We start from the raw sequence: 72,089 nt of genomic DNA, 5'->3' as shown, positions 1-72,089 counted from the left end.
AGTAGGGGGTAGACATCCCTTCACGTTTAGTGTTGCGGCAGCAAACGAGAACAATGAATATCTCGATGAAATCATTGAACTTCAGCAAAGCCAACTTCAACGGCAACTCTTCAGAACAACAACACTGTCAACGTTTTGGTGTCCGGAAATCGTACCATAGACTCTTATTGTAAAAATCCCTGGATATACTCATATTGTTTGTAACAAGATATATATATTTTTTTTTTTAGAAGTCCTTATCGAGGATGGTGGACATAAAAACAAAGAAAATAAACAGACTCTATTGTGAAAACGAAATGAGAGTGGCACTTGCCAAGGTGAAGCCACACATTTCTGAACTTGTGTCTGAAAGGGAACAGCAAAAGACACATTAATTTGCAACTAATATTCAATGATGTAGTATTTTGGTGAAATTCATGTTTTGTTGGTCTTGTTCTTTGAAAATAGTGGTTCATTTTGTGCACTCATAAAATATATACCTATGTTCTCTTTGAAGAAGTCATATTTTATTTTTCACACCACGAAGGGGTTCGGTGAATGCACTGATGAAGCTTGAAGGGTCAGTACCTCCAATAAGGTTCAGAATCACTGATCTATATCCTTTTGAACCCATATATATCCTCCCTTGGAGCTTCCATCACATCCGTGTGCTTGAGTAGTTCATTATTTTGTTTTCCTATATGAAGATTTTGTTGTGCTTATAGTTGCCATCAAAAAAAGAATTGATCCGACAACGCATTTGATGAAATTATTTATAAATATATCTCTGACGATAGTACCTTGTCTGAAACATTCATGTGGTCTAATCTACTCTTGGTGACTTTATAGTTATATTTTTAGACAATGTAATATCTACAACATCATTCATACCATTGTTTTCCTTCCATGACACAAGACTTTTTGAATGCATGAAGTCATTTAGTGATGTGTTGTCTCTTCCGTAAATGTCAGATACATTCAAATCTTCCATGGCTATCACTTTCTCTTTCCCAGGAATTGCTCCTAACCTTTAATTACCGTGATAGTATTTATATGTTTCTTGAGAGAACATCCATTACAATAAGATAGAACTTTCTTATTATATCTTCTATTACCAAAATCTTCATATTTATACCTTGGTATGTAAATATTTATTTAGGGTATGTGTCTTTGGGGTTAAGATAGCTACTCCTCTAGCGAGGTATCCCTTGGTCGTTGTCTTCGCATCTGATTTGCATACTTGATAATTTATTGAGACCAATCATCATCTTTCTTCATTCGAGTATCGCATGAAAATACAATGTCTGGTAATTCCAAAACTTTCAAGTATTTAATTAAACTATATTTCTTCTTACAATCCGAGAAACTGTTGATGTTCATATGAATGATACGAAGTTTCTTCATGTTGTTATTTTTTTTTGTTTTTATGTGTTCGCTAAGTTACTTTAGCACCTTCTGTTTTTCTTTCAAATATTTTCCACAACTCTTCCCCATCCAGAATATCAACCTAACTTCGGAGTGACCTTCTTGTTTTCTTTATTTAAAAAAAACCCCTTAGTTTTGACTTCATTCTTTGTGAAGATATATCGTTATTATTCCTTTTAATCATTTTCATTATGTAGTTGATTTTTATGTAAAAGAAGAGGCCTTACGATGGATTTATTAAACTGAATGTGGAAACGAATCTGGTTTTATTTCTCCCGACTCGGAAGGTGTTTCAACGTAAAGGTTTGTTTCAGTATCATTTTCTTCTTGTGTCATTATCTGATTTGGTTATCTGATTTTGGATGTTGATGTTTCAATTTTCTCTTTAATTATCTTCCATAAACAGTAAATTCTACGAAAAGTCCAATAGTATCCTTTACATGGTTAGATAAAATAATTCCTCTAATTTCAGGGACCCTTATTTCGAAAGGTAAGGGCAAATTTTTGACTTTCATGCACTCTCTTGACTCGATCAGTGCTAAAAAAGTTTTTTCTAGTTTATCTATTATTATTGTTTGATTTTTGGAAGTATTTCACTTCGCAATATCCTTCTTACCGAAATAAATAGGAGTCTATATGGGAATCTAATAAATATGAAATCAAGGTTATCTGGGTTAAACTCTAGTACTTCTTGGGTTCATATAGTTGCCACATTTATAAAGACCATATCTATGGAAAACGACACTCTAAAAAATGCTTAAAACATAGGCAATAAAATAGAATCAATGTTTTCAACAATTAAAAAAAAATAAGCCCGAAATACTTGACAGAATCAAATATTGGATACAACGGTAGTACCAAGTATAACAGATATTATGAGATGTCTGACTTATAACGAAGAATGTGCCAAGAAATAGAATAAGACGGGCAATGATTGCGTAAATGTAAATGTAGGACATAGAAGATTGAAAATAGAGAAATGGGGAGTTGGTTTGGGTATAATAGATGTGATGCTTCATTGGAAAACTTCTTCTGTTCTCCTCGTAGAAGACAGCATTTCAGGTAAATTTTCTCAATAAAAAATCTGTAAGGAAAACTTCGTGTACACTAATAACTAAACGCCGTGGGAAAATTTATCCCCAGAAACGAAGATCAAGAAGGTATATTCGTGGATAATGGGAGCGAGTTGACCACTTCAAGGAAACACGATGGTCAAAATTCACTTATCTAAGGAGATACGAACTAATTGGCCCTTAATAATATAAGGTCAAAGCCATGGATGTGGTTATGAATGTTCCAAATCGTTCCATCCAAAGTAAATAGCGGTTTCAAGATCAAAATCCGGAAAAACTCCACATTTTACTGAGGACTGCAATGAAATAAAGAAAAATGAAAGAATATTTTGAAACAATATTGGATACTACACTCTAAACCAAACAAAGATACATACTAAATAAGGACTAGGTTTGAGTCTCTACTTCAGGCCAAAAATATTCCACCATGATTCTGCAGTAGTTGTAATATGATGTAGACATAAATTACTCCACGGCTTCTTGTCTGAAAGCCAAAATGTACATTTAAGGATTGCATCCACAGGAATTTTTGGTTTTTTCCCAAAACGAATAACACCTTTTTTAGAAAAGAAATCCTACTTTTTTGGCGGGGAGGTCATTTTTTTTCCATAGAAGTGATTTTTTTAAATTTCTCTATTCTGTGGACGTTTCTAAAGGGAGTAGCAAAGTGCCCTACAATAGTGTCAAAGAGGGCATCCCTGATACTTATATCTCAAGAAAAGTGGCCCAAGTTGGAATACAGGAATTCAACTTTAAGGATGTCCATTGCCGGAGCAAGGCTTAAGATTACACCACTTTTTGTTTTGTCAGTCTGCTGAGTTTATAACAATATATATTAATGTATGTGTATAACTGTTTATATCATTTTTTCAAACTAAACCACATTTTAATATGTGCTGCCGATTTGTCTTTTTTTTTCTTTACTACGTCTGATTAATTTATCAGAATATTGTTATCCTTCATAAGAAAATTATTTAGACTTGACGTTTAAGCAATGAAATTGATGTCTCTATTAAACCTTCTTTACTACTTAAAAAGTTAATTTCAAGAACGAAGAATCAACTTTTTGTTGAAAAAATTGATTCGTTTGATACGATACTATTTTTGGAGTTTTTTTTACTATTACTTACAAAACCAGAATCCAAGGATAGGAGAGGTAAATTTTTAAAGACTAAGACGGCTAACATAAAAAATTGAACCTGGATCACTTCGACAACTTATTAATATTTTAGCACATCTTTAAATGAGGTATTGTTCAAGACAAATATATGTCTGAGTATAAATTCTATCCAAAAAGTTTTCTTCCGTAATATCTACAAATTTAAAGTATGACAATCTTGGTTCCTTAAGACATAAACGAAATCTAGCTTATCTCGGTTAGACCTTCAACAGGTTTCATAATTGAAAATAAATAAATCAAAATTTTAGAAAGTCATTTTGAAATATTGAACGACCTTAATACTTTTAAATACTTTTTATTTCATTAGTAGATAAGTTATAAAACTTATTTATATTTTTGCTCTAGATTTTTATGCCAAAACTTGTTGAAAAATATAAATTAAATAAAAATAAAGTAATAAGTATTTATTTAATTTTTTTGAAAATTTGACAATACTTTTTAAGAAATTATCATGAATATTTTAATGAATACAATGATAATCCTATTGAAATTAATCTGCAAAATTGTAAACTGCTTATCCAATGTTGGACCTCTTTAACGATAAAAAATTAGAATTTTCGAGTGAAAATCGATTCATCCCTATCTTTTATTTCATCTCAATGGTTAACATTCTGAAATTAATTAATAATAAAGTAGGTTTTTCCGGCGTTGCCTGGGACATAAAGAAATTAAAATAAATTATAAACTATGAATTATGATTAATTATGAGTAGGATACTAAAATATAGGCATTATAAAGGCACTTTTCTTTCATGGCATGAGGAATTAGTTGATTATCATGGGTCATACGCCGAACTTGAAGTCTCTCAGCTGTTCCCCTGAGCATCAAGGTACCCTCCTAATATCCTAATATACATCATGAGATGTAGTCTGTGCAGGTCAAGTACTGGACCTCAAGGTTGTTTAAACTGGCCTCACCACCACATTTCTCAGTACCAAGAACCCCTTCCAATATGCTAGAATACACATTCGTTCAAGTGTTGTGGCATGTTGGTACCTGAGGCAGGTTAAATTCTTCTACCGCTGCTTCCCTGAGCATCAAAGAACCCTTATAATATCCAAAATACACTCCGATCCGCAGGTTGTACAGGTTAAATGCTAAAAAATGCTATTTTAAGGCCCCAAAAGATAAAAATAAATGTTGCCAAAATTGTTTCTGGGGCCATAAAAACCTAAATTAAAAATTTAAGGAAAATCCATCCATTGGTTCGGCCGTGATTGAAGGACATACACACACACAAGCATTCACATTTAATTAATAAACATATGAAAATAAATGAATCATTATTTTTTATTATTAAATTCCTAATTTATTTGAATCTATAAGAAAATAAAAATAAGATAATTTTATGAATTTATGAAAGGTCTCTCAACGCTTTTATAAGGAATTTAAAAAAGAAGACTTACTTATGTAGATGAAAGAAGATGGTTTGCCCTCAAAAGTGGGAATCCTCTAGAATATTGACCCTAAAAAATATTATAAAACTATAAATAAATATTACTTTCTAAAAATAAGCGTAATCATAACAAATATGTTAACAATTTATTAAAAAGATGATGAAAACATATGTTTTTAATCCTACGTTATTTTTTCGTAATAATTATTCAACCCAGAGATAGGAATACCCTCCTTGTAATATCTTGTGTGAATCATGTATTTGATCCACTTTCTACATAAATTCATAATATATCATTTATGTGCTTTTTTTATCCAAATTAATGGATGGTTCTTCATCGTTTTTGAGTTATTAACAAATTACAAGGATCATTATTAAAGTTTCAAAAGATGCTATTTATGCATTTATATTAATTATTTATTTATCGCCACGATGAATATGAAAAAGAGAGCTGTAAGAGAAGGAGGATATGTCTGATTCTGTCTAGAAAATGTTTTGGAGACTAATATTTTCGAAATGATCCTTTTTATATAGTATAATGTACATAAAATATATTGAGGCTTTTTAATTTCTCTGCAGAGAAAAAGAAATTAAAATTCCCCACAATAGCATATCCTTATGAAGATTATAAACCCTTCTTCATGATATTTATTTTTGAACACATTTCTACATGCTTTGTGTGACATTATAATAAACATACTTTAAAAGAAAATGAAAAAATAATCGTTGAGTTTCTTAAAAAGGATTCAACCGCAAGGATTATATGGAATATGTATTTACCACAAAGTTGGAGACGTAAATAAATACTTCTACCCGGTGCATGTAAAATAATAATAAAGTCTTCAGTTGGACATAGCACATTCCAATGAGTTCTACCAATGTCTGGAGTGGACCATGGGCCAATCACATAACCTTGTGTAGGGAAAAGTGAATTTTCTATTTTTTTTTAAATTGAAAGGCAGAACATAAATGACTTTGTACAACGTTAAAACCTTTTTGTTTCATCAGCATCAGAGAATATACGTAAAGTCACGGACTTTTATTAATATATCGTTCACAAAGACAACATTTTTGAACTGAAATAAACAATTGTTTTATTAAACAAACTTGCATAGAGGAAGTGTTTCAACCTGGAATTGCTACAAATATTATATATAACATTTTTTTATAAGTCAATTAAAAAAAAAATACCAAAACCAAAACTTTAATTGAACATTTTATCAATTAATTTAAGGAGTCATCTATTTGACAAAGTATGTATATGTAATATATATATTATATAACGTAAATATTTAATTAAGAAAGAGAGATAGGATCGAAAGGATGAATGATGATTATTTGATTAATAATATTAATATTATAGTAGACATTTTCATTTTTTCACTGAATATTATGAATTAATTTGCCTTATATAATAATAGAATGTTTATTATGTGTCTTTGAAGAGGTGATTCTAAGATATTCATTAGTACATGTACTTTTTTTTAATATTTTATTTTAAATTATGAAATCATAGTATTTGGTATATTTTTTGAATAAATGATGAGACAAAAATACATTTAAAAACTAATTAATAACACGGCAATTTTTTAATGTATATATGTATATGCCAGAAAATTTATGATTTTTTATAGGCGCAGCTTCGTTTTGCCTATGATTTTATATATAAAATTATTTTATTAAGTATTTTTACACAACCTATAATTTCAGAAAATTTTATTAAGTGTTTCTAAATGGGGTGTCGTATTTATATGTAAAATAATAGTAATCTAATACCCCTTTAACAAAATGATGGGGGATATCCTCTGACAAAAAATACTTTCAAGGATTCACTTCATAAAATGTAATTTTCTACTCAAACATTTCAATGATTATTACATAAAAATTAATAGTATATTAAAAAAAATTAGTAAAATAATAATTTTAGACCTAAGCTTTCTAGAAAATTCAGATTTAATTAGGTCAGCAAGATGAACAAGTATGAAAGCAGTACACTAGCACAGCTTAGTCTGAATGTGAAGAGTTAATTTTAATTTCTTTTTTTACATTTATCACAGATGGAATGTATTTTTTCCACTACACTACTAATTATGCTATTATTAGATAAAGAACAATTAATTAAAAATACTCAGTGATGAAATGAAAATGGCATGGACACAATACTGTCTCATATAATATTAATATTATTAATAAATTAATCACCATTCATCCCTTTGATTCTCTATTTATCTTTCTTTATTAATTTTGTATAAAAATATACGTTATATACATATATTATACATCCTTTCGCAAAAAGATGACTCCTAACTTTAATGGATAAAATTTTCAATCTAAACTTTATTTATGGTAATTGTTTTGTCATTTACTTGTAGAAAAATGTTAAAGGTAATATTTGTAGCAATTCCAAGTTGAAACACTTCCTCTATGCAATACTTCAGTTCAAGAATGTGGTCAACAAAAATTCATATTAGAAATGGCTTAGGCTATGAAATACACCCAAATCTGTCGTCATGTTAAAGTTCTTAGTTTGTCTAATTAGCATTTAATCATTGACAACACAACGTCAGATTTCAGCAAAGACTTAACTTATATGCTTGTGTCCTGTAATATCCCTTTTTTATTATTATTGTGGAATACAATTTTATAAGCTTTATACAGAAGTCCCTTCTTGAGATACTGTTACCCAATCATTGCAGGTAGAAAGTCGGATGGATTGTATTCTTTAAAATAAATGAAGAAATTAGTGGAAGGGATATTTTTTTGACAAAGGACGAGACTTTGGATTCTTTATGATTGCTGTATTGATGGGGCCCCTGGATTGAGTTTTCTTAAGAAGACAACAAATAGTAAGACGATTGAGGAAGTAGATATTAATAGTCTTCAAAGCACATTGGTTCCAAGTTTCATAATGGACAAATGAAGAATTTGTCTTAAACTCTGGTGCCAGGAAACGAAATTGCATTTATTATTGTCAAATTTCCTTACCTCCATTACCTATCACAATATGTAGTTTTGTCTAAGATTATGAAATAAAATAAAAATGCAGAATACATCAAGTTGCATCCGGAATAAATAATAATGATGGTAGTTTTCTTAATTATATAAAGTTCCAATTATAAACTGTGATTCATAAATAGTATTCAATATTATGTTCACAAAGAGAACATATATGAGCCGTGACTCCATTCGACCAATTAAATAAACATTAAGAAATATATATCAAATGTAAACCTTTTAAAAAGTTTGATTAATTAAATAGAATTATCATCCTAGTCAAAATTAAAAAACAAAGAAAAGAGTTGACATTTTGTAATTACGTATGAGTGTACTAATGAAAAATATAGAATAACGCTGATAATTTCTTTTGGGGTGTCATCTTCTATATTAGTAAAACACAGTTTATCTGTTTACCAACGCCGAACAAGTTTGGTTATATAAAGGGGACCTTATTCTATATCCAAAACACAAAAAATGTGCTTTTAGGAGTTCAAGGACGGAGTTGAGACATACATCAAAAATTGACTGGCATCTCAAAAACGTTTTCTAAATTTATTCAAAATCTAAAATGTTATGGCAAAAAAAAGAAATAGGTAAAAATTGTAGCTTCATTTGCTTTTTTTTTTTTTTTTTTAAAGTAAAAAAATGTATTTCCAATGAAATATTGGATTTGCAGATAAAATAAACCTTGTAGGAATTAGTTGTTAATTCGTTTGTAAATAAATTCAACTATAAAAACTTTCTGGAAAAATAATTATTTTAATTTTTTCCTTCATTATAAGTCAATTGGATCTAGGAGACTGAAATTTTGCAAGGGTACCTCTTTGAACCTGGTCAGGCTAATCGGGAAGTGCCAATTTGGTAGGGGGTCAAATAAGGGGCTTATTCAATAACCAAATACACTTCTTTTTTTTAAAGTAAAAAAATGTATTTCCAATGAAATATTGGATTTACAGATAAAATAAACTTTGTAGAAATTTGTTGTTAATTGCTTTGTAAATAAATTTAACGCATAAAAACTTTCTGAAAAAAAATAAATTTAATTTTTTTTCTTCATTATAAGTCAGTTGGATCTAGGAGACTGAAATTTTGCAAGGGTACCTCTTTGAACCTGGTCAGGCTAATCGAGAAGTGCCAATTTGGGAGGGGGTCAAATAAGGGGCTTATTCAATACCCAAAACACAAAAACTGATTTTTGGAGCTAAAGGAGACTAGAGAGAGGGTTGAGTTATATATTAAAAAGTGATTGGTGTCTCAAAAAACAACTATACGAATAACTAATTTTCTAAATTGATTCAAAAACAATGGAGTTATGTTTAAGAAAAGAAATCGGATAAAATTGCAATTTCGTTTTTTTCAGGTGCAAAAGAAATGAACTTCCAATAAAATATTGGATTCATATATAAAATATAGTTTGTATAAATTTGTCAAGAAATTCGTTTGCATATAAATTTGACAAATAAAAATTAATTCTCAACTGAAATATCTTTCATTTTCTGAATGATTCTTCCATTTTTTTTTTTTTTTTTTTTAATCAAACGGTAATTTTCAATATCCAAATCATTTTAATACATAATTTTTGCAATATTTGAAAATATGAAGCAGTTATTTAGGCTTATTTTTTCGGCGACATTATTCTCCATAACTTTTGGATTTGCAAGTATGAAAAAAATATTAATAGTTTTGTCTCTTTAGAATGACAATAAATTTTGTTCACTACTTTTTTTACCAAATTTATTAAAAAAAAAAAATTTTTTTTCTATATAAATTTCAATTTTTTAATTTTTCGACAAAAAAATGGATTTTTATGTAAGCCCATTTTTTTCATGCATATATGTTGCTTTTTTTATTTGAAGTTTATAACACTCTATATATACTTTTTAATTAATAATAATGCATAAATTATAATGCTCGCCATCACCGAGGGCGTCTAAACATTAAGAAGAAAAAATATTGACCATTTTCAGTATGGTTAGCCAGAACAATGCATCCAAATAAAAAAATAATACTTCAAGGCTCTGAAATTAGGAAATACATATGTCACAGCTCCGCGTTGGGTGCGTTCAATATCCTCAAATAGTCGTGCTAATTCGCAGAAAGTGCTCAAACACAACTCGTAGAAACTTAAGATAAATTAATACAACTTAAAGTATATTTCATACATTTGAATAGTTTGAATAATAATTCACTTAGCCATACATAAAGTATCAACTACTTTTTTTAAAATCGGTGCAGAATGTTTTTGTGATTGTCTCAATAATATCAATGGAGACATCATTTAGCAAATATTTCAATTTGGACGCCGCCTTCTTAACATTTAGGAAAACACTGAGCTCAAAATTTTGATACCAACACATCTCTACTAATTGCAAATTATTGAACACTATAAAAAAGACTCTTTGCAAAATTAAATCAAAACTTAGATTCTAGAAATTAAGAATTATTTAATTAGAATATATCATCTCATCAATAAAATAAATCACTATAAAATAAATAGGTAATATTTATACAAGATAGAAGAATTTAAATACTTACGCGTACATTTTGTTACTTATATATGCCGTTAATTCATCCAATCAATTAATTAGACATGACAGCGAATGAAATCTAAGCCAAATTAATTGTATAGCAATATAATTCAATTAACTTTGATCTAGAAAAGAGATTTATTTTATTGGCCGAGAGTTAGTAACAGGTAATATTAATCATTTATTCTTCAAAAAAGATTTTTTGTAATATTTTTTTAACTTTTCTTACTCAATTTATATTTTTTAAATTGCTTCAACTGTTCCAGTAGTATTTAAATATAATTTGTTGAAAAACAAGGGAATGATATTATTCCTTTGAGGAGTTTATATAGAAATTAAAAAAATCGCCTTGACTAAACAATTTGCAAAGGCATAATAAAGTATGAGAAAACTATACAAAGTTATCCACCAAGGCTATAGCTTTTTGTTTAAACTAGATTTAAAAAATGGTACATGGGAAGAAGAATTTTCACAATGCTATCTGTCTGAGTAAAAGTAAACAATGTTCCTGCCCCATTTTCAATTTATTTTTTTAATTTGTCTTTTATAAAAAAAAAATTAAGCTACAAATTTTGAAAAAGGTGTTTTATCTCAAATTTGGCGTTAATGTAAAAAAAAAAAACATACTTTCAGAATAGTTGCAACCCTACCTCTAATATAAAAATATTTGCTCCCCCTCCCTTGCAAAGACATTCTGGTGATGTACTCGTTATACAGATTCAAACAATAGCCGACACTGGGTGTTATGTTGTGCAATGTTTTGGCGTCTATAAGTTGATTCTCAGTGATTTTGCTTTAAATTATTCTTAGGATATTTTTTCCTCAAGATATTTCGCCTTAATATATAAATAAATTAAATTTTTACGTTGTTTTTGATTATGTTTGGTTCAAATTGATGCTCCTTTTGAATTTTTTAAATCAAAATACTGAATATTTATTATTATAAAATGCATTGAAATGCCTGTTTTCTGTTGAAATAATGATAGAATCATTCTCTTACCTCATGTCCTGCTTGTTCGTAGATCATAAGTCTTTTTTAGTATGAATAATCCATTATGTGTAATAATAATTACTAACGGAGAAGTGATTAGCAATTCTTACATTTGAATCGTTGCCATGTTTATTTATTTTCTTATTATTCTAATTTTATTACAAACTTTGTCTTTGGTTCGAACTCATTACATTTTGTTGGTGTATGCATTCAAATTTTGGGGCATGATCCCATCATTTTTCCAAGGGGAAACAACCATTTGATACCTTTTATAGTAATATATGTTTCATATTTTTATTCAAAAAATCCATGGGAACATCAATTTTAATCAAAAATAACAAAAACGAGGTATAAATCTCATTTATTCATATATTAAGGCAACATATCCTCGAGGCAAAATTGTTTTAAGGCCAAATGTCCAATGGCAAAATAGTTTAAGGCAAGCGCTGTCTTAATTATGAGTAAAACACTCTTAAGACAATTCAGCCTAACCTAAAAAAGTTTGCAACTGTCCTTGGTCTCCCCTACGATAACTTAATTGTGGATATGGGTCAATCAATAAAGTTTGCCTCATATCCATTAGGATAATGAGAATAAAAAAAGGATGAATTCAATTTTAATTAATTAAATATAATGGATTGGATTGAGATTAAATAAGACTCCTAGGACCCAACCATTTATTCCATCGTTTATTTGTTAAAGAATTTTATGTTCTGATATAAAATGCAACAAAATGTAAAAGACAATCTTCATTAAAGTTATTTGAAAACAAATGAAAGAGTAAACTTTCCTTTGAATGCTGTTATTTTTAGTATTATTTTATATTTTGTAAAAAGAGGTATAAGAAACAGCTTTATCAATTAAAAGGTCTTGCAAATCCCAAGATTTTATTGGCAAAAACAAATGATTAATTCTACATGGTTCTACCACTTATATTGATTAAGAATATAAAAATAAGTGAAGACATCATATTTCAAGATATATAGTTAATTGCAATATTCTAATCGATTTTTACAAATTATAATCCATCATTGACACGAAAATTAATCAGCTTTTAGCATGTATTTTTTAGTTGTGGATAGTAGTATTCTCCTTCACGATGATCGACATCCAGAAGGATGAAATCACTTGAAAGCGCTTTGTGATGAGATATTTTTTTTTTTTGTATGTAATAACATTGGATTACAAATAGTCATGTAATTTTTTTTTAAGTTTAGCTACAAATAAATGTCAGAGTATCAAGATATTTTCTAGGCAGAGAGAGAAGGAGAGGGCAAAAAAAATTATATCTAGGTCGTGCAAGTGAAAGGAGTAAGAATGATATTGTTCCGTGTCCTTAATCCTTGATTGAACATGGGTTTTTTCCCGTCATAGTAAAATGGAGTTGCATCCAGGGCTGTATGTAAAAAAAAAAAAATCATTAAATGAAATAAAGATATAATTTATCAAACAGACCACTAAAAAAATTATCCTTTCCGAAAAGGTCATTTTAAAATATAGAATTATTTTCAATAAAATATGTCATTCTCTAAATGTGTTTTTCTATTTTTTTTTTTGTTTTTTCATTTGAAAAAGTTACTCGAAAATATTTATTTTACCAACAAAAAACAATATTTGAGTTGAAAAGTATGGAATATCAGTCGAGAAATTCAAAAAAAAAACCTAAACCCCACTCAAAAAAAAAAAAGAAGAAAAATCCTAGCGACAGACAGACCTGGTTGCACCAATTTTGTATCTGATCAGACTCTCAAACAGCAATTGGAGCATTGTCGTCGATAGAGACAAAGAGTTATCTTGTCCGAGATTCGAAAAATCTTTTGAGGTCGTTAGATAGTGAGGTCCTTCTCTCCCTCTGCTGGGTAAGAGGTCACAGTAATGTCACTGAAAATGAGGTGGCTGATATGTTAGCCAAAGCTGGAGCTCTGGATCAACCTCCTATCCAAATTGTTGGACTCCCGTGGTCATATCTTAGGGAGAAGGTATCTGCCCATTACATCGACAAATGGCAGACACTTTGATCGAACCTTGACTATTGCTGTCAAAGCCGTGCGATGCTCCAAAGAGTTATACATGGGAGGTGTTAGCATCTCTTGGATTTTTTGAAAGGAAATCTGAGCTCCTTGGTTCAGTTTATCACTGGACATTGTCTCTTACGCCAATACTATCATCTCATGCACCATGAAGTCAGCCCAATATGTCGTGGGTGTGGTTTAAGGGATGAAGAACCATTTCATTTGGTTTATAAATGCCCTAAATTTATGATTGAGAGGACACAGCTTTTAGACAATATTCAGCCTTTTCAAGGAGATTCTGTCTCCAGCCTCTCCAGTTTTTAATGAATTCTGATATCGGTGGCTGGCTGAACAATACACCATCCCTAGAACTCGTTCAGGACAGATTGCAGTAGGATACCTAATCCGGCAAACTATTGCGAGGGCATCAAAAGTGAAAGTTATTTTACATGTGCCCCTACTGATTGTAAATTTTATTTGAAGTGTAGCAATAAATATTTTATTATTAAAAAAAATATATATATACACTAGCTAAGGGTTACCCGGCGTTGCTCGGGCTAAGGAAGGAGAGGGAAATCACATTGAAAAATGTCCAAATTAATTGAGAAAATTAAAAAATATTCACAAAATAGTTCTATATACTACATATACTAATAGTTATGATATGAATGTTTCGTTGTTGTTGAAAAAGATCCTGATAATTCTTCCAATTATAATTCTCTTGGATTCTTCACTCTATATCAATCCGGTTAAGTAGTGTAATCCACAAAGTCTCATCATAGCAAAGCTTTCTGTACTATTTATAGCATTTATTGGAATTGTAAGAGAAAAACATTCCTATCAATATTTTTTTCATACTTGCAAAAACAAAAAAGTTATGAAAAATAATGTTGTTGAAAAAAATAACACTTGATAACTAGATCATTTTTGCAAAAATTGCAAAAATTATGTAATAAAATGTTCCGGAAATTAAAAATGCTCTAATTAAGATGCTGAGTCGGCATTTTATTTTGCAAAAAGCATCGTCTTATGTCATTTTTTCCTTAAGAAACTGAAAATTGAGATTGGATGAAAAAATGGAAAAATAGAGAAAAAATAAAAAAAAATGAAAAATTATTTGGAAAATGAAAGATATTTCAGTTAAATATCAAACTCATATACAAACAAATGTCCAGACAAATTTCTAAAAACTTTATTCCATTTACTAATCCCATATTCCATTGAAAATTATAAACAAAATTACAATTTTTTTCCGATTTATTTTTTAGCCCATAACTTTTTTGATTATGAATTAATTTAAAAAACGTAGTAATTCGTGTAGTTTCTTTCGAAACGCCAATCACTTATTGAGAAATAACTCAACTCCCTGTCTAGTCTCCTTGAGCTGCAAAAACGGTTTTTGGGTTTGGGTATAGCATAAGCCTCACTTTTATGACCTCCTCAAAAATCGACACCCCGGTTTTAATCTCTCCCAGCTCAAAAGAGGCATCCATGCAAACTATCATCCTCCTAGGTAAAATCATATGGAAACGTATAAAGGACATCTACAGATACACACAATCTCTCTTTATATATATATACAGACTGTTGTTGTTTTTTCGAAATTCACATAAATTAATTTTAAAATTGGTTGTTTAGGAATTGAATGTTTAATTAGGTCAATTTCTGTCTTTTCATTCATATTTTCAATTATACTTTTGCAAGCAATTAATGATACGAATGAGGACCTATCTTTAAAGCTATTTTTAGCAGTCAAGTAGGCATGATTGGTCTATTAACATGTGAATACATTTTGTATTTATCCAATAAAGCGTTTCACGTAACGTCATCTTTCTCGACGTCGGCCATCTCTGACATTTAAATAACCAAATTTTATTAATATTTTGTAAGTTAAAACTTCGGAGTTATAACTCGACGCTTGAGACTTGCCAACATCGTCTAATTCAATTTTTATTATTGAAGTGTCCTTTATATTTATATATTACAGGTTGGAGATTTTAAATCCGGAAAATTTAAATGAAATGTATATTACAATTTATTTTTTTAAATTAATTAAGCAGTTCATAAACTTTTTTGCTATTTTACATCACAGGTCCATAGTGACGTAAATCAATCAAACCAATCACCTCCACTTTAAACCATAGCCTCCAACCTGCCTCTAAACCTTGGACAGGCATTGATGAGGAACTCTTTTATCCATGTTGGTAACAGCCTCAAGAATGGAAGCTTGCAAGGATTCAATAGTCTTATGAGTAGGTTTATTGGACTCTCTCTCCAAGACATCCCACAAATAGTAAGTCAAGGGGTTCAGATCCTTAGAGCTAGGAGGCCATATTTCCTTTCTAAAAAAATGTAATTGTTGGTTTTTCCAGAAAAATCCGGTTTCAATTACTCGACTTATACAAACTGCAAAAATTTAAATTCAAGCATGACACTGGATCTGTTAACATCAATTCAAGCACTCTAGCATTATTTTCTATGCAGTTATTTGTGTCCTTGGACGTGCACCCGGCATAAAGCACAAAAAAATAACTGCAGGGCGTTCGTATTTGGAGGATATCTCAAAGATTTTGTCAGTAGAGTCTAATAAACACACTTTTATAGATTTAGATCCTAGGGGTTCCAAGATATGGAGGTCTAAACTTGTACTGGATTTAAAATCCCCCCTCTATAGTGTATATATTGAATATTGACGAAGGAATCAGAATTGAGGAATGACTTGTACTGGACAAATCTATTAGCCAAACGGCGAAATGAAAGTCACGTGATTAATATTTGTACAAGTTAATGGTCATAATTGACCTTTTTTGTCCCTAGAAGCGTTGAACATTACTGCATATCTAAACCGAATTAACAAGGTAAATTTTCCAAAAGGAAGGAAAAATTACATAATAACATAATGGAAAATGTAAGTTAAATGATAAAATTTTAAATATATGTGCTATCATAAAAAGGCAACATCGTGTGTGTTAAAAAGATATATTCAGGAACAAGTATCAAATCAGAGGCTTCAAATCAACTCTGCATAAATTCTTCTTACATCTATTGTTGTTTGCAATCAATGAAATTTCAGCAGTTTCGTATTGAATATCGAACGTGTAAAATGTGAAAATAAATTACTTATAATCACCTTAGTTACATATACGTCACATACATAAATTATAATTAATTTATTAAATTGTTCATAAATATCATGAAAAATATTATTTGTTCCTTTATCGTGAATAAGTTATTTGATAAGAATGTTTTGTATTATTTTTTTTTCGTTTGAAGCAGTTTGAACGATATTCTACCTTATGTTTTAAATATTTCTTGTTTTTGTTGTAAGGAGATATTTAGGCGTTATTTCACTAACATGAAAATGATTCCAGTATTCTGCAGTTCTGTATTAATTAATTAATTATTATTCTACTCTTTCCCCTTATTTTTTTTTTGAATCAATGGCGTTCTACTCTAGAATGGCATACTCAGTAAATTGTCCTTACTCCCTTGCCTAATCCCTCCCCCCATTACGATAAATAACAGTTAAGAAACTGAACTGAAAACATGTTTAACATTACATTTTCTACTTCTAAATTTATTCATTATCAAAAATATTAGTTGGAGAACAGAATAGTATAGTTTATAGACTATCAAGGGTATATTTACTCTAAATAAATGGCTTATTATCAAATTAAACATGTTGTATACAGAATAACACATCACTCCCTTCCTTCGTTTATTTATATCCATCGCTGGGGAGGATATACAATTATAGGAACCTCGATCTAACTAACTTCAGAATTTCTTAATAAAACAGAAACTAATGAAGTGCCATCCCAAAAAAATGGATTTACATAGAAAGTAAAATATGATATGCACAAGATATTACAAGGATATTTTAGTCTTTGGGTTAGATAAAACCCCCAGGGAAGTAACGAATAAATAATATATATTGATATTATTATTTAAAAAATACTATAGGGCTCTGCAATGATAAAAGGATTAGCAATTATGGGAATAGAGTACTCCAGTTTAAAAATAAATATCCTTTATTTAAAATCTAGTTACGCCCTTTTCTAACAGTTGATTGATTGAATTCGAATTAGCTTCTTTTAATTGTAAAAAATCCCTTACAAATATTTAATGTAGAATGGTACGATCAATTTTGAAAAGTTTGAAACCAGAAGTTAATTTTGGATATTTCTCTCTTACTCTTTTTAAAGAATAGATTGAAAGATAGAATTAAAGTCACATCTTGTTACAAGTTTGTAAGTAGGTTTTCTTTGCTATTGTTTGTTTTTTCGGGGGTATTTTTTGCACAAAAGCATAATGATTTAATGGATACAAATAATTATTAGTGATCATTGGATAAAGCCATAAAAAGTATTCTTCCTTTTGAAATGGAATAAAAGTTTTTTTATAATCCAGTTAACAATTTTTTAATGGTTTAATCATTTTAAGGGAGTGAACCTTATGAGTTCGATGTACGTACATACAAGGATTGGCAAATTTGATTCACGTATCTCTAAAGTCATCAATATATAATAGAGTTGATTTATGGGAGGCTTATATATTAAGTATTTTTATACATTTAATGCATGAATATTGCATATTTCATGCATGCAGAATACATAAATGCACCCTATTTGTAGATCCATACGAACTTGACATGAATTTAGAAATGACAATGTTAGAAATATTCATTGACAATGTAATTTATCATATTTCCATTCGTACATTCTAAGCAGTTGAACGTCTACGCTACCAACAAAGTCGAAACATTGGAGCAGAACAAGGGTTATTTCAAATAGGTTAATTTGGATCCAGAGGAGTTCAAAGAAAACAATCCATGCCAATCCTCTCAAGTCCATGAGCCCCCATGCAAGAAATCTCGGGGTTTCACACAAGACTGTAATAAAATATATGTTGTATCTTATATAAGGAGATGGTGCAAATTATATTTGTTACATCCAAGAACGCCTAATCTAATTACAACATTCGTCATTTTAATATTACTAACTATTAAGTGACATACACTTATAACTCTCCAACAAATAAACTCCCTCACTTTATGCTTAGATGTTCTCTTTTTAAGAATTAAAGAATCATTTGGAAAATAAACAGTCTTCAGATTACCAAATAGAAAAAAAAACAACATGCGTTTAGCTCATATTTTATAAAGCTCTAAACAAATTGACCCTCTAACGAATATTCCATGATTGCATTATCCTCATCTCAAGTCCCGTAAATTCATCTTTTGCATGAAGGTTTTCTTACTCTCCTTTTTTGTTGTAACTCGTACAATTTGCTTGTTCAAGTTACAACTAGTTCACAACATAAATATATATGTATATACTTGTTTTTATCTTAAAATGCATTATTTAGTTACAACATTGGTAACTAACAGCTATTAATTGATACTATCATTTTATTTTGATCTATTAAAATTATATAATTATTATGTATTTATAAATAATATAACTGTGATCATTTAACCTATACAATGTGCCACAGAGTACTTATATTTTAGTAATTTGTAATGATATAGTCAAAAACTACGGTATTAATATATTAATCATCCATGGAATATTCAATTATTGCATTATCCTTATCCCAAGTAGAAAGTTACAAAAACTAGTAAAAAGAGAAGAATAATCATAATTAACAAAGAAATATATCAGTGGACTCCTTGCAGCCTACTTTTCTAAATATTTTGATCTACTTCTTCCCTTCATCATAACCATAAAGGTAGGATCATCACTATTCACGAGTATAAATGACCTTGAAGTACAAGTTGCCACAAAATTGCAACTTGTACACAACATATACATATAATAATAAAAAGGATTTAAATTCCTCAAAAGCCAAACATAGTTTTCTTTTCCTAATTAATTATCATTACTTACAGAGGGGTTTTTCCTCATTTCATTAGTTTGTTCTTTGTGAAGATATAGCCCAATAAAGGCAAGGCAATATTAGTTTGTGTGTATGTAAATAGTTTTTGTTGTTGTTGGTCTTTTATAACCTCTTTTGAAGAGGGTCTTTTCCCCCTCCCTCTTATAATACTCACTTGAAAGGCATTTATTTCAATTTTATTATAAACTCAACAATGCATGTGAAATGAAGGGAATTTTTTTCGTCTATCACCCTCCACATTGTTCTTGCTTTATATTTATATTTTATTACTTGGATAGAGGTTATTGTATGTATTGTATATCTATTGAATTGTCTATTCATCTATTCATTTTGACTAAAGAAATTAATTTCTATTAATAAGCTACGCAGAGACAACATAATGTCCCTCTGTACGATCCAATGAGTTTTATTTCTACAAAGAACACACAATTTTTAGGACTACTAATTACTTAAAGAATGAAACGTCATTATATTTATTATATCTCACAACCTTTTCTCAAAAAAAAAAAAAAATACCAGAAAAAATACTTCATAATCTAATAGTTAAATTGATTGTGGTTCTTCAACACAAAAACAATCTTGAAAAGGGAACATTCCTACAATCTATTTTTACGGGATATATTTATACATTCAACTTTTTTATATCTTAATTATTATACTAATCAAGTTAAGAAATTGAAGTCGACATTTGTCGACTTTGTATTCCATATACTAAGCCCAAAGGATAATCAAAAGAGTTGTAAATTTGTGTAATTCAAAATTTGTAGTTATAGTCGAAATTCCTCCGAAGAAATAATTAAATAACTTGTATATATATATATGACTCCGTTACTTTTGTTTTAACACGCAATCTTTTCTCTAAAAAGAATGAGGGAAATGAGACCCAAAATAGGTTTTTAGTTAGCCAAAGCTTCCCAACTTTGGATTTATTATACAATGATAGTAGAAAATTGTTCACAGCTTAACAAGACCTAATACAAATTCAACCAATCAACGTTCATATATTAGTGACATAAAGAGTTCAGCCAACTCAAAGAATTTTTTGTCTGTTGTTGCTTCAACTAATCTTTGATTGGCCAACCATCTCATTTTAAATCTTATGCTATTTTTTGTTTATATACTATGTGTGTATATTATAATAAAAAAGACTTTTAGCCATTTTAAAAATGGTATTTCCTTGATTAATTAGGTAAAAATAGACGCAAAGACTGTATTGTATATATAATATTAAGTATTATATTTCAGTAGGATTGAGCCTTTTGTGTTTCCATGTGTTTAATGTATACTATAAAAGTCATTATCGAAGCAAAAAGTTATTTTGAAACATCTGCACTTAGATTTTATCATAACCTACTTTTATTTATGTGTGTGTGTGTCTTTCTTGCACACTTATGTAGACACTTATTTTTAGAAAAAGGCATTCATAAGAATTTCAAAAGGATACATAATGTATCAATATATTATGTGATGAGAAGCTCATTATAGTGATGATAATGGAACCACAGAAATAAAATATCTATTTTGCAAGTAAGAAATTGTCATCCCCATGGATGCAATTCCTTGTGGAGCATAAAATAATATACCCTAATCCAAAATGATAGTATTTAAATTCATATAAAGACATAATATATATTACATTTTGTCAAGACTAAATAACCACAAACATTAATTTAGGACAATCACCCTAATGCACCTTCTAAATCCGTACTTGGGCCAGCCATTAGTTTTTTTTTTTAGGAAACACCATTTTTTTTTATCATTTACGTCATTTTTATATCCCTCAACAGTCACAGCTTATACAAAGTGAGAGCAAGAATTATGGTGTTACAGAATTTAGAGCCTTGTTCACATCAAATACATGTAATGAATGGCTGTTATAAATAGGAGAGCCTTCAAAACTAAAAATAGCATTAAATTACACTGTTCAACAGCAAAAATGTTACAAGAACAGCATTTTTCTCAACTTAGTAGAGTTTGATCCCCTCGTTGCAAATATAGCCTTATTTCTTCTCTGCAAGCTTCATGGCCTTCAGAAAAAGGCTATATTTATTTTTATTTTTTTATGGATCAAAGCTTTGTTAAACACTTTTTGCTGAAGATTATGTAAATATGTATATATTACAAAGCCTAATGTTAAAAAAGAATAAAACCATTTTTAAAATGTAGTTATGAGGCTTATAACTCGTTTTATGTTTGTTCAAAGTTGAAAATAGGTGATTTTTATTCAGAGGATTATAGCTTCAAGACGAATATATTCCGAAAGTTTAAAAGTTCAGAATTTCATATCTGAAAATCTGAACTTTCATTTAAAAAAAGAGCTTCCCAAAAAACTCTCTGTATTGTCGTCAATTCGAATCCCTCCATCACTAAGGGATTTTGTATCCATGGAGCTTGAAATTAGCATGCATGAGTGATATAACTCAAACTAGTGAATTTTAGAGTCAATTTAAAATTATAAATTTATTTTCTGAGTTGAATCTTGTATCTTAGACCTATTAAAAAAACACTTTTGGAGTTTTTTTTTAGGTTTCCCTATTTCTATCATGTTTTGACATGTGAGAAGAAAGAAAATCATTTCTGGGGGTTCTGAATACACCCTAGACCCTCGAACTTTTTGCTTAAAGTTTTGAAAATTGTTGTTTTTCTCGAAAAATAGTACTTCTTCATCAATTATTGGAAAAATGGTGGGCAGTACAGGTTTTATATGTAAAACTTTTTAAAGACGAGACAATTTACGTTTAAATCTCTTATTTTTTTGTTGCAAAAAAAAATTTAGTAAGTGGTTTTTTTTTTTTATTAAAGCAAGATATTAGCTAATTTGTTAAAAGCTCAAAATATCATCCATTTTGATTGCAGGCTCTTAAATCTACAAAAAAAAAGAAATTACGGTTCTTAATTTTTCAAACACTGTATTATCAAAGTAAATATTAACCAACAAATTAATTTGTCCGGAGAACTCTTCCGGAATGTCTCGTATTTTCATTTTTATAAAAATGGGAAATGACACAGAGAATAACCACTCTGGTGTTTGACACTACATCAAGTAATAGTGGAATACACAAAGGAGCTTCAAAGCTTATAGAAAACCAATTGGGGAAAAAGCTATTTTACTTAGAATGTAGGCACCATATATTGGAGATTGTTGCAGCTGCAGTTTAGGAAAAGTTATTTAAAAAAGTAAAATCTCCAGAAAATCCTTGGTTCAAACATTTTAAAAATCAATGGGACAACTTTTTTTTAAAAATTCAACGACCTTAACTTTGAAAAAAACCATGGCTAAGTGAAAAAAACGAAGAATGAAATTTTGGTATCTTGCAAAACTCCAAGAGCTGATTATAGGGAAATTATATGATTAACAGTTACTTCACTTGGAGGTACTCTTCCTCGTGGAATTCACTGGAAAAACCTGGAGCCATTCATCAAGCAAGATGGATGACCAAAAACATATATTCCCAAAAGATGTATTTATTTCATGAAGAAATGAAATACGACGAAACTGTTGTAAATAAACTTAGAAACCATAAATGGTTCTTAACAGAAAAAGTAGTACCATTTGCATTATATAGCAATATTTTAGATGATAAACAAAAAAAAATTGCAATAAAATTATATTTAACTGAAAAGCCTGAAAGGTTTAGAAAAGAAAAACCTATTTTTCTAGAAATAACATCCAAGAATACACTTGCTTCATTGATTGGTATTCAGAACCCCCCAAAAATGATCTTCTTTCTTCTCACATGTCAAAGCATAGGAAAAATACGGAAACTTAACAAAGAGTTCTTTTGAATAGGGCTAATGGAGTTGTACTGCTGAAATTGTAACTAACTGTTCTTTACCTGATCGATGTGGATGCATCTAAGGATCGTAGGAGAAGGAACCCTCGATATGTGATAACAAAATTTCTAGATTACGGTTCTTACTTACAAACATTATATAATTCGAAATCTACTTCGAATGTAAACTTCTAAAGAACCTTTTCACTGACGTCATAAATTACATCATAATTGAAAGAGACGCCTTTTTAGGAGCTCAAAGTTGATATTTTTACTCTATAAAATGGATACATTTCCAATAAATATTTATTAAACTCCATCAAATAGCTTTATGAATAAAAAAGACTTAACACTTGCATTTAATACTACTTGTTATATATTATTCCTACCACTGTAATAGTTGATCTTTATCTTCAGCACAAAAACTATGTTATAACGATATAATAACATATTTTAAATACATTTAATAATTTATGATAAAACTAGGCAATCGAAGGATATATTTTTGATAGGCAGCGAGGCTCATGTCAGGGTTCCTTAAAGTCTTTGGGTATTAGCCAATATGAGATTAAGAAATCATCTACCGGGTCATACTAATTAATTTTAACTTTATTGGAAAGTAAATAATGTAAACGTAATAAGTCATTGACGTTCGAATTTTTTACATATTATAACTCTAATGAATGTAATTTTCTCGTGACTTCTGGGCTTTCTTTTTTAAGTGTTCATCTAGATCGGTTATTTCAATTCCTCAGTATCTAATTTAAGTGTTCATGAATGAGTTTAGTACTATTTTTATTTTTCACCAAGTTCGAGAACAGAGAAATCTGACTCGCAGAACCGTGTTGATGCGAGTCAGATTTCAAACTTGAAGATTCAATTGCTTATTACGACAGTTTATATAGTCCACAAATCAATATTTTACTATAGTCTGGATATAACTAATAACCAATATGTTTTAGTGGCACTGATGCTTATTAATATGAATGCACATTAAACAGTATTTTCGCGATGCCAATTCCGATTCCAGAAAAAACAACCGATTCTTCAATTCCGATTAATCGTCGCATCGCTAATTAAAACAATCTATATAGGCGAAATATATATTTTAAAATCAATAATAAATTGACTTATTTTATTATGCAGGTTTCTGAAAAATAAAATTTTCTATACACTTTGGATAAGAGCAAATTCTGGATCCGAGCAATCTTTTTGCTGGAACCAAAGAGATGTTTTAATCTGGATTTATTTATACAAGCTGAGACATGAAGCTTAAACAAATTAGAAAATATATCTTCATTTTCATTCAAACAATTATATACAAATTACGATTTACAGAAATCTACAACATATACTAAAACCATTTCTAACTCAATGGCATAACAACATTCAACCATTATCCCTTTTGTCTCTGGTGATGTTCGGAGATAAATAAAGTATTTTAAGGAAATCATAGAATGAAAATTACAAAGAATAATTAACTTTTTATTCTGGACCAGGAGCATCACTCATCTAGACATCCATACACTATGATCTGATTTTATTCATTATTATTTAGCTCCATGGACACAAGATGTCAGACCCGTAGTGAGTGAAGTATTTCAAAAGACGGACATTCAAGCGAGTCATCCGAGAAAATCTTCACAAAATTAAATCCTAGTGGCCAGGGGCAGTTCAGCGGGAATATCATTACCAGGAATTCCTTCCCACACATGTAATCCTCTCCTCTGATGAACACCAATCCCAAACTCGGAATCTAACTCTCAGGAGTTATTTTATTTCACACTTTTTAAGTTCTACCACACGCTTTTTTTTATCTCTCTTTATCACTTATATTCTCTTCTTGCTATGGCACACAAATATTTGGACTTTTCTTATGAGATAAATTCAAAATGAGTTTTATCCTTCAAATATTGTTGAGGTCTTATCTCAAATTGAAAACGATAAAAAGTATTTTTGGTGAAGTCTTTTTTAATTTTTTTTTCTTTTTCAAATTAAAGTTCAGACTTTCAGCGATGTAATGAGTTACTTTTTTAACTTTCGGAATATATTCGTCTTGAACCTATAAACCTATGAATAAAAAACACCAATTTCCAACTTTAAACAAGGATAACTCTAGTTATAAGCATGATAAACACATTCTTAAAAAGGGTTTTAAAATTGTTTAACATTAGGCTATGAAATATATTATTATAATTAATTCCTATCTTCAAAACCAAGCAGTAAACAATGCTTTGAACCTTTAAAATTATAAGGGCACGAGGATATCAGAGATAAAGTAATACCATATTATATTCTACTAAGTTAAGCATATGTTGTTCTAGTGCTTAAAAAAATATGATTTTGTTGGAAAGTGTTATATTTAAATATAATTTTTATTTATTTTATTAGGCATTTAAAAAAAAAAATTACAACAGAGATAGACCAGAATTATAATTTCAAGACGATGATATCTTAAAGAATAAATAAAAAAGAAAAAAGAGTACACACACTATCAGTTTTTCCTTTTCAAATCCCTAAACTGTATTTTTATTTAAAAAAATAACAACCCTAATTTTAATCAAAAGTAGAACCCCAGAACTCGATGCTAATTTGTTCCTAAAGGAACGTCAAAAAACGATGCAGCAGTCGAGTTACAAATCAACTTTTCTTCATAAGAAATAAAAACGGATTTTTCAACTAATTCTCTTAAATTTCTTTTAATAAATTATTTTGATTAACTCTACAGAGGCCCCATTGCCTATTATTCCTACTTAAAGGTTGCAAAAATTTACGGTCACAATAAAATAAAATCAATATAGGTATGATGTCCTGATTTAATTTTCTTTCGACATGTGGTGTCTCAACATACAAGCAATATTGAGCATAAATAAAGATAAGGCAAAAATCCTAGTTTATTTTTTTACTTTAATTTACAATAATGTTGGATAACATAATCTTTTCAAGTTAATTTAATAATGAAGAAAGCGTTTGAGCTGGTAAATTTCAATGAAACACCTAATTTGGAAATCTTTTATAAAGCAATTCATCCTCCTTATATTATTTGAGGTTCTTAGTCGATATTAAAGAGTAAGAAATTCTTCTGACAATTGTATACTTCAACTCACAACTTGAAATACAAATAATATTACAAAAGTCTTAACTGTTTTCGTCATTCTTTTCCCAATGCCCTCCAATATTTTTAATGGATCATCTGAATCGTTTCACTTCAACTTTTTCTCTGGCCTATGACAAATATATTATTATTGAGCGGAATATCACATATGAGTTAGGATTTATGCCACAAATTACTCTTTCCTCAATTTTAAGCATGTAGAAAGTGTTTATTCAAGCAGCTGAGAGGATATTTCTGCATTCATTATTTTCTTGAAGCCCTTGAATCATTCATTATATTCGAAGTGATTCAGTAAATCTGTGCAAAAGGATAAATTATTCGGAGATTTCGGTTTTGTGTACATAACTTTCATCTCAATGTGTAATACACAGGTTTTAATTTTTGAACATATAAGATTTATTTTTTTTAAATTTAAAACATCAGGATCTAGATAACAGTGATTCGTCTATTTATTTATGTTTTTACATATGAATTTTTTACATGACTGTTATAAATGATGTTTTATGCAAAATTTACACCATCTTCATTTTCGCTCTTTTTTAATTAAATATCGTTGTATATAAGCAGGGCCGCCGTACGTCAGTATTGCGCTTTGTCCGCTTCAGCAGACCAAAAAAAACAACCTTACTCAACCGTCCACCAATCATATATGTATGTAAATATAGATGAATTAAGTCATAATTAATTATTAAAATCTATTATATATATGTAACTTATGACCAACTCATAATAGTACTGAGTCATTATAATAAAATTACATATTTGTAGCACGTCCACCCAAAAGGAAGCTAGATAATTTTTTTCAAAATTGAACATGGAATACATTTTCCAACAAATTATAGTTCATTTAAATGAAAAAATGATTCTGATTAATCCTTTGGAGGCACCACAAATTGTACTTAAAGTAGCCAAAATTCACCGGCACATTTATAGAATTAGTAAATTAATAAATTATATCTCTAAAACAATATTGGGGCCAAATTAAGTCAGATAGATAAAACGGAGGTTTTAAACTACAGTTAACACTCTCGGGTATCTCAATTCATAGCAGAAATTTGAATTCAAATCCTGTAATTTACCGTAATATCTCTTTCAAATATTGCTTGTCATTTTATAAATATAAATGATTGAACCTTTGAATATAAAACGCGTTTTCCGCTTCCCGTGATACATTTCTGATAATTAATAAATTACTGCAATTATTTCAAGAGTACATTACAGCCAAAAATAAAAAACAAAGACGCACACAACATTTTTCGTATGGATTTAAAGTACTTCACATTGAGTGAATATTTGAGTTAGATATTACGTTTAACGTTACTGGTTGCAAATGTGAAGTACTTTACAGCCAAAAAAAAAAAAAAAAAAAGACGCACACAACATTTTTCGTATGGAGTACTCTTGAAATATTTGAGAGCGTGAGAATTTGTTTCATTGAATACAAGATAAATTAAATTTTATTACTGCTTAAAAGGACATAAGTAATAGTTATGTACTTTTTAGAGTGGATTGTTGCAGTAATTTATTAATTATCAGAAATGTATCACGGGAAGCGGAAAACGCATTTTAACAGAGAGTTGGTGATTTGTTCTATCTGTCAGAAGGAAGTACAGAAGGATAACTTTAATTATCACAAAGTTAAACTCCATAAGAATGACCCCAGCTACAAGTATCAAGTGAAAATTGATCATAAGAAGCAGAAAACATTGAACTTTGCTGTTAAGAAAACTTCCTCTGCTACATCCTCATCCTCAGTCACTGCCTCCTCCTGTCCCGATGACCCTGCTCCAGTTGAGGCCTTACTGCCTGAACCAAGATCTGAAAAGTCTGTTTCTGCTGAAGAGAAAGTTACTGCAGACACAGAAAATAATGGTGACTCATCAAATTACCCCAGCGGACGGATTTCTCATGGAATAAGACTTCCTAATCTCGATATCGGACCAATCTTCTCTCCCGAGCAGCTCTCTGTAGTCAACAACAACAATATTCCCTCTGCAGAGGACTCCGAGACTAGCGACAATGTCCAGGGAGGTGAGAAGAGCAAGACTGAGGAGATGGAGTTTGTGGACGGAGGCCCAGAGTACCCTGTCGTCTTCACGAGCCAGCTGGGTGGCCCGATACTTACCGGGCAGGAGCCAAAGCGGAAGGACATCCAGACCAGAACCAGAGTGGAGACTGAGCGGGAAACTGTGCTTAAAGTCGAGAGAGATCATCCTCTACATCCCAAGTTACAAACATACAGTCCTCAGATAGATGACAAATACTCTAGAGACTTTCAATATGATTGGTTCCGTAAGTTCCCGTGGCTAGAATATGACGAGGTTGAAAAGTCAGCCAAGTGTTTCGCTTGTGCCAAATTTTCCATTTCCAACCTTGGAAAATTTGAGTTCAAAACATGGAAAAACAGTTCCTCGTTGAAAGTTCATTCTAACATCAAAAAACACAAACTGTCGATGGAAAAGTGGATCAATTTCCTCACATCAAAGAGAAAGAATACCTCGGTTCTCAGCCATGTTCAGTCTCAACATGCTGAGGAAGTCGTGAAGTGGCGAGCTTATTTGAGGTATCTTTTCCAAACTGTTGGGTTCCTGGCAATGCAAGGATTGGCTTTTAGGGGCGATTCCGAAACAAGAGAAAAGTTGACGAAATCTAATGAAAACAATCGAGGAAACTTCTTGGAGCTTTTGTCCCTGCGTTCACAAGAGAATCATATTCTCAAATATAAACTGGAGGCCGAAGTCAAAAAAATTTGGTTCAGCTGGGGCAGGTTTTGCCAAATGGACTTCACCTGACATCCAAAATGAGCTGATAGAGATTATAGCATCCAAAGTGACTGAAAATATAATTGAAGATGTCAAGACTTGTGCCCGCGATGATGACTACTGGTTTTCTGAGATTTTTGATGAGACATCAGATATGTCAAACATGGAGCAGTTTAGTCTGTCACTGGGATATCTGACGAGTGAAGGCATCAAGAAGGAGAGCTTCCTCAAGTTTGTAAAAGTTACCCAGACTGACGGCAAATATTTGTTTGAGAAGCTTCACGAGGCCGTCAAGGATCTCGGCCTTAACCCCGCCCACACTGTCTCCCTGGCCGCGGACGGTGCCTCCAACATATCCGGCATCAAGAAGGGTCTTGCCGCCAGGTGGAAGGAAGCATCCCCACTGTGTGTCTACATCCACTGCTACGCCCATGTCCTCAATCTTGTAGTCAAGGATCTTCTCTCAGATATAACCCTGTTGATAAATACAATGGGGACAGTACAAATTTTATACAACTTCATTGAAGGTTCACCAAAGAGGTCAGCAATCTACAAGTCGGTTAAGATAACCAGTAAAGATGAGGAGCATGCCAAGGTGATGACCCTGAAGAACCAGTCTGCTACCCGCTGGAGTCTCCGCTACGATGCTGTATACGCTGTATCTCTAGGGATGGTCAGAATCATGAAGCCCCTCATAATAATGAGAAAAGATAAAGATAGATTATCGAGTTCAACAGCAACTTCTCTGCTCAACAGCATCTTTAGTCACGAACTTGTTTTCGGCATTGAATTGTTGAAGACACTCCTCAGACACACATCTAGCTTGTCAGATGAACTTCAAGGCAGAAACGTTGACGTAACAAAGGCCCGGAAACACGCCAACCTAGTGATTAGGACTCTTGAAGATCTTAAGAATGAGAAAATCTTTGAATCAATCTGGAAACTTGCTGAGTTGAAGTCGTCTGAGATGAAATCAGTATTTGACCAGGAGGGCTCAATTGATTTGGAATTCAAGGAGGCGAAGATTCCAAGGAGAATAAAGTGGAAAGGAACAACTGAATCCTACTTCCGTGAAACACATTTCGATGTTGCAATCAATAAGATTGTATTAGAGCTTGAGAGCCGATTTGCCACCGACGATACAAACATCACAATGGATCTCATTGCAATCGTCAATGACAGTGAAGTGGAGACCTGTGCATTGAGCGTGTCGCCAAGTACTACATACTTGAACTCGAGCAGCTCCAGTCAGACCATGCAATCTTCCATCAATTCAAGGTTAATATTATAATGTTTCATTTTGCATTATATGTTTAAAATTTATGTTTCTCTAGGCAGATATTGACACAGAAGACATGGTTTCGTCACAAATTGCTGCGGAGTTAATAAGCTCGGGAGTGTTCCGCCTGATGCCGGAGCTATACAAGGTGATCGTTATCCTGGCCTCAATGCCCATCAGCAGCTGTGAGGTGGAGCGGTCATTCTCCTGTCTCAGAAGGCTCAAGAACCACATGAGGACCACCATGGACCAGGAGAGGCTCTCCTCCCTCACCCTCTTGAACATGGACAGGGTGATGGTGGACAAGGTGCTCCATGAAGACATGGACAGTTTGATTGACACCTTTGCGTCAAGGAAAGAGAGGAAAAACTTCTTCTTCTAATCATGATAAAGAACACATGCATTTTTTTCTTCATTTTTTTCAAACACATCACCACGTATACATGCGAGTTAAGAACATCAAGACTTGTGAACATAATTTATTTTCTGTCAATGTAACCGTTTCATGGTATATTATAATCTCGTTCGTTATCTTCATCCGTTATTATTTTAAGAATATTTAAGGAGGTTTAAATTGTTTGACTTAATTGTATAGTTCAAAAATTTTCTCTCATTCTTGCACCGTGCATTTTATACTCCATTGTACTCCTTCCTTTATGAATATGTCGACATTGACTTTCCGTCTAGAGTTTTTCCTTTACATTACAATGTTTGCCTGAAGAAAATAATGGTCAGACAGTCCATTGGACGATATTCTTGCAAGATTTAATCTATGCTGTAGCATTTGCCCTGTTTAAATATCCCTCGTTCACCACTGAAAATCAACCGTTCACCCTTGTAAAGCAGACCGAAAAATCTTCCTGACATATACACTCATTATTAAAACAACAAAATAACAATCAATAAATCATAAATGTATGACAGAAAACTCTAGCCTGTTCTCTTTGATGGGAAATTCAAAAAAGGAAAAATCAAACAATAAATAATTTCTTCTTTCCGCAGAGCAATTTTTGAGTGTGAGCTAGGCGTGCTTCATCAATCCCTCCCTTTATCACATCCCAGCCTACGTCAATAGTAAGAAAAAGACAGAGTGACGTCATATGAAAAAAGAGATATTTCGAAAAAGCGTTAAAACGCTGCACCATTTTAACTCCTCAGGCTAACAGTCGCGTTTGGCTAATTGGTTTAAAGTTTTACTTCACATAAGTAATTTTCAGGGATCGAAATGGTTAATTTCTTACATGAAATGCGAGTATTTAATATCCTAATAATTTAATGTACTTACTATTTGACCACTCCTTTATTTTTACAATTACAAGATGATCAGAGGAGAAAATAAATAAGTGATATTTTTTTATTCCTTTTTATCTTAGTAAATTATTCAGATAATTTTTTTCCAATTTAACCAATTAACTCCATCTTGTTATGGAGGTATGGCTCAAGGTTAATAGAAATACAAGGTTATACCTTAACGTGTGAACGACTGATGTTTGACTTCCACCACGCTTTTAATATTGACGTCATAGGAGATGAATGGTTGCATGTTTTGTCAAAATCTGTTTTTCGTGTCCAGCAGTCGGTACGATACATAAAATTGAAAATTCTAGCAATAGTGACGTCATAGACTATGAGTGATAGATTGTTTTGTCTAAATCTGTTTTTCTTGCACAGGAGTCGATACGGTACATTAAATTGAAAATTCTATCAATAGTGACGTCATAAACTATGAGTGGTTGCGTGTTTTGTCATAATCTGCCTGTCTTACCTAGCAGTTGGTACAATACATCAGATTGAAAATTCTAGCAAGCCCGATTTCATAATTATCTAACCTTGTATTTCTATTAACCTTGGGTATTACTGACAAATTTGGAGACATATTATTTTTTTACTACTTTAATTAAGTCATCAATGAAATCCATTCCTTGCTGATTTTTAATTCCAAAGCTACGATTGGCTGAAAACTTGGAATTATTCTCTACCAGAAAATGAATAGTGATGTTATCCATAGTCCCCAGCATTACATTGTATGCTAAAGGTTCGTAGACACATTGCCGAAAGCCATTTTGTCGAACAGACACTTTGCCGAACAGACACTTAAATGAATTATTACTTCTCCTCCTTGTGTAGTGTAAATTGGCTCCAATGAAAAACACAACTTGAGAATTATTGAGACCCAGACGACATCGAGAAGGAGGAGTGCCCATCAGGTACATAAGAGCTCCAACACATTCCATCCAAATTATTTTTCATTCACATTGTCCATTGAATCTCAATCAACACTCATTGAGTCATTAATTAATCCACACTCGACTCCCTCTCTTCTTTAAACGTGTTTTCTCCTTCGGATCAGAGCCGTTTAAGAAGAGATACGTCATGAGATTTCAGCGCCCCCTTGTGACATATATCAAATGGCCCAAAAAAGAACTTAATATAATAAACGAATAGTAAAAAAATCATTTTATTGAGCTTAATTATTATGAAAAATTATTATATAATTATGAATAATTACTTTAATAATTATTTATTGACCTTACTTAGTTTAGCATACACATTATTCGTCGAAAGTAGAAGTACAATTCTACTTTCTTTGATAATCACTGAATGCACATTCGTAAAAGTATGTGCATTCTTATACTAACATACTTAGACACTGTAAAAAATAAAAATTTATGACATTTGGCGACATTTATAGACGACTTAATTAATGGAACCGCTACTTCAGGTATTGAATTTACAATTTTTTTTCATTTTTTTGAATTGATTTACATAAGATTTGAATAATACCTCTATTTTTGCAAATTGATCCGAACAGTTTTTGGCACAATAGATGAATTGGATCACATATAGTTCCTCAACCAATCTTAACTAAGTAAATTATCGATGGTTTTATTAGACCAAAAGGGGATTTTGGAATGTGAAGACTTGCAACTTAAAAATTTTTTTATGGTTTGAATTAAATACCGAAGGGAAGCGCATTTTTAAAGACTTTGATTCTGCGTCTCAAATTTTGACATCTTTCACCTTCAAATTATTCTTCTATTGCTTTATTTCTGCTTCATAGACTCCAAGTTTGATTTGTATGTTGGTATTTATTTCCTAGGAGGTTCCAAATAAGGAGTAAAGTATGTATGATCCTGAAATTGTGGAGATCTTTTTTTACCTAAAATTCGAAATAAAAAAGTTCCTTCAGATTTCCTTAATTATTAAATTTTCTTAGCATCAGCATTGTCTCCCAAATGAAAATGAGTTTGTTGGAGTTTTTGGTGAGCCTTGGAACTTTAAGTTTTAGATGTTCGAACAATGTTGGAATGGCTTGATAGTTGGTATTTCTTAAAATGTTTAGAGCACAATCGAGAATGACTTTATGGTTTCCAAAGAATTCATTCCATTTTTAGAACCCATTGCCTTCCAAGGAATTTGTCCCTTGGAAATGATAAGTGTCATCCTCTCAGCTCAAGAACGATTCCTGTAATCCCCAGCACAATATAAAAGGGCTTACTTGGGGTATTTTAACAAAATATATCGCCTTTGTAGAGTTCTTTACCTAAAATATAGTATTAAATTTTGAATATTTTGGGCCGTGACTCAAACACATAAGGAAGTAGCTATCGTAAAAGCCGATAGCCCGGTGACGTAACTCTACTTATAATAGGGCTCTGTTTCGAATTCATATATGATGTATTTATTTATTGTGCTGTTGTCGTGAGTTTTGATAGAATGGTTCCATATGCGGTTCGAACCAAGTTTTGAAGCATTCACATATTTAAATGAATCCAATAACGGAACACTTAATTATTGCAATTTATGACAAATAATTAAATATATTATCTTTTAATTTTAGAGTACCATGAATAGGAATCATAATTACATAGTAATGGAGCATGAATCATCATCAAATATGTGTATTATATAATTTTGGGAAAGTGGTCATTCGGCAAAGTGCCCGTTCGGCAAAATGGCTTTCGGTTATAAGATTTTCGCCAATATCTCCGTGCACTCATGCTAATAGGGCCATAATAATGAAATTCTTGTTTTGACCCCTGAAAAGCTCTGAAAAATGGATGACAAATAAAAATATTATTAAAAGAAATCACCCACTCACATTTATCATATTAAATTTCAAGTCGAGGAGAAAAACTGTTATGCATTATTTCATGGTATAAAAAAGTGTTGCAGTACAATTAGAACCTTTATTTCTAGTTTCCTGTTATAAACACAGAGAAAGTAGGAATATATATTTTGTTTTATTACAAGATTAATAGAAATACAAGGTTACACCATAACGCATGTACGACCGATGTTTGACTTCCACTGCATTTTTTCATTTAGACGTCATAGTGTAAGCGTGGATATGTATTTTGTCAACGGAGTAGTCGGTACGATACATCAAATTGAAAATACTAGCAATAGTGACGTCATAAACCATGATTAGTAGTGTGTTTTATTAAAATATGTATGTCCTGCCCAGCAGTCGGTACGGGACATCAAATTGAAAATTCTAGCAAGCACGATTACATTATGGTCTAACTATATATTTCTATTAACCTATCTCCAACGAATGATAGCGACTGACTGTATTTTCAAGAAATCTTTAAAATTTCACCTCTAGAATGAAACCACACCCACCCCACTACTACTTGTACAGCCTGATTGCCACGCATTATAATAAAGGAAGCTGTGGGTTCGACCCAGGTTTTGGGACCAGCTGTTCACGGCTTGGAGGTTAAGTCAATTTCCTATTCATCTATTAAAAGAGGAGAGATTAATTTCCTATCTTTATATAAAATCAATTTATTTGTTGTTGAAGATGAAAATCCGGTGTATTTTTTAGATGGCCCATTTTTTAGGAATTGGTAGTCTGGAGAATGAATTTTCTACTTCTTAGCAGTTGTCATTATTATTTCATTCCTGAGTAGTAAAATCCTTCCCTAAATAGATTTAATTATATTCAAAACCTGATTGAAAATTCGTGTGAGCTCATATCCTTTTTTCCTTCTTCCCTTGTCAGAGCTGATTGTAGCTGATCTCTTCCAAAACATTGTTCAAATTGTCAGGGTTACCATGTTCATTTTCTATTTTGAGTATGTCCATTCTACAATGAATTTTCATCATTACACATAAACATGTAATTAGTAATTAAAGTTATATACTGTAATTTAAAAAGGTTTATAGAAATGCAAGGTTAGATTATCATGTAATTGAGCTTGGTAAAATTTTCAAATTAAATGTATCGTACTGATTGCGGGGCAGATTTTGAAAAAAAACCGCAACTAATCATAGTCTTATCATAACGGCTGCTGGGCAAGAAAGACAGATTTTGACAAAAAACGCAACCACTCGGACACTATGGCGTAAATATGAAAAAGCGTGGTGGAAGTCAAACATCAGTCGTAAACACGTTACGGTATAACCTTGTATTTCCATTAACCTTGCTTAGGAGTAGTGAGGAACGTGCGTTTGCATAAGAAGACAACTTTTCTATTAATAAAACTTTTTTTTGTTTTTGAAGTTTTTTTTGCCTGTAGAAGAAAGATAACTCCACAACAAATTATAAGTGTCACTCTTGGTTTATCCTAAATACATTCACACATAAATGATAATAGCGTGATAAGAAAATAAAAAACATTGCTCAGGGTGCAAAAATAATTAAAAGCTTGAACTAAACATACTTAGAATTTACAACTCTAAATATATGCACTCTTTTTCTATTTTCTTTATAGTATAAGATGCTAAGGTCATTGATAAAAATGACTTTTATCAATGACCCCTTCCAGACAGACACACACAAAGGTGGATTTATAGCTTGGTGCGCTGCAGTTTTTTACATGTTCCCCCATCTTTTAGCTATTATTCATCTTAAGAACTTCTCGTCGTCACTTCACTAACAAAAAAAATTACTAAGCGTTTGCTATCAGCGACAATGTTTCTGCTTCTTTCACTCTTAATTGACGTTTTGAACGTTAAATCGTTGATTTTGAGAATTAACTTCCGTTAAACAGTGAACACATTTAAACAATTAGTGAATAATAATTCCCTATTTTTTGGAAAAATTGCCAGAAATTCAACTGATTGTAGGCTTTTTTTCTGCTCCTTTCTCGAGGAAATATTGAGAAATAAAATAAAGGTGACCATGTGTTTTATATCCATGGATGCCCCCAGGTTTTCTTATAGGCCTCCACCAAACGGCTCAGATGTTGATTCATGGTAGAAGTGTATTCGAAAGGACGTGCATGATTTTTTCTGCATTGAACTAAAAAAAATATACTTCTATGCATAGATCAAAGATAAGGTAACTCAAATTGTGCATTATCAAACGGTCGGGCAGGGGATTAAAGGGTTAATATACATATTGTAATTCTCCTTTGAATGTACTAAGAATGAATAACATAATAGATATTATTATAAAAAGCTTTTTCACTCTTAAAACTAGCTAAATTTACATTTTTGTGACACTGTCAGATTATTTTATTGCCATGGGTAAGGGTGATAATTTTGGTAAGAATAGAAAAGCGTGCGAGGAGAAAAGAAGAATTACTTATGGCATCATTGATTAAATAATATAAATCTTCTTCTATCAATCAGGAACGTTATCATTCCCGCCTTTATTATTCAATATTAATATAATATGAGATGGTGATAGTCGATAGAGAACTGAATAAAATCCCCAAAATGACGTCGCCTTCTGTCTGGATTTATGAAAATTGAGGCCCAGGAATTTGGAAAATACTTACCGGATGAGAAACAGATGGTTTGTCGGATTTGTCGATATAAATGTGCCTTTAGTCCCCTGTCTAGAATTACACGCCACTCATTATCCTCATCTCATAACAAGAGTATGGATATTCATCTATAAAATCAATTTGACGATGAATACATCAAGTCAGACTTTAACTTTGATCTCACAACGATGCTTATTGCATGTAATATAACCTTATCCATTGCTAATCATCTACGTTCAAAAAATTTATGGAGAAATACAAGGGTAAACATATCCCTTCCCGAGGAACCATCATTAAATTAATGGAGGATGTTGGTACTGATGTCATATATAGATATACATATAAAAATGTTTTGAGTCATCCACACCAAAAGACGATCAAGTTATCAGTAAAAAGTATTTACGAATATCGAAATGGAACTCTGAATTTTGTACTATCTCACAGTGAGTATTCAATTTTTTTTTAAATCTAACCATAAAATATGATTCTATTTTAGCTAAACATATCAAGAATTATGATACACAACTCAGTAAAGGGCAAAAACAACTGCTTAAATGGTCACAACAACGGGGGTAGTAGCTTTGGATGGTTTGCAACTAGTTGGTCTGAGACTACTTACTTCGCTTTAAGACTTGGGTATGATGATTAGGTTTTCCAATATTACATAGTCAATAAATATTACTTTTTTATCACTTAAGGCTTAGCTATGGTTGATGGGCTCCAAGAAATGGTGTTCAGAAAACTCATAAAAGGCAAAAACAACTGTTTAAATGGTCACAACGAGGGTAGTTACATTGGGTGTTGCATTATAATTAACAATTGTGTATATCCCTCATGATAATAGTATGTTGTTATATAAGCATACCTAAATAACGGGGGAAAATCTTTTTGATGCTCTTAATAGGGAGTAATATCGCCGGACATTACTACATAATTAGCTTTTGCTCTAAATCTTTACGATGAATTTATTTATAACATTTTTTTATTAGTATATTTATTGTCTAATTTCATGATTTCGACATTTACTTTATTATTAATAATTAGTTAGATCTCATCGGTAGAGATATATCTATCCTGTGCACGATTGTATATAGCAACTTCCACATGAAGAAGAGGAGTGATTATCTTTTTGATGAAACTCCACGTCTCGCTTGTGTATTGCAACCTAAAGTTATGACATATTTAACTGAATTCCGATGTTAGAACAAGAAAAAATTATCTGGATCAATCTATTATTTCAATATTCTGTATTTATAATTTATTATTATTAATAGTTATATGATTTTAATTGTTTAATTTTGTATATTTAACTTAAATGTTTAATGGTTTATTTTTTAGTATGTAGATTATATTTAAACTTTGAGCTTCAAATATATTTCAAATACTCTACTTTGTCGTTTCATTAGCTATTATTCTGAGAATAAGGTTCATAATGAATTACAATTTCATGGAGTGTGACGTTTTCAAATCTACTGTAACGGATAAAAAACGTCGAAGTCAATTATACGTAGTATATCTTCATTAAACATTTTGCTAATAAATACATTCGTTATACCCTCAAAAATCATAATAAAGCAGGCAGATGATAATCACAAAAGTATTTTAAACAATGATACCATATGTATTTTTTCCCCTTCTCCTTGCACGCGTTTTTCTGTACAATAATATCAACTATAGCCATGGGATATAAAACAGGGCCATATAGTTAAAGAAAAAATGGAGAATACATATAGTTAACATAAATTCCAGTCGAATATGAAGGAGAGAAACATAGATAAAGGCAATTAAAACAGTAAGGGCCGTTTAGACTTATCCTTTAAATACAAGAAACCTCTAATACTGAACTTTTTAATATAAAGTAATGTTGTATAGAGTAGTTTTATTTCTAAGCAACTTTTATGAAGAAATTTGGATAAACCATATTTTAAAAAAAATTCAAGCTATTACTCTTAAGGCGAGAATATCGAAGTATTAAGTAACTGCTTGTGAATATGCTCATAAACAACGTAGAGTAAGACTGAGGATTTCTTGGGAAGTTATAATCTATATAGAACTTTTCACTGACTTAATAAATTGCATAATTATTGAAGAATACGCCAACTTGGGAGATCATAGATATTTTTTACTACATGAAATCGACAAATTTACTATAAATCTTTAATAGGCACAGTGAAATGGCTTAAAAATAAAAAACTCGATACCTGTATGAATACTACTAGATGCCAATGAAATACAACATTAGAATTAAGCCATAGTAATATATGCTGAAACTCTGGAGACGACGAAGGAGAGCTGCCCCTTCTGTAAACTCAAACTATAGGTAGGATGAGTTTTACTGTGAACAAGATGTAGAAGTGACATGTAAAATTGAATAAAGAATTCTTTTTTTTAACTTTTCGATTACACCTTTTCAATATGACTTAAATTTGTTAAATATTTAAGCTATGCACGAGCACTAATTTCTTAGTCAAATATGGGTTATAGGACAAATGAAACCCACACTAACCGCAAACAACTTTAAATTCGTGGTCAGACGCGAACAAGCCCGAATCCGCTATAAATATGAACATATATCTATATAAACATAAATTATCATCAGTCAAACTGGAGTCTTAGTTCGCGCCTTAACTCGTATCTTAAATAGTTGGGTTAGTTAAAGGAAACCCCTATCATTGACCATACACTCATAATACTTTAAATACCAAAATAGTTGATAGTGCCATATTGTTAGTATTAACTTAGAAAGTCATACTACGAATGAGAAAATTGCTTCTGAAGTTCTGAAGACAAGGCGAGACTAGCTAGAACTGAAATTTAAGAAAAACTCATTTTTTACTGATACATCTTCCCATCCCTCATAGAGCCTCATTTAAGAGCAATCATAATTTAAGAGTTGGGATATTCTTAATTACTGAATTGATTCAAAAGGAAGATCAGAATAAAAATTACTACTTAGAAATGTGCAAATATCATATCCAAGCAACTTGAACTCACATCGTTCAGTACATTATATCTTAAGACTCCAAATATACCGCTGGAGAACCGGTCCCGTCTGTGTTAGCTCTACATCCACACATTTATTAAGGACGAAGATTACCGCCATAAACGTGGCTTAGTAGCCGGACGTACAGTACGGAGTTTCCCTTACGAAACGACGGTGTTGAACATCCGAACAAATTTCGAAAGGTACTTTAAATGGCATGATTAAAAAATATACGACACGTAAATATAAGGGCACTGAGAGTTCATAAAATTACAATTGGTTAAGAAATTATTTATTCTTAGGGATTAAAGGTAGATACATCATTTAACTGCTTGTGGCCTCAACATTTTCGGTTTGAAGATTCTTAAAGGTAGCAACGTTAACGTGGGTGACGAGGGTGTACAACTTGTGAACAGAGTCCTCGTCTTCGTTACGTAAACGAGAGAGACGGACACGTACTCTAAAAGGAACGTTACGGACACCTTGAGACCAGATGTGTTTGTTGAGACGAGTGTCGACACGAACATCGGCAGTACCCATTTGCTGCTCAGCAAACTTCTTTACTTCCTTAATGGCTCTTGGGGCACGATACTTGAAGCCTATTCCATGAAGGCGCTTATGTAAGTTGATGGTGTATTCTCGGGTTACAACCTCACCCATTGTAGATCCCTTCTTTTCCTTCTTGGGGCCCATGGCGATTCAGTAACTCTGTTAAGACACAAGGAAATTATAGTCAAAATTAAAATAACTATTATAATATAATTTTTTACCTCCTCTCACGTTGACGGCGGAAGTTGAAAAGAAGGAAGAGGGAATCGACAGCTGTATAAAAGCCTCATGCAGTAGCTGAAAATAATTTTATAGCTAAAAAAATTATTATAAGTAGTTATACTTAGCTTGCCGCAGTCAGCAGCACTAGATTGATAATTTTGCTCTTTAAATTATTTCTTAAAAAACATATAATTAAATGTATCTTAAATAATTTTGATAAGAGTGATAATAACTTTATTATCCATACAAATAGTCAATTAATTATTTTTGATAGCTAATACATAGAATTAATCCATCAGTTTTCAAGGGGACATAATTTCTAGAAATATTAGTTCATTTCATAATAATGTGACTGAAATTAATGAAACCATGTATTTAATGAGTAATGACGTCATGTTCAATCTTTGATTACAACATAATCGAACGTAGAAATTTTTCAATATGAATATATATGCTGGGGATATTTTATTCATTCAGTAATAACAAATAAGTAATATCATTAAGTAACTGACTGTAATACTCGTTGGAGAGGAATGAATCATTCTGACCTTAAAGTGACGGAGACATTTGTGGTCCTTGAGGACCTTCCTGTCAAAGTACAATGTTTTGGAAAAAATTTAACCGAAAATCCAAAGGATTTAATTTTGCTGATCCCCGGTATTTCAAATTTAATAAGAATGTATTAATAAAATTATATCTTTTGTGCCCCATGTTTGGAAAAAGATTATGAACAAATTAAAAATGATTGTATACTGAAAGTCATTTAATCTATATATTAAATTTGACATTAGTTCATTTTAATTCTAATGATTAAAAAGAGATAATAATATTTTTCAGGCAACCCAGGTGGGGTTCATTTCTATTCGGAATTCTGTGAGATCCTTTATGAGCTTATTAAGGAGGAGTACAATAAAGAAATCAGCATTTGGGTCCTCGGTTACGCTGGCATTCACCCAAGCCCAACGGAGGGTATTCCCAATTTATCAGGTTAAAACTTCCTTATATTGATGAAAGATTTAGAGTATGTTTATCTTTTTTTAATGGCTGAAATTGGTGCAGGTAACGAATTTGCTTATAGTTTAGATGGGCAAATTCAGCAAAAAGCAGTTTGTTGATGAGTATATTCCCAAAAGTTGCAATTTATTTATTGTTGGACATAGTATTGGAGTTAAAATGGCTTTAGAAACCTTCAAACACATTAAGAATTCTCCATCTAATAAGGACATCCGTGTGAAATACTTATATGGACTATTTCCTGTGATTGAAAGAATTATGGAGACTCCTGCTGGACCTATGCATTCGAAAATGGTATTGGTTATTTAAATCCGTATAATTATATAAATTTTGTTTGTCTATCAACTATCTATTCAGTTTACAGACTTCAGATATCTGATCCTGGGGTTAATTTATCTCTTATCCTTTTTGCCCATGTTTATTCAAATCATAATTACAAGCCTATTGATTCCTAAAGAGTCCAGTAAAAAGATTGTGAGCGCAGCAAAGAATTTAATAGACTACAAAATAGTTGAAAAAATACTTTATCTTGGAGAATCAGAAATACAGAATTTAAAGGAATTACAGATCAGTGATTTGGATTTTATTCGTGACAACTCACCCATCATCAGGTTCTACTATGGAAAATCAGACATGTGGTGCCCATTGAAATATTGTTTTGATTTAAAATTGAAAATAAATGACGTTCAGGCCTATATTTGCCGAAAGGAAATCCCACATGCTTTTACAATGGGTCGAGAGGTGGATATGGCGCAACTCATTTTTAAATGGATGAAGGAAGTTCTTTGAATGGAGTGTCGTTTTATACCATTTTAACTAAGATATTTTTTTGATTATTTCTAATAAAATGATGTTTACAAGTGTGAGCTAGAAGTAATATTAATAAGTGTGAGATTATGATGCCATCATTATTATTATTTTCTCTATTTAGAAACGTGAACGTGTAACTTACTATGTAATTGTCGTACTCTAGAGGATAATCCAACATATATGAAAAGTGACGATGACTACGTGAAAGAAAATAAACATCATGGTTTGCCATTAATAAATACTTTTTTTTATTATCCTAGTCGACTGAAATGACAAAAATATCAACAATATAAAAAAATACAATATTAATCTGTGTGCATACTAATAAAAGACATAGAAGTAATTTTTAGCTCGGGTTATGTTGAATAAATCAAAGGAAAACAAAAATAAAAAAAAGTCAACTATTCTTAGAATTAGGCAAAAGTAATGGCTTTACTGACGTGTATTCATATAGATTATTTTATCTTAGACTAAAGGAGATACACGAATATTGAGAGATCTTAATTATCAAAATATAACATGACACGGGATCTTCTTGATTAAGGTGACATTATAAAAAGATCCAAGTCTACTCGATGAGTTTCTTGGATTTGAAATACTTTCGAAGGTAAAGGACTTGCCAAGTAGCAAGGGAGCATAGACAACACATGCTAAAAATGGAGAAATAGAGGACTCGATTGTTGGTTGACTCGTTCGTATCCCTCATCTCCTCCTCACGACGTCGCATGTGAGCAAAATCCTGAACGATGCTCTCACTCAAATCCTCCAATCTCTTCAATTCAACTTCAAGAGGCTTTAACTTGGCTGCATCTCCAAGACCCTCATAGGACTTGGCCTCAACTCCATGCTTCACACTTAGAAAGATCTCCTGCTGGGAACCATGATGTCCTGCAGGAATCTGAGAAATGAAGCAGACCTCAAATGCGTCGTTCGTCTCATCCGTTGTGAAGGCGAATTTCCCTTTATCTGCATTTTGACGAGAGACAAAGTGTTGACCCTTGGAATCGACCACTATCAAGTCCACTACCTGTCCAGGAACCTCTGTCACTTCGTATTCTCCTGAAACAAGGATGTCCTTGTTAATCTCCTCTTTCAGACACTTTCGACCATTTGGCTCCAAGTGGAACATGAGAGCATGGCAAGTAGATGCCAATATCAATACAAGGGATACACTACTAGGGACATTCATCCTCCAATATCGGGTTTTCGGTCACAATCAGTGTTGCACAGTCCAACTACTCACTAATAAAGAGAAATGATCATTTTTACATTAGGGATCTGACGTGTCCATAACCATCATTTGTCTGGCCATTTCTTCAAAATACTCTCGCAACCTCCATGTGCATTCACCAGATTGCACTGCAACAAGCAGTTCCAATTAATGGTTTCACGAAGACTACTCCTTCATTTTTTCCCTTCCTCCTACGTGATCGCAATCATGTAGAAAGCCCTGGGTGTCTAGTGAATGGACAAGAGGGAGTAGAAGAGTCGTGGTGAGTGTGTCCTGTAGGTGTGTGTTGGAAAAGGAGTCTTGGTGACGTCATGGATCTCTTGTTCCTCTACTCAATATGACTTTATAGACACTCACTCATTCCATTCACAATTGTCACTCACTCTTGAATCTCCAAGTGGATTCTGATTCTCCTTTGAGTTGTGTTACTTGTTATAGGAGTTAGGGAGAAGGAAGTGCACATTAAGTAAGTTAAATGAAACGAAAAAGAAGAGTCATGGAGTCTGCCATGGATAGAGTGGAGGATAATTATGAGTCTAGATTGAGGAAGTCCACGAAAACCCAATTAAAAGAGCAACTTAAAGCTAAGCAATTGCCTGTCTCTGGAAATAAACCAGACTTGGTACCTTTATTTTCCTCGTCTCATTTCTTTTATTTCTTTATTCCTAGTTATGAATTAGTTCTATGCATGCTTCTTACTAGTTACTACTAAGTTAATCCTCCATTCTCTTCTTCATTTTATGTTCAAGTTGTCTTGAGACAGTTTTATTTTTTTGTTTTAGTATTCTTTCATTTCTACGATTCGGAAATCTCCTTTTCACCATTTTTTGTATTACCTTTTTCCTACGCATAATGCTTATGATGAATTAATTATACATATGATTAATGCGTTATGTCATCCCATATAATAATTATTTAGCTACCGTATTTATTTATTATCAAACTAACGTCATAAAAATTAGGTCTCAAGACTATTGGAGTTCGATAGAGGTTGCTCGAAATCATCATCTACTCTTTGGAAGAATATTGAGAATAGAAATATGGCGGGTAAAAAGGTGTGTTTTTTTACATTCTTATATAAAAAGTTTTGATATTAATTTTACAATTTTTTTAGAATGGAGCTCCATCCTCAAGTCTTTTAAGGAAAAGTGGTGCTGAAGCTTCCAAAGTGAGTTTGAAAGAGGAACGAGGGAATATTCTTCTATGGAAAAAGCCCATTACTACTCTACAATACAGTGTTTGTGAGCTAGTACATGTTGTCATTGAATTTGCTCAAAGGTGCATTGTGAATATCCTCTTTGATCTTTATCCTTTTCTAATTATTATTTTTACAGACTTATGAAAAAAAAGTTGTACATACTTTTAATATCATTGATAATTGGTGTTTTGACATATGCATACAATGTAGATGGGCCACATAGACAAGTAAGGGCACTATATTATGATGAGTTCGTTTATAATTTAAGAAAAAATTATATTACAGTACGTGCAGTCATATGAAAAATACATTCTTTGGTGTATTTGGTGGGTCGGCTTAGGTGTATTAAGCTCGGTGGGTTTGGGAACAGGGTTGCACACGTTTATTCTCTACCTTGGACCTCATATTGCTGCTGTAAGTTTCGTTTAGTGGTAGAGGTGTTGGGTCATATATGTATATACAGTACACATACACGCAAGACACATCTCGCGATCCATTAAATTAGCTATAATGCAACTTTTTCATCCAATTGAATTTCTCAAACGTTTTCTTTTTTACATAATATTCATAGGTCACTATGGCTGCCTATGAATGCGGAACGACGGATTTTCCTGAGCCTCCCTATCCTGATAACATCGTTTGTCCTAGTGGTTTAGATAACAAAGCAAAAGGATTAATCACTGTTTGGCAAATTATGTCCAAAGTCCGTATTGAGTGTATTTGTTGGGGTGCTGGCACTGCACTTGGAGAACTACCTCCCTATTTTGTGGCAAGAGCTCATCGGTTGTCTGGCTATGACTCTGACTCTGACGACGTAGATGAATTTGAGAAATTAGAAGAAAAGAGGAAACAAAACCCTGACACTCTGGTATTTAATCAAATTTGTCGATTATAAGTTTAATATTACGTTTATTTTTAGAGTATTTTTGATACAGCAAAGCTTGGTGTTGAAAAAATAGTGGAAAAAGTTGGATTTGTCGGTATTTTGGCATGCGCATCGGTAATTTTTATTTCATTTTTTTAATTATCATGATTTTATTTAATCAATTCCTAGATTCCGAATCCTCTCTTTGATCTCGCTGGTATTACGTGTGGGCATTTCTTGGTTCCTTTTTGGACTTTCTTTGGAGCTACTTTAATTGGAAAGGCCATAATTAAAATGCATATTCAGGTATACAAATGAATATAAGATTTCCGATGATTTTCCGTACATAATTCGAATATATTTATTTTATAGAAAATTTTCATCATTATGTCTTTCAATGAGAATCTCATTGCCATGGTCATAGAACAAATTAAAAAAGTTCCAATCATAGGATCCAAAATTGAAGGACCCTTTAAAGACTTTCTTCGTTTGCAAAAGGAAAAGCTCCATTCTGATAGTACTGGAGGAGAAAACTCTTCATCGCCTGAGGGAAATATTCTCAGCGAAGCTTTTGGCAAACTAGTCATGTTGATGATAGCTTATTTCATTGTATCCATCGTCAATTCTTTGGCTCAAAGCTATCATAAGCGTATTCACAAAAAAGTGAAAGATAAATGATATATAATGCCACTGAGAATTCACTTTCTCTGACGTTGTAGGGATATCATCTTACTACAACATCTTCCTATGGACTTTTTCTAGTTTACTTAATTTACCACTAAGCACTTTATATTTGTGTTGACTAAAGTAAAAAAAAAAACATCATTCGTTGTAACTTATCGTTGGTCTCGGAATAGAATTTTTTTTCAATTATTTACGGTATTTTTATTTTGTTATTCTTTCACAGTATTACTTCCTTCAAATCGTTATCTAAAATAAGAATTTCCAAAAATAAGGGTATTGACACAATTATGTTTGCATCTATACGCAGAACTGATAAGGATCCCCATTAATCAACAAGTGTAAATACAATTAGGTATCCTATAATAAACAGTGATAGCTAAATGAATGCACACATCTGCCCCAGAATTAAGGCACCTCCGATACACTTAGTAGGGCCTCTCAATATATGAATGATAAAAATCCACCGTAGACGCATTACCAAACCAGTCACCCAATTATGTCTTTAGTTCAAATATTGAGAAACACCCATCGTGACCCATCTCCCAAAAACAGACTACTCTTCCGCTTTTCTATTGAAGAAATGATTTATTGACCAAGATCAAATCTAGTTAAATTAGCTACAGCCAATAGGATGTTTTGATGACATTAATAAGATAACTTAGGGATTTTTATCTGAGAATAAATAAAATAATACCATGATATAAATAAGTTAACAGATTCTCCGTTTTGTATTAAATTTACTGTATGTAATCGAGTGGAAACAATATAAACAGGAAAATACACTATTGTTATAGTGAACCATATTTTTTGTAGTAATGAGGTTGCGAAAGGAAGAAAAAAATGTTCATTGAGAGAGCCGCTCCGAGGCTATACGATCTCTTCTTAATACATAAATAAATCAACACTTTTTTTGGTACAATGGGAGAGGGAATAAACTCGAAAAAAAAAAAATCAGAAATAATTCTGCGAGTCTAGAAAAAAAAAAAAGACCCTCACTTTAAAAAAGTATTTTTTGTTTTTGCTGTTTTTTGTTTTGAAAAAAAAAAAAAGATATATATACTTAAAGAACCTTTAAGTATGATAAAAGGTTCGTAAACTGAATGATCACTTTAATTTCGACATCTACTTTTGAAAATAAAATTAATTAAAGTAAATTTTGTTTCATTATTGCAATAGTTGTAAATTAAATAGCAGAGGGTTAGAGAATGTTTGACTTAAGAAGTTTGGAGATGTATTGTCGTTGAAGTTTTCTCTAGCAAAAATTTTTTTCGAGTGAAGATGAGTTATTTATTTTCCCATTCCAAGAGTGGGGAAGGATGTTTCATCATTGACGTTGGGGGCCATATGAGATTCTCCAGCAGCAGCAGCAGCAGTAGCAGAAGCCTGAAATGAAAGGAAGTTGTGATTTTAATAAATATATATAATACACGATTCATTCCATTTATAATCACTAAATTGTGTTTATGTCAGAAAGAGAGTTCAAGAGTTATTTGTTTAGTACAATTTAATTCATGGTAACATCATAGAACTAGTTCATCATGCTGAGTTTATAGAAAAAGTTATTTGGTAGTTAAGATATGAACTAAAACTACTTACACGTCCACCCCCTCTTCCGCTATTTCCTCTACGCTCGAACCGTCTTTCTCCTCCTTCACCACCTTTGGGACCACTGCCACCTCTATCGCTGCGGTCACCACGATCGCCGCGGTCACCACGATCTCCGCGGTCACCACGGTCGCCGCGGTCACCACGATCTCCGCGGTCGCCGCGATCACCCCGTTCACTACGGTCTCCTCTATCTCCACGATCGCCTCGGTCACCACCACCACCTCGTCCTCCGCGTCCACCCCTTCCAGCTCCACGTCCACCACGTTGGTTTCCATTACTCGTAAAGTTGAATTCAATGTCGAGAATACGTTTCTGCCGGTTCACGCGTTGAGGGTATAGTTCATGGTCCTATAATGGGTGAAAATCGAAAGCATTAGACTCATGGATTTAATAGTATGATTTAAGGGTGAAATAAATGAATTACTTACATCCTCTTCATCATCATCATGCGTCTCTTTCTCTTTCTTGTATGCATATGTCTTCTTCCACTTGGGGTCAATTTCAGAACCTTCACCGGCTTTCCTCGTGTTGTAAGTAGGTACTTCTCTCTTTTCCTTTTGTTGAGCCTTCCATTCTTCAAGAGTCAAAGTTTTAACCTTATTCTTGTTTGCCTCTTCATCATCTTCATCGCTTCCGGGTCTAGCAGATTCCTCTTGGTTGTTGGGGTCTTCAGATGCAGAAACATTAGCTTTATCTTCTTCGGCTTTCATTTCATCCTCCATTGTCCCCCAGTTATGAGATCCACCCCCATCACGTTTGTCAACAGCCTTAACTCCACTTAAAAAAGGTAATCCAATTCAATAGAAGTAAGAACATTTAAAACATAACACGCCTGCTCAACTTACGTTTTATCATCACCAGATTTTCTTTCAAATTCACGCTTGGGCTTCCCTCGTCCACTTCCTCCACCTCGAGACATACCACCGGATCCACCACGACCTCCACGTCCGCCGCGTGGTCCACCACGGTTCATTGCACCATCACCTCGGTCGTTGTTATCCATTCGGTTACGTCTGTTGTTTCTATCTTCACGGGACTCACGAGGACCATCTTGAGCTTTACGGGCATCCATTACACGCTTTCCTGACACCTGTCGGTCATTGTTGCGGTTTTCCTTATCTGCAAACATAATATTTATAAATCGCCATAATGTTTTTAAGTATTATTAAGCAAGGAAAGGGACAATTCTCAGCACTTTCAACTCCAAAGTGTACTCACACTCAAACAAGGTATATTGCATCATTTTTCCTTATTGTAAAGAGTAACGACTTTATATTTGCCGTAATTACAGCACACATAATAATTAAATATTAAATTAAATAATTTCATAAGCAACCGAACAATCTGATTATTCAACCCAATCTTGTTATTCATCAATTATTATCCTTCTTGATTTCATATTTGGGGCTTATATAGTAAATGTAATAAAAAAACATTAATATATCAGCAGTAATTCTATATACAGTTCATATTTTGTCAAAAATACCTTAGCACAGAGTATTTCTACTTAAATGAGCTCTTGTTAGACATTGTCATATACTGTACAAGAAAAAGATTAATATGTCGTTGTTATATATGGGTTCAAACGATAACAAAAGATACCCCTTTCTTAAGATTTCTATGTTAAAGCATAAGGGAGTTCTATATTTCATTAGAGTAGTAACAAAGCTGGGGAGGGAAGTCGAAAGAAAAGGAAGGAAAAGGAGGAGGAGGAAGAAGAGAAGGAGAAGCACGCGCATTCTTACTGCTTTTCTAACTTTAAAAAAGAAAAAAAAGGAGAACTAGCTAGAGATGGATGAACTAAAAATAAATCTAGTAAAAATTCAACGCGCACTCCTGGCGCCATCTTCCTTTTCTATCAGATACAGAAACTATTAGAGAAGGAGGGAAATAAAATGAAAGAAAGAGAAGAGTCTAATATGGTGGTGGTGATGTGAGTAGGAGGGGGGGAGGGAGAGAACAAAAAGAGGAAAATAGAAAGAAAAAGAAGGAGAAGCTAGAACTAAACGAAAGAAAAAAAGCTCTTAATCCCCACATGTTGTCGAATACGAGAATCAAGGCTCAAATCCTTGATGTGATGATGATGATTACCTTCACGTGACTTTGAGATGGGTACTTCTTTCTTGATAGGTTTTCGGACATTGTTATTACTATTAGCGTTGTTGTTGTTTTCTACTTTTGGCTCGGGAGGAGGTGGTTTAATGAGACCCTCTCCGTCTTCTCCCTCAAGAAAAAGGGCATAACGATTGTTGATGCCGATGCCGTATTGATTTTCCATCCTCAAAAGGCTATATGAAGGGATGGATCAGATATTTAGAGATGAGCTTTAACCCGCCGAAATATAATCCTCTTGAAGTTAAAGATTGAAGAGACAAAATATGTAGTCGAATTTAGAGTAATTCCGCACTAAACGTTGCTGAGAGTAACAAAAGTTGCACTAACTCAAAATAAAATAAATAGAAAAAGAAAAAAAGCGAGAGAAACCTACATACACACACAAGAAGAAGAAAAAGAAAAAAAGGAGAGCGAGGAAATAAAGAAAAGAAAAATGCACGAGGATTTATGAAATAATACAGTGCGACAAGGCTCAATCAAAGTATTCTGCTAGAAATATTGTACAAAATAGTGTGTATGTTGTTTTTACATCCATGCACGATAACCATTAAGAACTATCCGTTCCATCTATCTTACTCTAATAGAGGGAAATTGTAGTCTGACGTCCTTTAAATAAAACTTGAAAACGACATATAGAACGAAACGGGGCTCTTAATTTTAAGACAACGATCCAAATTTTTAATATGCAGTAGAATATATATCCAATATTATTTATAATGAATACCAAGGTAATAGAAGAATTAAAATCATTTAAATATATAATACATAGCGAAGAAAATGAACTAGGTTAAAGAACAAAATAATAAGTTAACTACAACAAATAAAAGGTTTATAGAGGTGTTTAATAATGACATAAGATTACACTATCCAACGTAGCTACGATAATTTTAATGGTAAATTATCTGTAAAGTGATAAATTACAAATATTTAATGAAAAATGTACTGAAAAAAACAAGACCTTTATTGTTTCTGATATTGTGTTACTCAGATACAGAATTACCAAACGTTGATTACTCTTTGGAAAAAGTAAAAACCTATCAGAAATTGAATCCAACAATTATTCACGCATATTATTATCATTCAAATAGGTTTGATTATATCCACTTATAATCCTTCAATAACCTTAGTAAGGCTTCATATCTACAATATAGATGTAAATATCCAAAATAACAACGATCAACTTATTAAAATGTAGGGTGAATGAAATATTCATAGTAATAAGGTCGCTCGGCAACACCACGTGTTGTATAGAATAAAAATATAATATTTATTATATTATATAATATATACTATAGATAGTCCCAAACCCCAAAGAATAATTTCTCTTCTGAAACGAACAGTGTTTCAGAATAAATAGACAAATATATCTATAAACAAGACAAAAGTCTATCAACATTACATACCTACGTTTGGAAAGCCCCAAGAAAAACATCAGAATCTATTAATGGATTAATTACCACCATTGTATGTATTTTCTATCCTTTTTTAATTTACTGGGGAGGAAGAAACTGGTTTTAATATTTCAAACTAGTGGATAACCATCATTTTTAAGTATAAATAGAAAAGCGAAAATGGATCGTGTATGAGGTAAATCTATTGGCTTTGTGAATTATTATTGCTTTGAGTCATAGATCCCACTTTTAAATTACATATTTATACTATGCTGAAGAGACTTTATGAGTTATGGGAAATTGACGTTTGATTCATGACCTGAAAGCCAGAATAGTAGTATCATATTTAAGACACATAAATACTTATTTCTATATCTGTCTATCAATCATTGTATTTCTGCTTGTTTTAAGATACGCAAATGCTTTTTTAGCAACAAGTATTTACAAGATGATTTTGAAACAAAACCCAAGTCTTTTTGTAGATACTCTCAGTTTAACTTTGTGGATGCTTTATCGTTCTCAAGGGTGCAAAAGACCATCAACATCCCTCATCTTCTACAAAATGCAAGTCTCTTCGTAGATAAAAATTAATATTTGAGCAATAACGTAAAATGCTTCATTTAATCATTTTACGTATACTATAAAGCGTATAATAAACTATGAAAGAAACAGTCAAAAAATTGTGCCTCTCTATGTTTCATTAAAATATTTTTCACTTTCCTCTTCTGTCTATTTATATAATGAAAGCAAAACTTGGAGGAAAAGTAGTATAATAGAAAATGATAAAGCGCACAGAATTTACTTTTTAAATTAAAAAGTAAATAAACAGAGCTAAAATTATTTGTATATATCAATTAAAAAGACATATTTCATAATAATAAAATCGTATTAAGTATTTTATTCGATACTGTATTACCTATGATAATATTGCTTAGTAATATTTTATTAAAAGCGTAGCTTTACATTTGTATAATGTAGCAATAAAAGAAAAATTATAGAAATAATAAGATGGCCAATATAATATTGGCCATCTTATTATTTTATTTATTTATGCATATCCTTTTCCAAAGAAATGATTCCTAAATTGTAACGGCGGGTAAAATGCTCAATCTAAGCATCATTTTTGTAATTTTATTGTAATTGACTTGTAGAAAAAGGTTAAAGGTAATATTTGTAGCATTACAGGTTGAAACACTTATACTCTACGCAAGTTTTTTAATAAAAACTTTTTTATGTCTGTTCAAAAATGTTGTCTACTTGAAAAATAGAATAATTCCAGCACGTGACTTCACATAGATTCTCCACTTCTGATAAAATAAAAAGGGAGTAAAATTGTACAAAGTCAGTTAGGTTTTGCCATTGGATTTTTAAGCTTAAAAAACTAATTGATACTGCTCTCCTCACAAACATTCTTCAAATTGTCAGAGTGACCACGTTCTTTTTTTTTTTTAACATACCGATTACCGGTATATAATAAATAATAATATTTGAATCTCTGTAAATTTATCATAGAAATAGATTAAATATTTTTATTTCTATGATGTATACGAGTCATAGATATAAAATATATCTCTATATTTTTTATAGAGATATAAATAATCTATAAGAAAATTAATTAGATAATAAATTGTCCTCGTCATTCTAATGACGAGGACAATTTATTGAAGCGTTCACCTGATGAATAGTAAATAAACATAGGAGTCAAATCACTCAGTTATTATGTCAACATTAGGCTTTCAATTATTTCTTCAAATCTTAATAAATTGATAATTACTGATAAAATAACCTTCTAATTGTTACAAAAGAAGTTTGGTATTAGGTAAGTTTATCATAGTGGATATCATTAGAACTTGATGCATTCTTATTTTTTTATTCGTAGAGTTCAATGCCTGCTTGTATTGCAGCCAATTGTACTTCAAGAACACCGGATTTTTCTAGATCCCTAGAGTAAAAAAATAAGCTTTTGTCCATAAGTATTTTCAGAACTTTATAAACCAATCATATGTTTTGGCATTCTTGTAAGTTGTTACTTAATTTAATATTCCATATATATTATAACCATCTATTTTCAGATATTCTAAAAATCTATTGCTTCTAAAACCGTCGCCGAGATTGGAAACAAACCAAATGTTCAAGGATATGTTTTAAGCACTTCAAGGACTCTGACATCATAAAGCACAAAGTTAAGTGTACTCTTGTTAGTTGTTGATGGAGCAGTGCCCCCCATTTTGAACTTTCCAATGCACTTAAAAGTGGAGTCCCATCGACGAATCTTAAAGAGGACGACAGTACTAAAAAATATAATTCTGATGACATGATTGGAATCAGGCTAACTGTAAATATAGTCATTACTCATACTTATGTCCTACTTAGTACTATGGAATCCTTGGATTTGGTGAAAAAATAGAGCAAAAAAACATCCTGAAATCAAGATAATAGTTATATTTGATATTTGCCATATCTTATTCAGTTTACGAATCAATAATTTGAAAAATATCAATCATAGGTTGAAAGACTTAATTTTATTATTATTTAATATTTTGTAGAATAAATGATACTTCATTGATTAGTTGTTTATTTGTCTTAGATATTAATAAATAGATAATTACTCAAAAAATAAGGTGAATTTAAACACCAATCGTGGAGATTCCTTTAAGAGATCATACTCCTTCCTAAGAGTGAAAATGGAGATAGATGAATTATTATAAATTTATAATATATTATATATTATAAAAATTTCATATTTATACTTGCCATTTTGATAAGTGAAAAGAGGAAAACTTAACCATGTTGAGTAACCTCATTATCCATTATGACCCTAAAATAACATTATTAAGTAAGACGAAACGGATATTTACTATATAATATTTGAATATTTTGATCCTTTTGTTGATTGTATTCATCAGCTGTCTCTCCATTCAATTTTTTCCTCAAGTAAGTATCCTATATTTTTTATCTCTATGATACAAGTATGTATAGTGAAGGGTTCCTGCTTATAGGAGTCCTTGGTATAGTATATAAATATTATTTAATATGTTACAGAAAAAACCACGTTTTTTAAAAGTCTACACAACCTTTCCTCCTAAAAAATCATTTAAAAAATTTAAAGTAGCCATAAAGAAAATTGCAAAAATATACATTTTTACATAAAGTATCACTTTTGAGGTCTAGTAGGAATATTAATTGTCATCCTTGATAGTCAAAATGATCTCTAAATAATATATACAAACTAAGTTTAATAATCCCTAATTAAATAATTGTTCTTTGTTTTGATAATTGTCTCATTTCTTTGCAGCATGGCTATATATAATTATGTAATAAATACGTCGTGATTATTTTGAAATGGTAATTTAATTTCCGTTTATTATGCTGTAAACTATGTAAACATCATTAGTCATTACCTTTTTAACTAATGACTCATCAGGGATGAGTGCATAGAGTACACAAAATATTATTAATTGTGTCAGAGTTAATAGGTGTATACTGTGGGCCTTTTTTAAGAATTGGTAATCAGAAGAATAAATTTTCTTTTCCTTACTGCTAATTAGCAGTTGTCAATGTTATTTAATTCCTGAGTAGTGAACATCCTTTCAAAAAACAACTATACGAATTACTTCATTTTGTACGTTTATTCCAGAGCCCTATAATAATATAAGGCTCTGATTTATTCAAAATCAAAAAAGTTATGGGCAAAAAAGAAATTCGTAAAAATTGCAATTTAGTTTGTTTTTTTTAGGTACAAAAAAAATGATCTTTCAATAAAATATTGGATTAGTAAATTAAGTAAAGTTTGTTGAAATTTCTCTGGAAATTTGTTTGCATTTAAATCTGACTCATAAAAAATGACGTTTAACTGCAATGTTTGTAATTTTTGGAATAATTTTTTTCTATTTAAATCCTCATTTTTTTCATCAAACGTCAATTTTCCATTTTTTTAAAAGAATTGCCACAAAATGGTACATTTTGTACATAAAATTTTAGACTCCAACATTAAAATTCTGTATATTCAATTTCAGAAAATTTTATCATATAATTTTTTCAATATTTGCAAACCGAATTGATATAGCTTGAAGAATCCATGACAATTAGAATTATCAGGATCTTTTTCGACAAAACATGGAAGTAAAAATTCACAATGAACGTGCAACTTTTTTGTTTTTATAATCTCCATCCGACCCATGCTTTGAGATATAGAATTGTATGAAACGACTCGTCAATATGAGCCATATTGAATGTGAAACAATAATGCTTTTCATTTAAAGAATTTATTGATCTACAATTCCTAAGATTATAATTTTTGTAATGACTAAGCATAAAATTGATCCTTTGATAAATCATCAACGACACTTTCAAACATTTCCCGCAGGGGGAACCTTGTGCTTATTTTTCTGAATTTATATTTAAATTCGATGTCGTGAATGTTACCACAACTAATTTTCCCAAGTTTCCCTATTTATAATCAATAAACTCATAATAAAGTTGATATATTCTATTCATACAACCTAGGACGCCTGAAAACGAGTTAACTCAATTTTCGGGACAATCGAATTCAATTAGTATGTCACATAGAGGCAATTTATTGGTTTGAAGTGTACACACTATTCGAAAAAATCTATGGACCAAAAATTTCGCTATTAGTTGCACTCTGAGCATGTTCTATTATCTTTACTATCAAGCTCTAAGAAAGAAGATAGACCATTCAGGATTACAAAAATAAGAGACAAAAGTGATTAATTGTACGGCCATAATGTTTACCTAAAATCAATTGGAGGATGATTCGATTATTAATATCAAAGATTTGAACAACGCAACTAAGCCTTTTATCATGGTATTCATTCCAATAATATCCAAACAACTGAAAATAGGAAGGCTCTCGTAACCTCTCATTCCTAAATGAATCAAATACATTCAAAATACAAGTGTCAATATATGAAATATATAGATATGAAATTATAATGAGTAAAGGAATAGAATGCAAAGTAAAAAATATCCGGGGGTACCAAATTCCCATATTTTGTCGTTACGATACACCCTAATATACATCGAAAAGATAGACATTTTTGGCACTTGAATGATAATAATCCATCTTTGTCTATTTATGGGATATGGTACTGCAAGAGTTAATCTTTGAATAAAATTACCAGATTTTGCGATGCAATACTTATTTTTTAAAAGAACAATCTTCATCTATTGAAACTAGAGACACATCTCTCAAAATTCAATAAATAAATAATTAATCTATATTAATAGAGCAAAGTTTATCTGAGGGGGACTTATTTTTAATAACAAACGTGACCAGCTGAAGCTCAGCTCGTCACATCAACAAAGAAAAGAAAAGGGGAGTACACACATTAGATTACTCATAAGGATTAGCAACGAACGTGTCTTGCAACAACTCAGCGCGTCATATAATAAACGAAAACGTAAGTGGTACGCATGAAGAAACACGCAGCGTAGATTTACTAACATAAACTGAATGTATTTTACCAAAGTTCTTCAATAACATAAAAAGGATCACAAACTGTCTTGTCTTAAAAGTCCTATAATATGCCCCCATGAGTCTGCGTCAATTACGACAAATTAATTTATGTTTAAACAAAAACCGATTATAAAATGAGTTATATTCGATTAAATAAGTAAGGTAAAACGAAATATGGATTAAAAAAGTATACAATTATTAAACGCAGTTAGAGAGCCCCTAACTTTGAAATCCTGTTTCAAGTGGTCGATCCCATGTCCAGACTAAGGTTCTGTCCGACTTAGACAAGACTTTAAAAGGGCCCAAATATGTAGGAGGCAGCGATGGGTTTCTGTCCAAAACATAACTCGACTTCTTAAGAGCTTCCAATGGGGCTCTCACTCTCGCTGGAGGCTCGGGGATAACTCTTGGTGGATTCTGTTTCATCTCATTGAAGCTCCCAATGATCTCGTATCGTTGGGAGCACCAGTGCCTTTGATTAACAATAACGGTAGCCTCGGAACTGAACCTAAGACACATTGCATTGGAGAAAATGTTGCGTATGGAATAACTGGGATGATAGAACGAATGTTCAACATTACAAATGGAAGAACGTCTACCCAAACATCACTTTCCTGGTTTATTCTTAAAGCGAGATAAGTCTTCAAAGTGTTATTAAATCTCTTATTAATCCCATTAAACCCAAGGTAATACCAGGTGGTGAATTGGAAACTCGAACCTAGGAGTTGCCCCAAGCGTTTCGATAGGGATACGGTAAATAGAGCTTCCTGATATGAGTGTATGGTCTGAGGGACTCCAAATCTCGATACCTATCCTGTAAAAAAGGCACTGCTTTAGTGTCTTGTAATAGATGTGCTTCGATCCACCTCGTAGGCCTATCCAAATCCGTCAGTAGAAATCGATATTCCTTTGATAAAGGCAATGCCTCTACGAGGTCGACGTGGATGGTACTTAACCTACCGGAATTCTGATTAAATGGTGTTGCTCCGTAAGGTTTTGTGTGCACCAAGGGCTTGACGTCAGTCTTAAGACATGGCCACCATGCGAATGACTTCACTATTTCAGGGGGAGTCAACTTAAATCCATGATGTGAGAGCCATGTGGGGTTTCAAAAAATTATTTTCCTTAACTCTCCACACGACAACATAGCTCTACAGTTTTCTTGTGAACCAAAACCTACAACGTTTGTTGTAATTGCATATGACATTAAAAGATAGATACAAAGCTGGTCGTATAAATTGTTGCATCTACACAACGTTTGTATATATAAGAAAATTAAACCTTCATTTATAAAAAATAACAAGATTGGATCATCTGAAACGAAGCAATGCCCCCCATCCCTCACTCTCTCTCTCAAATGACGCCAATGCTTCAAACAAACTTTAAGATAAATTATTAAATCCCTTAGCATACATATTTCCCATTTTTTATTAAACTCATTTATTTCCACATTATCCAACGTCTAATGATGCCATTTGAAATAGGTACTATTGGTTCATACAGAATACATATATACGTGTGGGTAATAGTTTACTGAATATAGAAAAGGTATAAAGGGTTAAGGATAAAGTCAGTCTATCAAAAGCATATATTTTATTTTGCACGGTTACACAAAAGATAGGCCTAATAAAATACTCCTATAACTTATTTGAAAGTTAGTTTTGACATTAGCAGGGATTTAACTGCAGTGTCTCTTTAGCAACGAAAATATGTATTCACACGCAAAATTATTGCTTTAAAGTACAAAGAGGTATATAATTATTTAGGTCATCATGCAGGATTTGCACAAAAACTGTCAAAGTTAAAGTATTATTCAAGTTACATATACGTTGTAACTTTTGTTCAATGACTTTCGTCTATATGGTCTAGCTTTTTGAATTATATACATATTTCGGGAGTTCTCAACCTTTCTGCGACCCATTCATCCTTTTCCCAATTTTTCAGAAGTCCCCTTAAATAACTAATATTTATTTATTCCTTACATCTAAATGATCAAAGCAGAATTAATTTATATTGATTATTTAGTTATTTAACTTTTGAGTAAGTGCTCGTATAATTCACTAGTAATTCGGAATTCACATCCCAACTAAGGAAATGTGATGTCACTGTGTCTTAATAACACTTATTCAAAGCTATCCCAAAATATATTAAATATTATAAAGTTATAAAAAGTGCAAAACAACACCCTTTTTGAAGCGTTTAATAAGTCAATTTATTTTAACAAGATATCCATGCAATTTATTTTTGTTTTTAAAGACAACTCTTTCAACTAAATTCCATTTTTGTCTTCGATTTTATTTCATTTTATTGTAAAATATCAAATTATACTATTTTTAATGCTACAATTTAATTATTGGTATCAAATAAATCTTAATCGGATACTTAACCAATTTATGACGTTCCTCCACATAATACAAGAGGGATAACATTGCTAAAAATTTTGGCTCATAAGTTTGATTATTTTCCCTGTTTCTTATGAGATAACATCAAAAAATTTGAGATATAAGGAATAATTTTAAAAATTGCAATAAATGGTTGAATTTATATCTCAAGATAAACTAGAATCTTTTTTTTCTTGCTGTATCAGTGACTCTCTGCGGTTTTTGTTTGACTAGTTTGCCTCTCATGTAGCTGGCCACTTTCAGATAACTCAGATATCAGTTCCTCCTGAGACCCCACCAGCTCTTTCCTGTGTGGAGATGCCGTTGGAAGATAAATATTTATTAGTTATACACGAATTTTCCCAACTGAAATAAGATTTTTTTTTATACGAGGTGGCTTCAAAAAAGTAGGGTAGCTTTTCTAATTTTGAGGGCAACGAACTTTGGTGTGTTTGATTTTTTCAATTTTTTTTATATTAGTACACTCGCCATGAACATATATTTACTGCTTCAGATAAATCATATGTTTAGTTTGTTTGTGAGAGGCACAAGGGTTAGTAGTATTTTGCATGTTCGACGATTTATTACAATTTTGTTTTTAGACGTTTTGGGTCTGAGACAAGTGTCAACGAAGTTTGTTCCGAAACTGCTTTTGAACAAAAGAATCGTCGCATGATCAACGCTCATGAGCTGGTGACAGACGTCCATGATGATCCTGATCTTGCTCTAAAGGGTCATAACTGGCAATAAATCATGAAAATATGGTAATGATATGAAAACCAAAGCCCAATTGTCCCAATGTAAGAGCGCAATGGAGATAGCAAAAAATCGCCGAACCTGCAAAATACTTCTAACCGTCATGCTTCTCACAAACAAGCTTAATATATGATTTAGCTGAAGTAGTAAATATATATTCGTGGCGAGTGTACTAACATAAAAAGAATAGACCACACCAAATATACGTTGACCACGAAATTGGAAAAGTAAGCTTACTTTTTGAACATACCTTGTATTTTTATGTAGTAAATTAACATAAAATCCCAAAATCTCACGCGAGCATAACTTCAAAACCAGAGAAACCTTTATACAAGCTTAAACTAGACGAGGTTATAATCCACGAAATCTCGTAATTACATGTCTTCTAAGACAGTGGACAGAAGGCACACCACGAAACAAACAATTTTTTCATGTTCCTTTACTTGATTAGATGGAATTGCACTGATTAAATAAAGAAAACATTATAGTATTACATTCACTCAATCCAACCTAGGAATATTTTTGGTGAAATCCATACACATGACGTATATATATTTCTCTAGAAATAACCTGGGTACGAACGTGCCCACATTGCATTCAAGGGAATAAATTCTCCAGACCACCTTGTCCCTAAGCTATGGCGATTCAAATTTCTTGACACACCTATTTTAATTAAACCAATCATTTGGTTTATTACAAGGTATTACAAATAATGCATGTATGGCTTTTAAATATTGTACAACATGCTTGAACTTGCAATACATTGAATTTAATTGCAATCATAAAAGTTGTCAAATTCAAATACACCTATACGAGCGAAACAATGAGTGCACACTTATTGCTTTAAAAAAACGAGCGGGAGCGCGCTTACAAAATTAATAACTGATCGGGAGCGCGTTCAGGATTCCTTTAGTGGACTATGGGTCTGCTGATATAACCTATAGCTTGATCAGGACTTTTGTTCGAGAGATATAGACATAAAATATTTTCTATATAAATTAAATAGATTTAATTCGACTATCAATTTGTTTCAAATGAAATGGCATTTATATATTTACAAATTTATAAACGAAATAGCTAATTATTTGAAAATGGGTATGAACACATAAATACCTAATTTTAGAATATTCGATTTGTATGGAATATTTGGATATTTTCCAGATATTTTTAGCATTTATTCCTCATTTTAGGCTGTATATTGTTAAGAGTGAACTGAATACAACCCCCATTGTAGGTTTTCTCAATTCCTTAAATGTAATTATTTTATTATTGTCAGGAAAAACAGTATCAGTGAAGGAAGAACTAATGAACATAAGTGGGAGAACTGTTACTAGAATTTTTCCTTTTTAGGGTGAAAAGGATTTGACAATTTTGATTGAATGTTTTTTTAATAACTTTTTAGAAGATAAAAATTTGCAAAAAAAAGTTTCAAAAAGCAAAATTGGCAAAAAACAAACAAACCCGTACACAATTTGGAGGATATTTAATATCTATTATATCACCACAGATAAATTTAAGTACAGTGGTTCTAAAAGAAACTAAAAAAAAAGTTAAAAGTAAAAACCTATCAAGAAACTCTGTAAGATACTTTTTAGTCCCATTTAAATGTTGGAGAAATAACAAAGTCAAATACTGAAAACTAACAATATTGGCTAATAAATATCCAAGTTCTCTTCCTTCATTATTAGTCATTACTAATGATGAAAATCCATTGTAGAATGAGATTTAAAAAAAAATAAAATATGATAACCCTAACAATTTGAAGAATGTTTTGGCAGAGAAAAAGAATAATGCTCATGAAGTTTCATTTTAGATCAGCTACAATCAGATGTGACAAGAAAGGAACAAGAAAAGAATATAAAAAAGGACATAAAGGACTAGAATTACTCCAATGTCGATCCCCGATTCATCTCAGAGTCTAACAAGGACTTACAATTATGACTCTGCTACACATCCTCAGGGTTACGCTCCGTCTTTTATGAGCATCATTAGTTATCACTAGTGATGATCAAATTATGCAAATAAGATTTATTTACATTTCGGTAAATTATTTGCATTTTTGACCTTTATTTGTATTTTTCCCACCATTTTTATGTACGTTTATTGGGGAGGGGTGGGGGGAGGAGAAGAGGAAGAGGAATGCATGAATCCATTGGTGCCATGAGTTATATAGGGAAAAGTACAGGAATATTCAAAATATATTATATCCATCTTACCACCTATGAATATAAATTAAGGAGCACTAAGATCTGGCCTGATGTGTCTGAAAAAAATATTTGCTACGTAAACTTTGCAATTTTAGCACTAAAGCCAACATACAGTGTGTCCTAGAACAGAATAGACAGTATGCCAGGCACAAAAGGAATGTAAATTTAAACAGCAAGGGAGACAAAGCTACAAAGAAGGTGCTCAACGTCACCCCTCCAACGATAAGAGCGATGGCGTCTTCAATACTGAACTAGTGAAGGCCTTGGTCTCTGCTAATATTCCCATGCCAATGTTGCGTCTTGACGAGGGAGAGACGCAAGCTTATTTATAATAGGAGAGATCCAGGATGACCGGGAGAGATGAGAGGAAGAAGGACGTGGAGGAATGATACTACACTAGATCATGTGTGTTCTAATTATACTCTAAATATATTTACATAAGACGACACTATTCATAATACATAAAACTCAGTACTTAAATACATAAAAGAATATACAGGAAGATAAAAACCAGAAAGGACATATTAAATACATAACATCACCCCCCAAGCACCAAATCCATGGCGGTGCTTAAACAGGTTCCTCTCCATGAACAGCAGCCTATAGATCCGCTCCATCCATGTCCAGGCGAGGACAAAACATTCTTCCTTGTATTTTAAAAGTTTATCTCCATAGACGTGCCGTGCTCTCAGCACGCGCACCGGAGAAAGGAGGACAATACTCCTCATAAAGGTTTTAAGGACCCGAGCACCTTGCTCGTCCCTGGGAGAAATAACATTCACCCTTGTTGAAGTTTTAAGGACCCGAGCACCCTGCTCGTCCCTGGGAGAAACAACACTCACCGTTGGCGAGGTTTTAAGGACCCGAGCACCCTGCTCGTCCCTGGGAGACATCTTGCTCGATGTACCCTCATCCAACTCGGGATGATCCACAAGAGAGACCGTTCCACATCCATCAACCAATGATGTGAACGGGAGAGTAGGAACAGTAGAGAACCAAAATTGGGTAGGCATAAATCCATTTTGAATTATGTGGTCCCTGACCCGGACACACACTTCACTTCTTGAAAGTGACCAAGGTTCTCTTCCTTCCTCCACGAGGCCCAAACATAGGCACAGTCCATATTGCTCCGCCTTCCGTAAATGAACGAGCGTTCTCCCTATCGACGAAAAAGGGCTACCCAACTCCAAAAGGGCTAGCTTCGCCGATGATCCCACAGCAGGGAGGACACGTGATCCTGATCCCATCCTCGTCGCCAATGTTGCGTCTTGACGAGGGAGAGAGTCAAACTTCTTTATAATAGGAGAGATCCAGGATGACCGGGAGAGATGAGAGGAAGAAGGACGTGGAGGAATGAAACTACACACTGTTTATACGCTCATGTGTATTCTAATTATACTCTAAATATATTTACATAAGACGACACTATTCATAATACATAAAACTCAGTACTTAAATACATAAAAGAATATACAGGAAGATAAAAACCAGAAAGGACATATTAAATACATAACAGCCAAGATCAATCCCAGGGAGTTCAAAGATTTCTTGGAGAAGTATTCTAAAAATACGATTCCAAGCTGCACCACTATGACCATTAGAATGGAGAAAACAAGCAAGGAGGTAGTGGGCAAAATCAAGGAGAAACTATAAGTTATTGTCTATCTCCATTCATGAAACCACAGACAGTCTGGGTAGGGCCATGTGTCTAGTAATGACAGGACTTTTAGACGATGCATACCTTTAGAGGCCATACTCAATCAACTTGGTCAATCTAGGCACCACTAACAAATGCACTGTGCAGCAATGCATCAATTATTCTCTGTTTGAGCTACTTGAGCTACCGACTCAAACTACGATAAGGTGCTGCTGCTTCTCACGGTACTCCTTACTGTGTCAAGGCTAGCAAAGGTCTGATAGATAGGTATCCCAGCCACCTCCACTGTCTTTGTCTCACCCACGGCCTCAACCGTGTTGCCGAATTAGTTAGATACAATTTTCCAAATTTGGACAAACTCATTACCAAATTGAAGAAGATTTTCATTAAGTGTGCCTGTCGTAAGTTGGAGTTTGCTACCTCGTGTAATGTTCCCCTCCCTCCATAGCCAGTTCTTACAAGGTAGGGAGCATGGCTCGAGGCAGTCTTCTACTAATATAAAAACTTCAGTGTTCTCAAAGAGTCTGCCCAGCAAATGTCTGACGTCGTGCCTATTTCATAGTTTATTCTCCTTTATACAAAACGAGGTTATAAGTAAGGGTGATACTTTTGGTAAGAATAGAAAAGCGTGCGAGGAGAAGAGAAGAAATACTTATGGCATCATTGATTAAATAATATACATCTTCTTCTATCAATCAAGAACGTCATCATTCCCGCCTTTATTATTCAATATTAATATAATATTAGATGGTGATAGTCGATAGAGAACTGAATAAAATGCCTAAAATAACGTCGCCTTCTGTCTGGATTTCTGAAAATGGAGGCCCAGGAATTTGGGAATTACTTACCAGATGAGAAGCAGATGGTTTGTCGGATTTGTCGAAATAAATGTGCCTTTGGTCTCCTATCTAGAATTACACGCCACTCATTATTCTCATCTTATATCAAGAGAATGGATATTCATCTAAAAAAACAAGTTAATGATGAATACATCAAGTCAGACTTTAACTCTGATCTCAGAAAGATGCTTATTGCATGTAATATAACCTTATCAATTGCTAATCATCTATGTTCAAAAAATTTATGGAGAAATACACGAGTAAACCTATCCCTTCCCGAGGTGCCATCATTAAATTAATGGAGGATGTTGGTACTGATGTCATTAATAGAAATACATATAAAAATGTTTTGAGTCGTCCAAAACCTAATGACGATCAAGTTATCAGTAAAAAGTATAAAATATTTACTAATTTCGAAATGAAACTCTGAATTTTGTACTATCTAACAGTAAGTATTCAATCTTTTTTTAAATTTAACCATAAAATATGATTCTATTTTAGCTAAACATATCAAGAATTATGATACACAACTCATTAAATGGCAAAAACAACTGCTTAAATGGTCACAACAACGGGGGTAGTAGCTTTGGATGGTTCGCAACTAGTTTGTCTGAGATTAGTTTCTTCACTTAAAGACTTGGGTATGATCATTAGGTTTTCCAATATTACATAGTCAATAAATATTACTTCTTTATCACTTAAGGCTTAGCTATGGTAGATAGGCTCCAAGAAATGGTGTTCAGAAAACTCATAAAAGGGAAAAACAAATGCTTAAATGGTCACAACAACGGGGTAGTTGCATTGGGTGTAGCATTATAATTACCAATTGTGTATATATGTTGTTATATAAGCATAAATAGCGGAGAAAAAAATCTTTTTTGATGCTCATAATAAGGAGTAATATCGCCGGACATTACTACATAATTAGCTTTTGCTCTAAATCTTTACGATGTCATGTTAGAAAACTACAATAAGTCAAGAATGGTTGCCTGAATTGTCTTATCAGTTAAATTTGACTGCATGGATTAACTTTTCTTTTTTTTAGATAAATATGAAATAAATGAAAGTGGGATTTTAAAAGCTGTTCTTACTAAGATTGGAAGAAGATATGGATTGAAATCTAACATTATTTTATGATTTACTTTATTATTAATAATTATTAAAATCTCATCGGTAGAAATATATCTATCCTGTGCACAATTGTATATGCAATTTGCACATAAGGAAAAAAGGTGATGATCTTTTTGATTAAACTCCACGTCTGGCTTGTATTTTGCAACCTCAAGTTATGACATATTGAACTGAATTCCGATGTTAGAACAAGAAAATATTATTTGGATCAATCAATTATTTCAATATTCTGTATTTATAATTTATTGTTATTATTAGTTATATGATTCTAATTGTTTAATTTTGTATATTTAACTTAAATGTATGATGTTTTATTTTTTTAGTATGTAGATTATATTTAATTTAAGCCTTCTATTTTAAATTTGGAACTTCAAATATATTTCGAAATACTCTTATTTTGTCGTTTTATTAGTTATTTTTCTGAGAATATGGTTCACAATAAATTACTATTTCATGGAGTGTGACGTTTCCAAATCTACTGTAACGGATAAAAATCGTCTAAGTCAATTATATGTATTATATCTTTATTAAACATTTTGCTAATAAATACTTTCGTTACACCCTCAAAAATCATAATAAAGCAGGCAACTGATAAATACTGATGTGATTATCAGTGATAATCACATCAGTATTTTAAACAATGATACCATGTGTCTTTCTCCCCCCTGTCTCCTCACACGCGTTTTTCTCTACAATATTATCAACTATAGTTATAAGATATATTATACTTATGTTCCGTTTCCAAAAGGAGAGGAATACAATTTCTTGTTGATCCATTGAAGATATTGTATATTTGCATACATATATATTGGCCATTTTATTATTTCTAAGAAGAAATGGCGGCTATTATACACAAAATAGTTACACTTATAATACAATATTACTAAGTAGTATAAAACAACATCGAATAAAATAATATGCAAGATTATAATATAAGGACTATAATATATATATGTCACTCATTTTAAAAATTGTGTAGAAATAATATGGCAATGATTGTGTCTGGTAGTAGTTAAGAGATCAATAGCAGTTGGCGTGGTTTAGTGATTTGGCTAACTACCAAATGATTTTTGGCCTTTTTCGATTTCTTTTGACAGGAAAGGTTGCGTGATACAATAAAGTTATGGACGTGCTCTATGTTTTTTTACATATATATATATATAGGGTTGTTGAAGTATCATAAAAAGCGACATGTTAAGGTTGAAAAAGATTTCTTGTAGACAAGTAATTTACTCAAGTTAATAGGGTTGTTTCGCCAATTTGTTTATATAATTATTATTGTTAAACCCTGGCCTATTCTGTTGCATCTTCAATCTATATACTCATGTTGAAATAATACGTAAATCATTGATACAAATTTGATAAGGACTCCAAGCATAGAGGGGTCTGTACATGTAAGGTTTGATGTAATTTAAATAAATGAAGAATACTACAAAGATTATTCAAATGATTTATTTTTGATGACGATGCGTATTCTTAAAGGTACATAAACTTGTAATGTTAAAGTATCTCTTCACAAATATTTGTTCACCTCAACATTAGAGTCAATATTAAACGAATTTACATCGACGGTCCAAGAAAAAATTAGATACTGAGATACTTTAAAAAAAAATTGGTCTGTCCATATCGTACAACCAATGGAACATCAGCCTTGTTTACTTGTTAGTGAAGAATGGAGATGGGATTTTTGTAATAGCGCGAGAATAAAGCGGAGAGGCACATATGGTATCACTGGCTGAAGACCAATGTTAATATCAGCTTTTAACTGTATGGTTTTAGGGATACCTTCTACATTTAAAATAACATTTGTGCATAGAAAATATTATAATTATATTTAAATTCACATATATCTATTTTGTTATGCATTTTTAAAACAATTTAGAAAGGGCAAGAATAATAATTTCAGAGGGAGAAAATAACACAACGACGACCTATTAAATAATGAGGTAAAAAAAAAAGAGCAAACACATCAACCCTTTTTCCTTTTCTATAGTGTGTTTTTTAGCTGGCCTGTGAGTTTGTACTTGGTAGTATAAAGTACGAATTTTATTTTCCTTAGCAGTGGTCATTATTATTTAATTCCTGAGTATAATCCTTTCCTACATTGATTTAATTATATTCAAACCCTGTTTGAACATTCGTGTGTGCTCATAAAAGACGCAGCAGAACCCTGAGGATTTGTTGTGGAGATGTAATAGTAAGTCCTCGTTGGACTCAGAGTAGAATTGGGGATTAATATCGGAGTAATTCTAGCACAAGTCCTTGTTTATATCCTTTTCTCCTTCCTCTTTTGTCACAGTTGCTAATTGTAGTTAATCTAATGAAACGTCATAAGCATTATTCCTTCTCTCCTCGAGTTACCATTTTGATTTTACGTTTCTTTTTTTTAACATGCCCATTGCACACTGGATTTTCACCTTTGCATATATCCCTTCTATGGTTATTAGTATCAATAATATCGCAAAGAACACAAACACTTGGGCGAATATTGATCACGTGATCCTCTTTTTGCCACTGGACTTATATATCTTTGATTTAAATCTTCTTGCGTTTATTAGTAATTTCATAATTAATTTTTTCTCAAGTTGTTACTATTTCATTGGACAGGAAAGAATATCTAAGTATTGTCTATTGAGTGTGCTTATGAAAAACGGAGACTAAAACTGAGGATTTTTTGGGAAATTATCTCCTATATTGAAGCAATTTTGATCTGTTCACCAACACCTAATAACTCCAAAAGTTGACTGGTACCACCACGTGTATCTTATAGGTATAATATTAACAACAGAACAACAATATAATCGTAAAAGACCCGTTTTACAAAGTAAATCATTTTCAAATATTCTTAGCTTTTAATTTGTTTATCAATCATGTATGTTTATTGGATATAGAAATAGACAACATGCTTAGAAGTTGCAATGAGGCCAAAAATTCTAAGTAAACAAAAACATAAATTTCCACCATTATATATTAATATCTAAACCTACAAATGTCATTTTATTTTTCATCATATGATATTTATCTATAATTATTTCCATGGATTTGTTAACATCTAATTTAGAAATGTTCACAAATCGTATTTTATGTGTCCAAAGAGTGACTAGTCTTTTTATTTCAAATTAGGATTAATTGTTTAAAAAAACCCAGCTGTTATCATTGAGCTTCGAGTACTCCAAAATAATATTAGTTGACAAGATATATGTATATAGTTGATTTATTTTAAACTGTTATAACCTTTTATTATTATCGTAGAGTACAAAAATATAAATTAAATAAATATGTTTGTGGCATTACGAACGAGTTTAAATAATATCAAAATCATATTCTTAGGAGCAAAAAAAAAAAAAAAAAAAAGCCTCGAAATACAAATGTTATAGAAAATGACAATGTCCTGATAGAATATTCTGAAATGGATATTGGGACAGCAACACGAAATTGAATTAGCTAGCTAGGAGAGAAGAATATAAAATGATAAGTAGGAATGAAAAGAGCCGATTCATCAGGACTCGATAGGAATGATGAATGGTGAAAAAAACAGGACCTTTTAGAAAAAAGACTGATAAGAAATACAGTCCTAGAACCGATCAAACACTCCCGGGTGTAGAAAAAGTAATGAGTTCCAATTATTTTTTAATGGCTTAGATTCTAAGCATTTGATTGATATATAAGTTGTAAGACACCCAAGAGTAGAAGCCCCACCAAAGTGAAGCCTGAATACATTTTTGGGGCCTTTAAGGTCAGTCCAACGAAATGTCAGAGTATGCCAAGAAGAAGAGGTGCATCCGTCTACTGTGGGCAAGGCCATCTGAAAGACTAGAGGAAGGTAGCTTAGAAGAATTGAGAGACCACTCCTGTCCCAACATTGAAAAGAACTCTGTCTTCACTGACGTGAACAACTTTTGAATGATCTGAAGCACAACAGCAACCGGGATATTTTTCTTCTCTCATGAAAAGACCTTTAACGTTAACCCCATCTACAACAAGCAAAATGATCGGGTGGTATGCTTTGGAAAGGCTGGCAACAGCATCAGGACAGTCACCAAGACCTAACATCCGGCCTCTGGGATGATGATGGGGGTTGTGGCATCAACTGAATAAAAAATATTTTGGTTTCCTCTTGGATACCGGTTACTAGCAGCCGACTACTTGACATTATACAGGAAATGATGTGTAGCAGCATGAACTTCTAGTACTGGAAACTTTGGCTCCCTCAAAGCCCAGATCTGAATCCACTGGATTACTCCATTTGGTGGCAAATTGAGAAGAAGGCCAGCAATCCCCCCTCAATTTATGTGTATGAAATAAAAACTGTTTCGACATTAAACAGTAAATTAATAACAACTTTTTTATTCTCTCCATTATAAAAGACTCGACAGTATATCAGTTGCCATGATGTTGCTCGGGATTATATTTTATGACATTCTTTCTGGGGGGATTTATAAACTTACAGAGAATTACTCTTTTTCACTTATCTATTGATGGGTCAGAAATTATCTCCTTTTTTCTTTTAAATTTCATTTTGTAGCTCAAAAGTTTTTTACACGGCGTTACCTCACAAAACACAAAAATATACGGTGTATTTTGGTTTCAAATATGGATGTTTCTATTTAAGTATTTATAAATATCGATACATGTAAATCCGGTGTGTTTCAACTTTGTATAAATTAAAATAAGGAACCTATTAAGCGAAGACTCAAGTGCGCCCGCTACAAATTGGGAGAATAACTGAGAAATTAACACAATGAGTAATGACATAAAATAAGTTCAAAAGGACATTTGATGACCATTTGTTGTATTTTTATTTACAAAAAGGGGTTAATTAGAGTTAAATAGTAAGACCTTTATACAAAAAATCAGACCTTTAAAATTCATAAATCATAGTTTTTATGAAGTTATTCAATTCCAATATCAAGCCTTTTACAGGCCTATTTTTAGGTATAGGTACCAATTCGACTATTTGAATCTAAATAATGGGTGTTTTTTTTTCTTCATAAAAATATAATAAATACCCTTTTGATCATATGTTATGTAATTGTTGTAATTCCCCAGATTTTCTACCCCGTTTGTAGCGGACGTACTTGAGCCTTCGCTTACTGGTTTCTAGTATTATATGGTTTAAGTGTTCTGAACGTTGATTAGTAGAATTATAATGAGGTTTTGTTATGCTATGAATACTTTTGGAAGAATTATTGTATAATAATTCCATAGTTGGTAAGAATTGACACAAAATTCGCTAACTAGCATCTCATTCTAACTCCCTTTTCCTGTTTCTTTTCGTAGTAAATGTTGGGTGATACAATATAGGTAACGGTTTGTTCAAGTATCCCTTCACATATACATATTTTCTTTCATACTTAATGATTAGAATAAAAGGTAATTTGAAGAAGTCTTACAACTCAAAAATACCTTCTTATTAGTGAAATGGACCTGAAAGAGATTTGATTATACATGATGTACGTACGTGCGTGCTTTCCCTCGGCTTCTTTCCTGGAGTAAATTTACACTCTCTTATATATTCATCGATTCATTTTTGGATTTTACAGACTAATGTAGGACAAACACTTTATTTAAAAATTGTTTAAACATTTGAAGGTCGCATATTTTTAAAATTTTCCTAAAGAAAGTAATATATATACCTACAACAGATATAAAATATGTATAAACCTACATAAATATGTCTGTAAATATGCTATAATAATCGTAAATATATGTATGTAATTCGTGATATTTAATCATTCCTCGTTAAAAAAAGGAAACAATAGGCTTGGTGGATAGTGTTCAACGATTAACTACACCAGCCATCAAAATTTCACTTTTTTTTCCTTTAAACATTGCATCAAGT

The 72,089-nt window shown here is 31.9% G+C and overlaps 6 protein-coding genes and 3 long non-coding RNA genes across 12 annotated transcripts; 5 read left to right on the top strand and 4 right to left on the bottom strand.

Annotated features, from left to right (window-relative positions):
* The first annotated feature begins 28,692 nt into the window (after positions 1–28,692).
* On the top strand, positions 28,693–31,050 carry LOC139905820 (zinc finger MYM-type protein 1-like). 2 transcript variants are annotated; one of them, XM_071889567.1, is made up of 2 exons: positions 28,693–30,407; positions 30,468–31,050. In XM_071889567.1, exons 1-2 carry the CDS (start codon positions 29,020–29,022, stop codon positions 30,472–30,474), a joined length of 1,395 nt encoding a protein of 464 aa, XP_071745668.1. In that variant the 5' UTR covers positions 28,693–29,019; the 3' UTR covers positions 30,475–31,050. The 2 variants fall into 2 exon arrangements, with proteins under 2 accessions (XP_071745668.1, XP_071745667.1); XM_071889566.1 differs by having other exon boundaries at positions 30,464–31,044.
* A 9,330-nt stretch (positions 31,051–40,380) lies between these two features.
* On the bottom strand, positions 40,381–41,014 carry RpL31 (ribosomal protein L31). Its single transcript, XM_040714444.2, has 2 exons — positions 40,881–41,014; positions 40,381–40,818 (listed from the first exon to the last, which is right to left on the bottom strand). Exon 2 carries the CDS (start codon positions 40,801–40,803, stop codon positions 40,435–40,437), a length of 369 nt encoding a protein of 122 aa, XP_040570378.1. The 5' UTR covers positions 40,804–40,818; positions 40,881–41,014; the 3' UTR covers positions 40,381–40,434.
* Positions 41,015–41,921: 907 nt separating this feature from the next.
* On the top strand, positions 41,922–42,758 carry sturkopf (lipid droplet associated hydrolase sturkopf). The gene is given in 3 exon segments (XM_040714442.2): positions 41,922–41,983; positions 41,985–42,189; positions 42,253–42,758. Coding segments are annotated over 3 exon segments (699 nt in total). The 3' UTR covers positions 42,685–42,758.
* Positions 42,759–42,929: 171 nt separating this feature from the next.
* Positions 42,930–44,006, bottom strand: bai (Transmembrane emp24 domain-containing protein bai). The gene has a single exon (XM_040714443.2). It carries the CDS (start codon positions 43,892–43,894, stop codon positions 43,274–43,276), a length of 621 nt encoding a protein of 206 aa, XP_040570377.1. The 5' UTR covers positions 43,895–44,006; the 3' UTR covers positions 42,930–43,273.
* Positions 44,007–44,031: 25 nt separating this feature from the next.
* Positions 44,032–46,872, top strand: Tango5 (Transport and Golgi organization 5). Of its 3 annotated transcripts, XM_040714440.2 has the most exons (10): positions 44,062–44,402; positions 44,719–44,765; positions 44,899–44,991; positions 45,051–45,214; positions 45,271–45,361; positions 45,420–45,548; positions 45,706–46,002; positions 46,054–46,134; positions 46,189–46,305; positions 46,372–46,872. In XM_040714440.2, the coding sequence occupies exons 3-10, from the start codon at positions 44,977–44,979 to the stop codon at positions 46,675–46,677; spliced, it is 1,200 nt and encodes a 399-aa protein (XP_040570374.1). In that variant the 5' UTR covers positions 44,062–44,402; positions 44,719–44,765; positions 44,899–44,976; the 3' UTR covers positions 46,678–46,872. The 3 variants fall into 3 exon arrangements, with proteins under 3 accessions (XP_040570373.1, XP_040570374.1, XP_040570372.1); XM_040714439.2 differs by lacking the exon at positions 44,719–44,765 and having other exon boundaries at positions 44,032–44,402; XM_040714438.2 differs by lacking the exon at positions 44,719–44,765 and having other exon boundaries at positions 44,245–44,558.
* A 512-nt stretch (positions 46,873–47,384) lies between these two features.
* Positions 47,385–51,365, bottom strand: LOC121119699 (uncharacterized). Its single transcript, XM_040714441.2, has 5 exons — positions 50,383–51,365; positions 49,137–49,410; positions 48,720–49,068; positions 48,280–48,639; positions 47,385–48,066 (listed from the first exon to the last, which is right to left on the bottom strand). The coding sequence occupies exons 1-5, from the start codon at positions 50,567–50,569 to the stop codon at positions 47,971–47,973; spliced, it is 1,266 nt and encodes a 421-aa protein (XP_040570375.1). The 5' UTR covers positions 50,570–51,365; the 3' UTR covers positions 47,385–47,970.
* A 1,930-nt stretch (positions 51,366–53,295) lies between these two features.
* On the top strand, positions 53,296–54,363 carry LOC121120843 (uncharacterized). Its single transcript, XR_005865226.2, has 3 exons — positions 53,296–53,616; positions 53,677–53,815; positions 53,870–54,363. It is a non-coding gene; the product is annotated as an uncharacterized lncRNA (long non-coding RNA).
* A 2,892-nt stretch (positions 54,364–57,255) lies between these two features.
* On the bottom strand, positions 57,256–58,498 carry LOC121120173 (uncharacterized). Its single transcript, XR_005864926.2, has 2 exons — positions 58,237–58,498; positions 57,256–58,090 (listed from the first exon to the last, which is right to left on the bottom strand). It is a non-coding gene; the product is annotated as an uncharacterized lncRNA (long non-coding RNA).
* A 6,985-nt stretch (positions 58,499–65,483) lies between these two features.
* LOC139905827 (uncharacterized) lies at positions 65,484–66,726 on the top strand. The gene is made up of 3 exons (XR_011780900.1): positions 65,484–65,564; positions 65,618–65,757; positions 65,820–66,726. It is a non-coding gene; the product is annotated as an uncharacterized lncRNA (long non-coding RNA).
* Positions 66,727–72,089: the final 5,363 nt, after the last annotated feature.

This window comes from Lepeophtheirus salmonis, chromosome 6 (assembly GCF_016086655.4).
Source record: "Lepeophtheirus salmonis chromosome 6, UVic_Lsal_1.4, whole genome shotgun sequence".
Classification (NCBI taxonomy): Eukaryota; Metazoa; Arthropoda; class Copepoda; order Siphonostomatoida; family Caligidae; genus Lepeophtheirus; species Lepeophtheirus salmonis.
The sequence above is the reverse complement of the archived record's forward strand: the minus strand, read 5'-3'. Positions and strand labels throughout refer to the sequence as shown.

Excerpts from the sequence above, each read along its gene's own strand:
- LOC139905820 (XM_071889566.1), top strand. The coding sequence starts at position 29,020 with ATGAAAACAATCGAGGAAACTTCTTGGAGCTTTTGTCCCTGCGTTCAC. Across the intron at positions 30,408-30,463 it reads CAATCTTCCATCAATTCAAG|GCAGATATTGACACAGAAGA; the intron begins GTTAATATTATA and ends ATGTTTCTCTAG.
- RpL31 (XM_040714444.2), bottom strand. The coding sequence starts at position 40,803 with ATGGGCCCCAAGAAGGAAAAGAAGGGATCTACAATGGGTGAGGTTGTA.
- bai (XM_040714443.2), bottom strand. The coding sequence starts at position 43,894 with ATGAATGTCCCTAGTAGTGTATCCCTTGTATTGATATTGGCATCTACT.
- Tango5 (XM_040714438.2), top strand. The coding sequence starts at position 44,412 with ATGAAACGAAAAAGAAGAGTCATGGAGTCTGCCATGGATAGAGTGGAG. Across the intron at positions 44,559-44,898 it reads CTGGAAATAAACCAGACTTG|GTCTCAAGACTATTGGAGTT; the intron begins GTACCTTTATTT and ends CATAAAAATTAG. Across the intron at positions 46,135-46,188 it reads GTATTTTGGCATGCGCATCG|ATTCCGAATCCTCTCTTTGA; the intron begins GTAATTTTTATT and ends ATCAATTCCTAG.
- LOC121119699 (XM_040714441.2), bottom strand. The coding sequence starts at position 50,569 with ATGGAAAATCAATACGGCATCGGCATCAACAATCGTTATGCCCTTTTT. Across the intron at positions 49,069-49,136 it reads AAATCTGGTGATGATAAAAC|TGGAGTTAAGGCTGTTGACA; the intron begins GTAAGTTGAGCA and ends ACCTTTTTTAAG. Across the intron at positions 48,640-48,719 it reads ATGATGATGATGAAGAGGAT|GACCATGAACTATACCCTCA; the intron begins GTAAGTAATTCA and ends CACCCATTATAG.